The sequence below is a fragment of the Hibiscus syriacus genome, unplaced genomic scaffold (genome assembly GCF_006381635.1).
Source record: "Hibiscus syriacus cultivar Baekdansim isolate YM2019G1 unplaced genomic scaffold, ASM638163v2 tig00111105_pilon, whole genome shotgun sequence".
Lineage (NCBI taxonomy): Eukaryota > Viridiplantae > Streptophyta > Magnoliopsida > Malvales > Malvaceae > Hibiscus > Hibiscus syriacus.
In genome coordinates, this window is record NW_024062987.1 from 4007374 (window position 1) to 4079462 (window position 72089).

General features: G+C 34.7%; 5 protein-coding genes, 1 long non-coding RNA gene and 2 pseudogenes across 11 annotated transcripts in view; 4 read left to right on the forward strand and 4 right to left on the reverse strand.

Moving 5' to 3' along the window:
* Positions 1-7166: 7166 nt before the first annotated feature.
* Positions 7167-13693, forward strand: LOC120153924. 5 transcript variants are annotated; one of them, XM_039165787.1, is made up of 7 exons: positions 7197-7267; positions 7715-8483; positions 8596-8654; positions 8741-8837; positions 8927-12444; positions 12478-12826; positions 13387-13693. In XM_039165787.1, the coding sequence occupies exons 2-6, from the start codon at positions 7727-7729 to the stop codon at positions 12790-12792; spliced, it is 4746 nt and encodes a 1581-aa protein (XP_039021718.1). In that variant the 5' UTR covers positions 7197-7267; positions 7715-7726; the 3' UTR covers positions 12793-12826; positions 13387-13693. The 5 variants fall into 5 exon arrangements, with proteins under 5 accessions (XP_039021716.1, XP_039021718.1, XP_039021717.1 ...); XM_039165786.1 differs by having other exon boundaries at positions 7198-7267; positions 8927-11943; positions 11977-12826; XM_039165788.1 differs by having other exon boundaries at positions 7198-7267; positions 8927-11943; positions 12097-12826.
* Positions 13694-18809: 5116 nt separating this feature from the next.
* LOC120153786 lies at positions 18810-24375 on the reverse strand (annotated as a pseudogene).
* A 141-nt stretch (positions 24376-24516) lies between these two features.
* LOC120153707 lies at positions 24517-25956 on the forward strand. The gene is made up of 4 exons (XM_039165613.1): positions 24517-24559; positions 24793-25030; positions 25731-25846; positions 25884-25956. Exons 2-3 carry the CDS (start codon positions 24809-24811, stop codon positions 25842-25844), a joined length of 336 nt encoding a protein of 111 aa, XP_039021544.1. The 5' UTR covers positions 24517-24559; positions 24793-24808; the 3' UTR covers positions 25845-25846; positions 25884-25956.
* Positions 25957-27237: 1281 nt separating this feature from the next.
* LOC120153722 (cyclin-L1-1) lies at positions 27238-42557 on the reverse strand. 2 transcript variants are annotated; one of them, XM_039165623.1, is made up of 10 exons: positions 42548-42557; positions 40518-40527; positions 30561-30737; positions 30378-30459; positions 29967-30107; positions 29715-29884; positions 28484-28757; positions 27734-28154; positions 27591-27629; positions 27238-27502 (listed from the first exon to the last, which is right to left on the reverse strand). In XM_039165623.1, the coding sequence occupies exons 3-10, from the start codon at positions 30710-30712 to the stop codon at positions 27432-27434; spliced, it is 1350 nt and encodes a 449-aa protein (XP_039021554.1). In that variant the 5' UTR covers positions 30713-30737; positions 40518-40527; positions 42548-42557; the 3' UTR covers positions 27238-27431. The 2 variants fall into 2 exon arrangements, with proteins under 2 accessions (XP_039021554.1, XP_039021555.1); XM_039165624.1 differs by lacking the exons at positions 40518-40527; positions 42548-42557 and adding an exon at positions 31232-31309.
* Positions 31837-33927, forward strand: LOC120153725 (annotated as a pseudogene).
* Positions 38754-51792, forward strand: LOC120153726. Its single transcript, XR_005518818.1, has 3 exons — positions 38754-38893; positions 51415-51561; positions 51655-51792. It is a non-coding gene; the product is annotated as an uncharacterized LOC120153726 (long non-coding RNA).
* Positions 51793-53257: 1465 nt separating this feature from the next.
* On the reverse strand, positions 53258-61053 carry LOC120153721. The gene is made up of 4 exons (XM_039165621.1): positions 60449-61053; positions 58850-59722; positions 56644-57807; positions 53258-55884 (listed from the first exon to the last, which is right to left on the reverse strand). Exons 1-4 carry the CDS (start codon positions 60618-60620, stop codon positions 53360-53362), a joined length of 4734 nt encoding a protein of 1577 aa, XP_039021552.1. The 5' UTR covers positions 60621-61053; the 3' UTR covers positions 53258-53359.
* Positions 61054-69954: 8901 nt separating this feature from the next.
* LOC120153723 overlaps positions 69955-72089 on the reverse strand; it is a 2506-nt gene continuing 371 nt past the window's right edge. Inside the window, exons 2-6 of the mRNA XM_039165625.1 lie at positions 71771-71876; positions 71077-71431; positions 70484-70955; positions 70320-70387; positions 69955-70231 (exon numbers count right to left, since the gene is read on the reverse strand). Coding sequence (XP_039021556.1) covers positions 70169-70231; positions 70320-70387; positions 70484-70955; positions 71077-71431; positions 71771-71876 — 1064 coding nt within the window. The 3' untranslated portion in view covers positions 69955-70168. The remainder of the gene's footprint in view (positions 70232-70319; positions 70388-70483; positions 70956-71076; positions 71432-71770; positions 71877-72089) is intronic.

Below are 72089 nucleotides of genomic sequence, written 5' to 3' on the forward strand. Positions count from 1 at the left end.
TACTCGTACACATATTTACCACCCTGGATCAGATTAAAGAAATCCTGCTTCATCTGAGTAATAAATTGCTCTCCAATATATTTCTTCTGAAATGCTTCTTAGAAAAACTGCCATGTGATCTGATCTGGAAGAACGCGTGTCGTCACGTTCGTCCACCATATACGGGTCTTGCCTCGTAATAGTGAAACTACTCCATCTAATCTTTCATCCTCCGAACAGTGAAGACTGTCCAACATTATTTTCACAGCATTCAACCACATATCTGTTACTACTGGGCCTTCATTTGCTTCACCTTTAAATTTAGCAGCTCCTAAACTTTTTAATTCTTTCAGAACCGATATTCTCGGAACTGGAGGAGGTGGAGGCGGAGGAAGGGGAGGTGCTGCAGATGGCTGATATCTTGCCAATATGGCCTCAAGAGCTTGCAAGAAAATCCCCTGATCTAAAGAAGACATCCCCTGTTGTGTCTCTTCTCCCTGTTGCTGAGGTTCATAAGCAACCTCGTTACTACTTCCACTATCGGTTCCCTCAGGAACGTCCTCTTGTTCGATAGCTCTTCTAGAGCCCTCTGCATTTGACATCTAACCACAAACACATAATATTATGTTAGTAAGGAGGAACATCCTAAATAAAATCATCAGACCATACCAGATCAGTAATTTTCGACATCCTAGTGGCATGTACATATTTCCAACACATTATAGGCTCGATTTAGGTCGAGAATCGACTAAACCTATGGCTCTGATACCAATAAATGTAATACCCTTAACCCGTATGTCTCGTTATACGAGTCAACGATGTCACATCAACTTGAAAACATTTATTGAACTGAAATTTCCCTAAAAATTTCTTTCCTTTGAAAACACTCTTATTTTAACTTTAAAAATATGTTTTAAAGTATATCTCAACTATAATTTATTTATTTGTCACAGGAAAACAAATTAATGTTCTTAATCAATAATTTTATTAAACCATGTTTTTTTTCATGAAATCTTTAAAAAAAACGTAATAACATAATATATTATTTTCATGCATAAATACAGGTAAAACTAAACTAAGTAAAATAAACTAAAAATAGTTATAGTTTACTATTACATATTATTTAACATAACTACGATAAATAAAAATTACTGACATAATTATACATGCCACTATAAGTCAAAAGAAACATCATAGATGTCTTACTGATATTGATGATATGTATGACTTTCCAAAAAGATGCTCCGATAGCTCCTTACTGATCGTACTTATCCTTATTAGAACCTACACATGAAAATCATCACGCGTTAAGTATAACTTAGTGATGCAGTAATAATCTAAGGTGAGAAAAATCTAAAAATATCATAAATATAAATAAAATAATACAACTTAAAACATTAAACTTACAAACCAACTTATCCAAGTCGATTTCTTCACTGAGACCTGAAATTTCGTTTTAAATCATGAACTCATGAAAATTCTAATAAATCATATATGATAAAATAAGCATATCATGCTTTCTGTTAACTGGAAATCATTCACCACTTGCATATTCATTTTCATAGCCCAATGCATATTTATGAGAACATATGATACATGAGTAAAGTGCGTACTATGCACAACACGGTGCAAATCGTAACTGATACTGAGATATGATGCACTTCAGTGCCATTATAACCTGAATGAGCACCAATGGTACTGGACATTGATACACGAATGTAGCAAAGCTGATATGATATCATTGATACACAAATATACGAAAACTGATATGATAACATTGATACACCAATGTACCAAAGCTGATAATGGATAAATACTCAACTATGGCATGCCAAGTGTACTAATAATTCTCATTATACATACAATGGGCTCATGTGTCATAATTAAATCCATAATCAAAATATCATGCTTGGGCAGTTCATACCCTAAATCATTCATAAAATTGATATAAAATATTATAAAAATATTCTTTATAAACTTTATAAATCACATTGTAAATTAAAATGAGGTTGACTTATCGCAAGTCATCATCGATCAAAATAATTAAATAAATAAATGCACTCACTTTTGCCTCACTATAGATTCCTTTAAACGATATTTCTAATCACGTGCTTTTTCTTTTCCTTTCGAATTGTCCCGATTGCTAGATTTGTCGTGGTCTGACAATACCAAATAATAACACAAAGTGTTGGAACTACATATTGGAATCGTACTAATATAAAATGAGTTTAATATTAGAAAATCTACAAAATAAAAATCGTTATCAAACTAAATCATATTTCTATTATAATTTCCAACTTCTGAAATACTCTTTCAAATCCATGAATATTATTTTCATCTTTAACCCTTCATCTTTGCTAAATTACACAAATAAGCCACAAATTGTGATTGTTTTTTGAATTCACCTCAACCTTTCTATTTAATTCATAATTGTCCTTCACCATTATGCCCATTGATCATTAAATATAAAAATTTCAGCCCTTTAATAAAATTTTCAAATCAATACCTCAACCTTTTAAACATTACTCTTCATCTTCTAATCCATTTCAACTTAAATTCTAAAATTTTCATATTCAGACAACTTGTACAACCTTTAAAGAATCAATATTTTGTATTGATATACACATTGAAATTTAATTCCGTTTCTTTCGTTAAAAATTAGACTCGAATGCGAATCTATCCATTTAAAGAACTCCTTCCAATTCATTATGTACAATTTATGGTGAATTTTCAAAGTTGACCCACAGAATCTGTTTTGTGCAGAATCTGCTGCCCGTTTTTCTGACCTTTTCTCGGTTAAAAATTCATATCTTTTTGTATACAACTTGAAATTGATTACCATTTTAAACAAACCTATATTGATATAATAACACAATACATAAAAATCACTTCCAAATAATTTTTATAAAATTTCTGGTGAATTTTCAAACTCACTGCCAGATTTATTTCCTATTGGTTGAATACCTCTAAATCATTTAGGGGAAATTTTTGTTCATTTTCAAGCATGAATTCAACCTCCTATGATTAAATTCATGCATTTTCAATTATAACAACATCAAACTGAATCAAAATCTCATCCTGCTCATAATCCCTAACATGGCCAAACCATGTTTTTGCATGTACAATTAATTTTAACTATCATACATGCTTTAGAAATAATCAATAACATCAAAAACATAAAAATCCTTCATCAATTCTTCAAGATCACTAAACCTCCTTAAACCTTAATCATGAAATCTCATCACATAATCATATTCACCATGAAATATTTGTACCAAATGATAGAGAATTTCATGTAGATTAATTCTCTATCTAATAGCTAAATCCAAAAAATTAAGTATATTGCTCCAAAAATCAAAATAAAAATCTTACCTTGAAGAACTTAGAGTTTTCAGCAACCTGCTGAAGGAGAGAAGAGTTCACGAAAATTCTAAAAAAAAATCTCCTACTTTAACCTTTAAAAATCAATTAAAAACTAATTTTTTATTCATTTTGGGCCAAAAGACTAAATTACCATTAATAAATTCCCGAAATTACCTCCATGCCGCTCCTTCATCTCTATTTTAATATTATAAAAATAGCTGTAAAATTCTCATCTCTCAAATTTTCTTTTTGACCCTTTAATTTTTCAAAATTTCATTTTAGTCACTAAAATTCCACAGTTCGGTAAAATCTGAAAAATTACACTGTTCTGAGCCAAATTTCTCTGATTTGAAATATAAAAATAATACTTCCAACCATTTGAAAACATCTTTCAAATTTTTGTAAAATTCTGATTCGATCCGATTATCTGATTTCAATACTGAACTTGACTACTTTATAACTTTCAACACAATTCCCGTACCAAAAGTCTGATTCCTATTAAAATCTCTGTTTTACTCCAAACTATTCATTTACAGACTAAAATATATAACTTTTAAAAATTACAAATTTCAATCCCTACACTTTTCAAAGTTTATACTTTCCCCTAAACTTTTAAAACTTATATTTTAGTCACTAGTCCAAATTTGGGTATTACATTATTTATCGCTAAAAACAACACACTATTAATAATAAAATTATTTTTAAAACTTATGATATTGTGTCTCGTTTTATTTATTAACTTGGATGATTCTTTCATGCTTGACGAGAAGTGATAAGCACCATTAACGATAATCACATATAAATTAATTTATAAAACGTTAAAATTATAAAGTAGTCAACATATAATTATAAATTAGTTAAAATTTAAAGGTAAATTATTTAAGGGTAAACTATATCATTGATAACTTAACTATTTTGCCCATTTTTACTTTTACCATCAATCTTTCAATTTTATCAATCAAATTACTTAACTATTTAATTATATTCAATTAAGCCACCTGCCATTTATATTTAACAGAAGTGCTGACGTGGTAGTTAATAAAATTAGTATAATTATATATTTAGTCCTCAATACTTGTATATTATATCAATTTGGTCCTAATTTTAATTTAATTAAATAAATTTAATCCTCTAATCAAATTATGACATGTGTCAATATTTTATTTAAGTTTTTTAAGAATTTAATTTTTTTTAATTTAATTATTTTTCTACCACACAGATGGTGAGTAACATGTGTCACCATCTGGTTAGATGGAAAAACAAGTAGAAAAGCCCAAGCAATGTTGACAAAAGCTAAGGGAATTGAACCTAGGTTCACAGAAATGAAAGCATTGACTTTTTTCACTGAATCAACTTAAACAATTATGTTATACAATACACAATAACATACAGATTGAATACTCTCATTAAAAATTCATCAATAATGAATAATCTCATTGTCCTAATAATTAAAGTTTATTGATTCATTTATATTCAAGATTTGAGAAAAATTTAGCATTCGCAATTTAGCATTTTGTAAGAAGTGACGTAAATTTACGCAAATTTTCACATTTTAAGAACTTCATTTTGCCATTTGAGAAAAAAAATTGATTGAGTTTATTTTTAATAATATTCATCAATTCTTCTTTACTCACCGATGGATACATGTACATCACAGCTGGGCACGTGTCTATCCTAGAATACGAACTTATTTATATTAGTTATTTATTTTATTGAAAATATTCACCTTAAAATTCTATTGTGTCAACCATGAAATTTGAAATTCTTTATATTAGTTATTCATTTTACTGAAGGAGTCTATCATGAAATTTTATTGTGTTTGGCCCATACAAATTTTTATTATTAATAGATATATGGCCACCCTAAAAAGTTTTTATGGATTCACCACTGTATGTAGTTATGATTCACAGTACACTTTTATATCATTTGTTGAAAACCATATAATGTCTTTTATAATTATACTTTTTTATGAGACCGTCAAAAACATTAGACAATTTAAAGTATTTATAATAATTACAAAAAATATAAAAGTTAAAAAAATTCACTTTTTTTTGTGAGAAAGGAATTATTACCTGTGTCTCGTGAAAAACATCCTTAGTCTTAATGGAAAAAAAAAGAGTACGCATGATAATAATATTACAACGAATGAACCAAGTAAAACAGAAAACCAACACAGTAATAAGACCGAAACAAGGTTACCCAGTGTCCTCACTTAACAAACCGACAATCTCATTAGGTGGAACCTCCAAGAACTGCGTAACAACTATCTCTGGTCCAGCAGAACAGGCCAGCATGTCAGCAAGTTGATTTCCCTGCCTCAACACATGTTGAAATCTCACCTCCCATCCACGATCCAGCAAGCAGAAAATATGCTCCACAATGGACAGCAGGTTTGGCTTCCTACCCCGATCACGTAACAAAGAAATCGCAGCTAAATTTTCGTCACAATTTTGTACAAAACATACACAAACTAATAGACCGGAACTGATTTATCGTTTCTGGGGAAGGAACCTTATGCAACAGAACAAGTAAGGTACGATTAAGATACGGAGGGATCGTACCCTCACTGAAAATTTCCTGAATGAACGAGCACACTGAATCCCCAACCACACTCCAAGTTCTCTGGTAAAAGGTAGCATGGAGGCCATCAACTCCCAGTGCCTTCAGAGGACCCATATTAAAAATTGCATCATGAATCTCCTTTTTCGACTCCATTCGCGCCATATTATTAAAATCAACATCACTCATTCTCGGAAGAAGTCCACGAATTTCATAATTATTGCTCATAGTGCCCTGACTCGTGAACAAGGCCGAATAGAAAGAATGCGCCATTTCTTTTAGATCCTCCTGATCTGAAATCCAATTGCCATTATCATCCTTCAAAGACAACACAATATTTCGACGCCTTCTAGCAAGCATGAAAAGAAGACGTGTTCTTATCACCTTGAATAATCCATTGGGAGCACACTTTTTGCCTCCACATGCTCTCTTCATGATCCAAGACAATCTCAAGTTGCATTCTAAGTTGATTACCCAAATAAACCAGAGTATCCGAATTTGTACGTTGAACAGCAATATCCACACCCCGAATCCGAGCCATTAACTGTCTTTTCATTTTGCCAATGTGCCCAAAAACATCAGCATTCCACTCAGTAACATTATCAGTAAACGCCTTGATGTTCTCCTCAATGTCCCAATCATTCTTCCAAATTGAACCAAGGAATTCACTAAATCCTGGATGATTATGCCAAGCTGCCATGAAACGGAAAGGCCGATTTTTTTACCTAACATTCTCATGATCCAATTTTAGAAGAATGGGTCTATGATCGCTACCAAGACGATCCAAATGTAGCACGCGAGAGTTAACAAAGCCAAAAAAAATCACCTTTGATAAACTTCACAAACATTTTTTTATAACTATAATAATTGTTAAAAAAATCTTTTTAAATAAATACATTAACTTTTGGTAACTAGTACAAATATTAATATTTATTTGAAGTTCCGAATAATCTTGTAATTCTTTCAACAAATTTTTTTCATTTTCTACCACACATTAAATTCCTCAGACTTAGCCCTCCGTAAAACATTTGCTCATTCATATAAGATCTCCTTTTTATCAAAGATTACAAATTTGGTAAGAGCCCAGGAAATTGCCGTTTTATTCGAAAAGAAAAATGTAATGTCACCAAAGTCCCCAGAAAAGCCAATGGAGGCATGCCACGTGCCACGATAACAGTTGTGGTTAAATATGTTTACTGTCCTTGGATCTCTTTAGAGAACTCTGAAACTAGTATATACTATTTTTCTTTTTCTGTTTGCCGAAAAAACAAACAAAAAAAGAAGAAAGTACTTTTCTTTCCTCTTTCTAAACCCCAAACCCTCAAAGTCCCCTTTTGCTGAGGTTACCCCCCGAAATCTATCGAAGGTAAACATAAATTCTTAGCCTTTTCATCTTTTCTTTGTAATTATGATGTAAAAATTTAATCTTTTGATATATATGTTTCCTTCCATTTTCCTCTCAGTTTCATGCTTATGTCAGTCTTAGGTTAGGTTTTGTTGTTAGGGTTTATCGATTTTTAGTTTATTTTTTCATTTTTTTTGTGTGTGGAAATTTTCATTACTTGAGCATTTTTTCTTGATTTTGAGAAATGCCCAGATTAGTTCTTTTATGGATAAAACTAAAGAGAAGTGTAGTTCAGTTAGTAATGCTGCAGAGTTTTTAGTTGTTGTTAGTGAACTTTAGCTCACTCTATAGCTTAATTTCTCCCTCTCTTTGTTTTATCTCTGAAATTTTATATATGGTATAAAAATGCGTCTTTTGTTATTTTTGCTTTTTAATTTCAATTTTGGAATGATTTTGAAGAATCCTCGGGTCGGTTATTAAATGGATGAGGCAAAAGAGGAAGGCGATTCTGTGAGTGCTGCTACAGAATCTTCTTTAACTGTTAGTGGAACTGTTGTTGAGACTATGGTTTGCGAGGGTCAAATTCCAATGGATGGAGGAGGGGAAGAGGGTCCCAGTAATGGAGATGACATAATGCTGGAAGTTTTGGGTTCTCATGTTTATGTAGATGGTATTTGTACTACCGATGGGGGAGATGGAGGTATTATTGGGACCGGTTCGAATGATGAAGTGGTTTATGGTCATGGTGGCTCCGGCGAAGTTGGTATGGAGGGTAATCTGCGAAACTTAGATAGTGAAGGTGACAAAGCTGCTGATTTGGGTTCAAGAAGTGAGGTTTCTGTTTGTGAAGCTGGGACCGATAATAAGTTAAGCGGTGCTGAAGCTGAAGATGGTGAGAAAATGGAACATACTAATGGAACGGATGAAGGTGGGGGAGATGCAAATCAAACTTTGGAGGCACAAAAGGTTGATGATTCAGATGGTAATGACTTAAATCATGGAAAACAGAAAGCTGTTGAATTTTCATCCGTTGCATCCAAAGGTTCAACAGTGCAAACTGAAGTTGTTGAGGAAGCTGCAATGACGATTGGTGGGGACAATTTGAATACTCTGGATGGTTCTTGTGAAGCTATATCTGACACAAAGAAGGAAGCTACTGATGTTGGTGTAGATGCCAAGTCGTCGGATGTGAAGACAGAGATTACCGTAGAAGATGTTCCCCATTCTGGTGCAAAAGGTATAAAAATTAGTTCTTTTGATAATAATTTGAAATTTCAAGTTGAAGGAGAGCAATGATATTTTGAGAGTAGGTGGATAGCACTGAAAAATATTCTACAATCTCCATGCAGATGCGGTTTATTCATGTCAATCAACTGAATTGGTTGTTGAATGTGGATTGGACGAGACGGTACTTCAAAATTTTGATTTTGACGGTGGCTACTGATACTAGTGTGGAAACCCAGCCTGAGTTTTTTTTTCTGCTCTCTTTTGCAGGATAATGCAAACCTGGAAACCAACAAGCAAGGTGCTGATTCTGAACAAAGGCATATGGAAGTTGATATTCCTTATGATAGCTCTGAAAATCATGCAGGTAAAGTTGCTAGAGTCAATCATGTATTCTTTCTTAATTATATATATGGTTACAACAATGTTGATCTGGACAATTTTTATCTTGCTCAGGAAATGGCCGGAGCTTAAAGGCTGTGACAGTCATTGACGGAGCAGAGGAAGTTGATTTAAGTATTGGGGCTGCAATGGATGCTGAAAAGCAAGTTTCTGATTCAAAAAATGTTGGTTTTGATGCTGATAGAGACATTAATCATGAAGCCTCAAAAGCTGATAACAATGTTCTGAACCAAGTACATTCCTCACATTCTTTGGGAAATGAAAATACACTAGCTGAGAATGCAGCTTCTAAGGATGATTCATGTGTAGCACAAGAAATGAATGTTGAAGAACAAGTAACTAGTGATGAACATGATGGTTTAGACCAATTGAAAGAAATGGAAGTTGAAGAACATGATTCTGATCCTGAACAGCCAACTGATTTCGATGAAAAGTCTGTTAAACGAATGTTTCTAAGGTCTGCGAGTACAATAAAGGTGCATCAAGCTAGGTACCAGCTGCAGCTAGAGGAAGAAGGTGAATTGTCTGTTTCGGATTTAATCTGGGGAAAGGTGAGGAGCCATTCATGGTGGCCAGGGCAGATCATTGATACATCAGATGCTTCTGAGATGGCGTTTAAGTATCATAAGAAGGATACCTTTCTGGTAGCCTACTTTGGGGATCGGACATTTTCTTGGAATGAAGCTTCTGTTTTGAAGCCATTTCGACCACATTTCTCTCAGATCGAAAAACAGAGTAATTCAGAACCATTCCACAATGCAGTTGATTGTGCTTTGGAAGAAGTGTCTAGACGGACAGAGCTAGGTTTGGCTTGCTCTTGCATACACCAGGATGTTTATGACAGGATAAAATTCCAAAAAATTGAGAATACAGGTGTTCAACAAGAATCAAGCATAAGAGATGTTGTTGATAAGTCTTTGAGTGCTAGTTCTTTCAAACCTGATAAATTAGTTGACTATATGAAGGTATTAGCAGAGTCTCCAGCTGCTGGAGGTGATCGACTCGACCTTGTGATTGCTAAATCTCAATTGCTGGCTTTCTATCGTTTAAAGGGTTATCATCAATTGCCCGAATTCCAATCCTGTGGAGATTTAATTGAAAATGAAACAAATACCTTGCATTCTGAAGAGAAAATGCACTTCGGTGAGGTAATTGAGCCTTGTACTCCTATGGATACCGATGGTGAGCAAATTTTCAGTGGCCAGGAAGCTTTAAAAACTAAGAGAAACTATTACCTTAAGCGTAAGCATAATCTGAAGGATGGGTTGTATCCTAGTAAAAAGGAAAGAAGCTTGACTGAATTGATGGGTGAGACATTTGGCAAGAAAAGAAAAGCTGTTGATTCCTTTGAGGAGACAATGCAAGACGGGAAGAAGACAATTTCTCTTGCCAAGGTGTCTCAAACTGCATCTCATTTCCCAAGGCCTTCCTTTAAAATTGGTGAATGTATCCGTAGAGCTGCGAGTCAAATGACAGGATCTCCATCGATTCTGAAGTCCAGTGGTGATAGGTTTCAGAAGTTTGATGGAGGCAGTGAATATCCTGCTGCTGATGGAATTGATGTTCCTGTCGAGAATTTTGAGGATGCGCTGCAAAAGATGATGAGCTTTATGGCAGATTACTCATCACTAGAGGAGTTGTTATCACAACTTCACGAGGCAGCATGCGATCCAATGAAAAGTTCTTTTAGTTTAATTGTCAACTTCTTCTCTAATTTCAGAGATTCAATTGTCGTGGATCAACATCCTGGGGAAAAAGTAAGTGAAAAAAGGAAGAAGTCACCCAATTCTATTTTTGGTTCGTCAGAAACTTTCGAGTTCGATGACATGAATGACACTTATTGGACTGATAGAATAGTTCAAAATGGTTCTGAAGAGCAGCCACCCCATGGAAATGGAATGGGACAATATCAATTAGTGCCTGTTCAATTAGAGAAGCCACTTCAAAAAGGCCGTAAGTCTCAAAAACGGTATTCTGATGGTATTCATGATTTGACAACTCAGAAACCCCCTGGCTATGTTGATGAGAGGGCTCCAGCAGAACTTGTCATGAACTTCACTGAGATTAATTCTGTCCCTTCAGAAACGAAGCTAAATAAGATGTTCAAGCACTTTGGACCACTAAAGGAATCTGAAACAGAAGTTGATCGCGAAACCAGCCGTGCAAGAGTTGTTTTTAGAAGAACGTCTGATGCTGAAGTTGCCTACAATAGTGCTGGAAAGTTCAACATCTTTGGGCCAGTCGCTGTAAATTATCAACTCAACTACACCATAGCTGAATCATTCAAAGCTTCATTGTATGCTCCGACCCTAGCTCAGGATAATCCACTCATGTCTTCATCACTATGTGCGGACCGTGCTCTTGTTGTATCAACCCTGGGCGAGGAAACTTCTCACTTTCCCCCAAGTCTAGGGGAGGAAGCTTCATTCATGGTTTCAACCTTCGATGAGGAAACTTTACCCATTGTTACAACTTTCCATGAGGAACTTCACTCATCCTTTGGTGAGGGTAGTTTGGCCATTCAGACTACCATATGCAATCAAACTTCAGGCGTTGCCACAAGCATGTATGAGGAGACAATGCCCATTTCCACAAGCATGTATGAGGAGACATTGCCCATTGCCACAAGCATGTATGAGGGAGCAATGGATGTTGCTTCAACTATTGGTGACCAAAATTTTATGGTTGCCACAACTGTAGGTGAACAATTTTCAACAGTTGTCACAACCATTAGTGAGCGAACCTCAGCAGTTGTTTCAACATTTGAGGAAGCTTATCCCTTCTCCACAATTGTGAGCAAAGAAACTTCGACCATCACCACAAACTTGAGTGAGGAAACTTCAACAGTTAATGTAAGCTTGGGTGGAGAAAATTCAGGCTTTGTTACTGGAGGTCAAGAAACTTCAACCATTCCCACAACGTTTGGTGAAGAAACTCATACCAATCCTGTGACCTTGGCAGAAGAAATCCATACTACTCCCAGAACCTCAGGCGAAGAAACTCTAGCTATTTCCTTGGCTGAAGAAACCCTTAGTGTTCCCATAACCTTGGGCGAAGAAACTCCAGCAATTTGTGTGGCAGAAGAAACCCTTAGTATTTCCACAACCTTGGGTGAGGAAACTCCTGCTATTCCCTTGGCCGAAGCAACCCCTAGTATTCCCAGAACCTTGGGCGAAGACACGCCAACTGTTCCCCTGGCCAAAGAAACCCTTAGTATTCACAGAACCTTGGATGAAGAAACACCGGCGATTATCCTGACAGAAGAAATCCCTAGTATTCCTAGGAGCGAAGGAACTCCAGCCATCTCCTTGGCTGAAGAAACCCCTAATATTCCAAGAACCTTAGGCGAAGAAACTTCAGCCATTCCTGAAACCTCAAGTGGAGAAACTCCTACAATTCCTCCCACCTCAAATGGAGAAACTTCTACAATTACTCCAGCCTCAAGTGGAGAAACTCCTACAATTCCTCCAACTTCCAGCAGAGAAACTCCTACCGTTCCCATACCCTTGGGTTCGACAACTCAGACCACTCCAACCGTGGTTGAGGAAACCATGGCCATTCCTGAAACCTTGGACAAGGATATTGCAACTGTTCCTGCAACCTCACACGAGGAAACTCCAGCTATTCCGACAACTTCGGCTGAGGAAAATCCAACTACCACAAAATTGGACGAGGAAACTCCAACAAATCCCACAACCTTGGGTGATGAAACTGCAGTCAGTCTCACAAACTTGGATGAAGAATCTTCGATTATTCCTATGACCTTGCCTGAGGGAACTTCGACTATCCCGACGACCTTGAGTGAGGAAGCTTCAACTGTTCTCACAACTAATGCCGAGGAAACATCAACTGTTTCTACAACTACTGAAATGGAGACGTCTCCACCTAAAGTGGCTGGAAGCAAGGATCATTCAACTTAGTTTCTCTGCTGTCAAAATTACTTCGAAATTTCAGGTATTACTTATCTTATCTGTATGAAAGCTTTTAAGTTGATGATGCTAGAATAGTGACGGTTCTCATCTGACATTGCACAAAATTAAGTGGACAAGTATGGCTAATGGTTTTGTTATTTACAGGCAGATAAGAGGTATATGATATGAAATAACTGAATCTATATTACTATCTACGGCACCACTAAGTGCAAATGACAGAAGTAGGAGCAGCTGTTATTTTACATTTTAGGAGCCCAAAATTTAGATCTCCAGGCTTGTTGGGCGGTGATAAATGCTTTGATTATTACCTCTTTTGAATTGTTTAACATGAGGTCGAAGTTGATGGTTTATACGAGTTCATCTGTTGAATCCATCTCATTTTTAAGGTGCATAAAGCTGCATGATTGATGCATCATGTGACTATAAAAATGTAGTTAATTCTGTTTTCGGGTGGTCTGAAATTGGATAAATGAACTATCAGCCATGCATGATGACTGATGTTTTGTAATACAAATTCTTCTATTTTGTTTATAGCTGTGATAATATTGTGGTCAAATCTTATTCTCGATTCTTTTGATGCAATCTATATAGGGGAGAACACATCCTCAGGTTCAGGTGTCGCCCTGGTAGGCTTTTGATTCAACTTGAAGAATGCAACGGACGGTCCTTCTTCTCGGATTCGTTCTTTCTTGAATTACGCTATAAGCTGCATGGCGTTACACGCATGCTCGGGGTAGTGTAATGTAATATCATTTTAGATGATTTGACCTTTTCATGGATGCAATCCTTGAGGACCAGGAGAACCGCATTGTAGAATCATAGCTGCCCTATCTATTATTCATGCCCGCTTTATTGATGGATGCCAATGGTGACGAGTTTTCGATTTTCAGTCATTATGTGACATTTCTGCTGAACCAGCTTATCCTTTGGTTCCTCATATGAGTTTCGATAAGCATGAGAGAAGATATTGCTATGATTAGTGAGGCTGGCATAATGTCTAGTTAAAATTTCCCACTCTAAAACATGGTGTATGGGAGATGGCCAAGGCTTTGCCTCGAGTAGATTTCTAATAGGGAATTAGTTATATTAACCAGTGAGACCCGTAATTCAATATCAAATATTTTTCTAATGACACACCGGTTTTAACATATTTACACGAGACCTGTTTTTGAACTACATTTTGGATAAGAAAATGTTATTTGAAATAAAGAAAACATTTTGATAAATGTAAGTTTTGGGCAGTCATCAGTGTTCTATTTTCCATCATTTTCATAAAATATTTTGGCTTATTCACTTTTTATTCTATTAAAAATAATGTCCCTAAATTTTGTTAATTTTTTCATGCAGATCTTAAGACATTTACATGTATATTAATTTGATCATTATTTTTTATTCACTATTTAATCATTTCGAATATATTAACCAATGGTTTTAAAGATCTAATGGATACAACATAAAAGCATAATTTTATTATTCGAATCTCAAATTTTTTAAAAACAACATGGCTGAAAGTTTAAGAAAATATATTATTTTCCTAACATGTAATATATTTTAAAAAATATTTTTTGTAGTTTTATTGTTTTAAAACATTTTAATTTAGTAGTTATTATAGATGTGTCAAACCGTCATTTGCGTTTGAACGTAAAAACTTGGTTGTTTTGGTGTCTTTATTATATTCCCATTTTAAGACGGAAATTAGAATGAATTCATGCACAAAACATGCGCTCCACTAATCAAATTAATTAGCAATAATTACAAATTAATTGTCAAAACTGTCGTTTTCTGAAATTTTAAAAAAGTTGTTCACTTTTCCATCTCTTCCTCTCTTTTCTGTCTCCCTCTGTTTCCTTTTCCCTGTTAGTTTCTTTGTATGCCTTCAACTCCAATGCAAGAAAAATAAATAAAAAGAGTAAACTGTAGAAGAAAATGTCATCCAAAAGAAACATTTTGCACGAATTTCATTTCCCTGGTAATTTATTCAATTTGGGTTTTAGTTGTTTTCTTTGTTTGGATGTTGAGAAAAACACATGAAAGTTAAACATGCATGAATTCTTTGTTTCTTTCTTGGTTTTGAAAGGCTTGATTTATACTATTTTTCTGCAAGAATAAATCTTTATGTTTCGAAGCCTTTCGTATTTTAATGTAACAATATATTGATGATCACCAAGTTCAGTCAAATTCCATTACAGGAAATGATACCAGGATTGAATTTGATCAAGTTATTATGAAAATTTAACTTCAAACCATTAAATTTGGACTGATATTAGGATTTGATCTAAACATCTGATTGTTCTTTCCCTTTCTTACTATATATTCATTGACTAAATCAATTTATTTATGGGATATTATTGATTCAGCTGATGTTTCAAGGAACAGACAAAATATTGATATTGATGGATTCAGGCTGATTGAGGCTTCAAAAGATGAACCAAGGCAAAAGGAAGAAGAACAAAAGACTGATGATTCGAGTTTAAGTACGATCTTCGCAAGAGTTTGGCTTGGGATAGTGCCTTTTTCACAACTCCAGGTTGGTTTTAGTTTTCAAAATGACTGATTAAATTTCCAAGCAATTTTAACATCGTTGTTAAGGCCATTTAGCTTTCACTATCATTTGTTTTATTGTCACGAAATTTTGTTCATGTTCTTAGGAGTTTTGGATCCTGAAGAGTTGTTTTAGACCTTGAATATTATTGCTGGGGATAAGGGACTCAAGGAAACTAGTGGTTTCCCTACTGAATCCATGGCAGCAAGTAGAATTGGCGAGGGCATTGCCCGGAGAAGTTTAGCTAGGGATGCTGCCTTTTTCACCAGTGCAGGTATGCTTATTTACACTTGTAGCAATTTTTTTTTTGTATAAATGAGCCCTTAATCTCCAAAAAGAGTAATGATTTGAAAATGTAGTTTCGAATTCACAACGATTGAAAGCTGCTTCTTTAGGGTGTCAGTGTCACTACATGAGGCAACTGGCCAAGCTCGGGTCTCACGTTCGAGCAACTTTTCCTCTTTATATGTATTTCAGTGTTAATAATATACTTTCCACTCCTTTTTCTGTTTTTCAATGCTTAGGGGTATTGAATCCAGAAGAGTTGTCATTGGTAAACAATGGATATAGGAAGTCTGAAACAGTAACACATATACTTCCGGGAGTTGAACAAGAGTTTTGGAAATCTACTGAATCAAGCTCTACATTGGATAGTGATTACTCCTTGTCAAGTCTTGAGATTGATCTTTTTGATGATATGAGAGCATGCATGCAAAAATCAAGCAAATCATCCACTTTGGTGAATTCCAGTTGCAAACATCAAAGTCAAACAGACAATCCAAATCCCCATTGTAAGTATCTACTTATTTGAACCATCTTCACTCAGAATTTGACGAAGTCAAATCATTCCTGTCTAGTTTTCAGGTTTATACATCTCAGTCTGCTTCTTTCTCTATGCTAGTTAAATATGTTACATTGAATTCAGTTCAAGTGTCGGATTTGAGTATATTTCAGACATGTTTTTTTCATGTATTTGGAGGGTTCATAGGCTTAAACCCAAAATTAGATGGTTCTAGTAAAAAAATAATGTCATATAGTTCATATGATTGTTTTACAAGAATTGGTTCTTGGCTTTTCTTTTGCCTTATGCTTATCAAGTCTACTTCTTTGCAGTTTCAAAACGGCTTGATACTACTTCAACCAGGGTTTGTAGTTTTTTTTTATTCTTGGGGTTAAAACGGACACTATTTATGTCTTTTTGGGACTCAATTCTTTTTAAAAATTTCAGGCTAAACCCTTTTCAGTTTCCAGAAGTCCAAAAACTAATGCAGATGGAGTGGGAAAGAAAGCAAAAGAAGCCATCAATCCCTCAAAAGAACAGGTATGTTGAATTCAGGATACTGGTACAGACTTCACAGTTATATTATTCGGGCTCTTGTATAGGTGTCAGATATGGGTTCGTGCCGAACACGAGTACGCTAATTTTTCTCTCTCCCAAGATTTTCATGTATTTGAACTTTGAAGCGTATCCCATTTCCCACATACACATGTATCAAACACATGTTCATGAAAATCAGAGTAACATAGTTACATAGTACTTCATATGTGAACTTCAGTCATAGTTCCTTTCAAAGTTCATACCAAAGTTCATACATTTCGTAGGCATATTCTGTGTAGTCATACCGTTTTTGTGTTATTTTTCTCTTATTTCGTATTTTTTGGTTCTCTGCTTATGGTTAAAAAACTAAGCATGGTACTCCAGCCCGAGAACATGAACCATCCTCTTCCCTTAAGCTGTCCAAGGCATTTGACCAGTCCAATCCTTTCTCATCTGGTACAGCCAAAAGGGCTTCAATTAGCGCAAACCAAATGGAAGTGAACAATAAAATTAGAAAACTCTATCTGGTAAACCTGTCGTAAAATTTTGGTTTACTCATACAGTGTTTATATTCCATTTCTGCTTCACATAAAATTCTTTTTGGTTTATGATTATAGGACAAAACAGGTCAAAGAAACCTTGTGTTGGTGACCGTGGTTCACCATCTGCAGAACCATCTTCTTGACGTTCCCACAGTGTCTATAAAGATCTTTCACGATCTGTTTGTGGCCAAAGTCCTTCCATTGTGAAATCCCCAAACTCTCTTAGTAGAAAGAATGATTCAGCTGCTTCTGATTCTGATGCTTGGACTCCTACAAGAACCTTAACCCAACACAAAAGCAAACTGCTAGATACTTCTCAGCCAACTAGTTTACAGTCCACACCGAGTGCTTCACTTTCAACTTTCATTTATTGGTCTTCTGATTCCTTATCTTATTCGAATCAAGTCAACAATGATGCTTCACAATGCTCAGACACTGAGAATTGTTCTAATGATCAACTACCATTGACTGTTTCAAGGGGAAAAAAAACCTTCTGGCCTTTGACTGCCGTTGCCGAAGATTGGATTCTTTGAACTGGTTGGTTTCTTCATTGGTTTGTCTTGTTTCATTTCGTTGACGAAGTTTCTTTTTGAGTCATTACATTCTTTCTGTTGAATGATACAGGAAAATTCTAGGGAATTAGCTCTAAATGGTGTGAAATTCCATTCCGGTATGCTAAATAGTTCTAAAACTAGAAATGGTGCCAATCATCTCTATGGCACCCCAAATGGAGAAAGGTCTAGTAAGCTTCAATCACAAAGAACATCACCAAGAGCTGCAAACTTAAAGGAGAAAAAGCTGGGTTCTCCGTGGAATGGAACCCAATTTTCCAGGGATATCAAGCTTAATTGTGCTGCAAAGCTTGAAGGAGAAAAAGCTGGTACCATTAAAAGCTCTACTGCTACAACTTTCATGGCTAAAACTGATCCATCTGGGGAGTCAAGCAACGAATTTGGCTTGATAACGGACAGTGACAAAGGTAGAATTCAACCAAAGTGGAAGGAACATGTCAGCCAAATAGGTGAAAAGACATCTCAGGATCAAAACGAAAAGATTATTGCAAATCGTGATGAAAAGGAGAACTCGTTTCGTTTCAAGAGTCAAATGGATGTTTTAACCAAGCAGATTGAGGCAAATGATGTCAAAGAGTATTTGGTGATAGAATTGTAAGCTGAAATAGAGATGTTGAATCATTCAAAATTTGTTATGAAATAAATCCTGCAACTTCATCCTTCTCGGATGAATTTCTTATGAAATAAGGTTGTAGACTATCAAAAGTTAATATTATACATCATTCATTAAAGTAAAATAAGATCTTTTAATTACCCGAAGTTAAAAAGCAGCATTCAAAATAAAATAATGTCATCCAAAACTAAGATTAAAGAATTAGTCTTTGAACTAAAATAAAATTTCTTATGCATAAATCCATGGTCAAGACATTTTAACCCGAAAATCATTTGCCGATAATATGGGAACAATGTAATATTGGAAACATGTCAATTTTGTCACAAAGTTGAGAATTGGTCTGATAAACTAACCTTAAAATTCAAAAACATGAATATGATTGACTCATCCAATTTCTTTCTTTAAAAAAGTACATCCTTGTCTATCTTTATCTTAACAATCTTCCTCGAGTCTGAGGCTCGGAATGTAACGATGGGGCAGCATTTGGTACAATGTTTAGTAATGGTAAGAAATAATTACCAGTTTTCATGGTTTAAGGATAAATCTCACACCACCAGCCAATGGAAAACATATTACAAAAGTATTTTATAGAAGGAATTTTCCATCAAACCAAAGACAATGAAAATCAGCAGTCTGGATCAGTCAAAGCACCGGCAAATTCCGACAAACTCGGGTTACAGCCATGTTCTTACTCAGCACATCATCTGCACAATAAGTTAAAAAGCATGAGTAAGAATCCTGTCCCAGTAAGTTAATTTAGCTTCCAATTCTCGGATGATCAAATGTTAAGAGTTCACACATTTATATCTAAAAAACATGTACCAGGAAAGAAGCTTTCGATATTCGGAGATGATTTTATTTAATATGGTTTTTTATGCCAGGAATATCTTATAATCCAATTCATAAAGTTTTAAGGATTTATCGATAATCACCTTGAATAAGTCACCAAACATCCCTTGAAAGGGGTTTCTACGCTGTACGCCATAGAACTTTTCAGCAATTTCATCTATCAACTGCAAAATTATGTTTGTGTTAGAATCCGATATGTGTAAGCTTTACTATTCGCCAAAGAGGTGACAAAACCGATACACAAAATAAAGTCGAAAATGTGTTTTACGGGAGAGGAAATTACAATCAGAATAACAGGAATTCTAATTCACAAAATTGATTGCCCACCTCATTGAATGCAGGTTCTCTGTCTATGCTAGACTTGTAATTCACTCTCAACATATTAAATAGAGGTAAGGCATCTCTTTCAAACCTGCGATCAAAAGAAACTTTCGAACAATTAATCGGACCATGTTAAATTTACCAAACATGGAAAGTGAATATGGTGGTTTTAACTAAAAGAAAAATAACTTACGTTAGCAAGAGAAAAATGAAAAACTGAATCAAATCCGATTCGGGGAAATCAAGCTCCTAGGATTCCACTAGTCTCTTTAATTCATCCATAAGGTAATTAGCATCTCGAAGATTACCCATAGACAAGTACCTAAAATGTTAAAGTCATTTTCTCTATTGTACACAATTTATTGCTATTAAACAGAACAGAGAAGGGAAAAGAATAAAACAGAATATTCCCTATCATAGATGGAAATTTATAAATCTCAGAGAATAAAAAAATCCAATTTTAGGTTGAAAATGGAACATGGCGTGTCAATAGTCAATTTGAGTTTACAAGCGTACAAAAAAGACATAATATCTTATGGACAATAAAGTCTGTTTACAGCAGTGACAGTAGGAACAATAAATTATAGGCCAAGTGAGCAGTTCTTCAGCAAGCTTACATAAGAACTGCCCGTGCAATGGCTAGATCATCTTCACCAGGATAACACTGGTTGAAAAGCATATCAGTTGTTTGCGCTAAATATGTATCAAAGGATAACACTAAAATATTGTTTGTTGAATCTAAAAACTTCACTGCAAGGATGGGTTCAAAATATCGACAATAAAGAAACTATATTGCACCTATCATCTATAATATACCGTAAGTTTGAACAGGGAATATGACTTTGATTTGCATGCCTCAAACCATATTCATAAGGGGAGAGAGAGAGAGAGAGAAGAAAATTAACCTTGCTCATAAAATTTACGAAAGTAGATGCAAACTTTTTTGGGTTGTTTCCTCTAACAAAATGATATGACACTTTGGCCATGTTCTGCGAAAAGAAAAAATCACATAATTGTAGGCATCCACAACACACATGCATGTTAACTGATAAATGGACCTTTGAACTGAAAAGTGATGAAAATCAATGTAGAATAGCTAGATAGTTTTCAATGGCATGTATGGAGGGAAAATAGAAGCATCTAATTTGTTTGACTAAGCATTTTTTAGCCAAGCATCAAAGGACCTCAAGACAGAAACCACAATGAAAGGATGATACCACCAAAAATAAAAGCAACTCCAATTACCCATATAAAAATATTAACCAATTACCTGACTTTAATTTTAATTGACTCACCAATGTTCCAATCGGAAAATCACAGGCAAGATGTATATTGGACAAAATCCCAAATTCCCTAAATCTCCGTGCATGACAAATGCTGTAATCTAGTTCAAACCAACCAACAAATATCAGGATATCACTATCAAGTACATAATCAACTTATGGTTCGTTGAACATTTTCCACTATTTTACACATTTTGGAACAAATTTAAGTGGCAGACTGGCCTTATCTCTGCAGGGAGTGCTCATGCATGCCATCCCGAGAGGAACTTACCTTTTAATCAAAAGGAAATATGCCATGAATGTACTCAAGTTATAAAGGATTACATATTTTAATTATTAAAGTTTGAGCACAGCACACATTTAAACAAAACAAATGCCTCAAATAATGTTAGTAAGTTATCTGCAAAATATTAAATTGGTCATTAGCGTACAATGCATATATTGCACAAGCCATTAAGACCTTCAATATTAGGACAAAGATAAACTTCATCTAATTTAAAGTAAGAGAAAAGGAGAGATATGCCAATGAAGCAAAAGCAAAGTCAATTTCACTTCAAACCTACCAACTCAATAGATTCGGAGTAGATGTACTCGGCCAGCATAACATGCAGTTGTGGATCACCTTTCCTGGAAGCACCAAACTCTGCAGACCACCTAAAACCCAAAACAATAAATTTAAAGGAAAAAAGAAGTAACATTATTAAATGTTATTTTTCCGTTTTCATCTCTTTCATTTCCATTTAAAGTGTATGTTCATGATCATAAGATTATGATCTTATGCCTCCACAGATACTGCAAATGTGGGGAGATTGTCATTCATCTATCAAGTAAATTTAACCACCATAAATAACAAGGCAAGGGAACAGGCTGAACATTGTTCCATAATTAACTTCAAACGGCATTGAGAATACTGGTATAAGAGCAACCACACAATCTGTCGATAGAATTCTCATGAAAACATAGCACAGAAATCATTAAAATAAGGAAAATAGCTAATCAACAAAATAATATGGGAACAATATCTCACTTTATAGCAGCTCTTAAGAATGATGAGCAGCTCTCTAGACGTGTTTTTGCTGCTCCAAGAGCTTCATTAAGTTCTCAAACATCATCATCATCATCATCTGCCACATTACTAGGCAGCGACACCTTAGGAAACACCTTATAAATTTTCCTGACACAATCTAACATACACATTTTGTTATAATCGCGAGAAAAGAAATAGCAGAACCAAATGAACCAAACAGATATATATAATACAATCAACTATATGGTTTTCTTTTCCCATATAAAAGGTACACAAGTCATCAGAATACAAGAAGGGAGGGTCCATAAACTAATAATCACAATTTGTGCTGACAAGATAATAAAAATATGACAACACAAGTACTAACCAAGTATATCTTCACCATATGGAATTTTCCCTTTGACAAGAGCATCAACAAACAAAACTGCGAGCTCTGCCCCACAAGTAACCTGAAGATTTTCACTCCCATGATTTCAATGCAATAGCCATGAAGTAAAGGGCAACAATTAAGAAGACCAGCCAACAATTTCCTCACGCAAGTTTCACATGCCTCTATTTCCACAACAACACAATCGTTTTGAAATAATTATCAAGTAAAATGCATTCAAATATATCAAAATCAACATTCTTAACCTGTCTTTCTTATAGAATTTTGGGCTGTAGTAGATAACAATATACCTAGCCTATGCTACACTAACTTGCATCATTCTTACATCTTATAATATATTTTGACTAGGAGGAAGGAAGGCCAACCATGTATGTAAAGCATATTAACCATGAAATACTTACAATAACTGAATTGATGTCATCTTATATATTTTTTAAATTAAGTTTTACACTAGTCGTCTTATATGGAGATAACACAAAATACACTGGTAACCAATCATCTTCCAATTCATTCTGAATCTAAATTCCGAACAACCAATGTCGAATTACATGATGCTTTTGCACAGAACATTGAGGAAAAAAGGAAAAGAACTTGACTGACAAGCTCTGAACCAATGTAACCGAAAGGGAATAAATAACCTGGCCATGCTTCAACTGCAGGCATGCACCTGACTCGAGCAAATTCAAGGCCTCGGAATATCTTTCAGCACATACATATCTGAAATAAACATTCATCTTTCAAAATCAATTATAAGTCTTCCGAAGTTAACCGAAGTTCAAACATGCTAAGCACCATTCTAAAATTTGTCCCAACTGCAAAATTAGTAAAACGAAAACAAAAGAAGAAAAAATTAAAAGTCATATTCATAGAATGTAGCCGTCTAAGTCAGAAAGACTTTGTAACTAGGATTTTACTCATTAAACTTGTACTCTCTGACTTATCTAAGTAGAAGTTAGAGTGTTAGATTAGATTTCTGTCTAAATAGGTTAACACCTAATAGGACTCTAATATTGTATTTTACAGTAGGACTCTACTGTTGTAATTAGCCTATTTAATAGGCTTAACTTCTTCTTGTATTCAACTAAGAGAAAAACTTTACTTTCAGAAAATCCTTTCATCCTTTTGCTTAGTTATCTACAATATTACTCCCTCCCTCAACTACTAAGATAGAATCCTAAGCAAAGTTGAAGACAATGAATGCTGCAAGCGGAGTCCCATAACCTACTCAACCATACAAGCCTTTAATCCAACCATATGAGGATCTGCGCCACTAAACCCCATCTAAGAATCTAAGCACATCTAATACCTATGTCGCTGGCTCTTAATTTTCTTTTTCTGGTGAATTTCCCTTGTTTGAAATATATAAGGCACAGCTTTCCAACCTGGCATGCATCCAAGCAACAGAGACTAATAGCATGTGTAGCTATTTGTAACTCTAAAAGAACGTAAATTTGGGAATTGCAGAGTCATACCGTGCACTTATAGATTTGTACATCTGCTGAGCTCCATAGAAATTACCCTCATTTATAGCTTTCTCTAGTTTATTAATAATCTGAATTTCATATAAAAAAACTAAATCAATTAGAAATTATTCTTCACCATAAAAATAAGGAAAAATCATACTTGAATGTAGAACTACAGACTGTATTGGTTTACTCTTGATTGAAAAGAAAGGTTCGATTCTTTTAAAGAATAAATGTTTTCACATTTAAATATTACGAAACCAGAGATAAAAATAACAGAACGTTTAAACTTTACTTCTTTTCAATGAAACTTTGCATTCCAGCACCCTTATTTTCTCACCAACCAAACAAAGCTTTGGAACAAGTACATAAATGAAAAAAATAATTCCAAATTATCAATTTGTTCGTTTTTTTTTCCAGTTTTCTACGAAATAGATGATGGGCTATTTCCTTTTTTCACTAAAATAATTACAAAAAAAATACTAAAAGCAATAGAAATAGAAAAAATATACCTATTGAACAGGAGGAATCGTGGCTCTTCTGAGTTTCTCTCTTAACATTTTCCCTCGATTTCCTCCTACACTTCTATTTCAATGGAAATAAAGTACTGATTTTCTTTATTACCATTAAGAAAGATCTAATTTTTCCTATTGTTTTTCGATTTCAGTTTAATAAGAGAATCCAGACAAGTCAAAAATGGGCTAGGCCTATTTTAACTAATAATATGGGCTTTTCATCTTTCTTCTTTCACGTTGAAATAAAAAAGACGAAAATTGCAAATAAAATATAAATACGAAAGCCGAAAAGAATATTTTTTAAGCTCTCATCTATACGAAGGTAATTCTTTCTCCAGTTATCTCCAATTGGGAACTTGATTATAGGATTTTCTATCGAGTTTTTGTGTTAATCTTTAGTTTTGTTCAGTTTAATTTCTGGGTTTGTTTTAAAAGTAAAATTTGTAAGGGTATGATATCGACCAGACTTGTTAACTTCTTCATACTATTCGATAAAATGCCTGAAAGAGTGTGTTATGATTGCTTAGTTTTGACATTGCGATTTCCCCCCCCCAGACTAAAAGGCTTTACAATGGGTTCTCAGCAAGCTTTGAAAGCATTCGAAGCATATCGTGACATCCTCAAAGCAGTGAAAAAACACATTGGAAAAGAAGAGTATAAGAAGCATTTTAGCGAGTATATAACAGAACAGTTCAGGAAGAGCAGTCAACTTTCAGATCCTTCTTTGGTTGCCCAAAAGATCAAGCTTGCAAATGACTATACTTATTTACTTAACGGCTTGCATCATCACAAGGTAATTGCTATCTTTCACTGCTTTCAATTTAGACTCGCTTATCTTATTTTGTCTGCTATGCTTAAACTCCCTTTTATTGTTGCTGTTTTTCATGTTTCTTTAGAATTTCATAAGAGTATGTAAAGTAACATTATTTAATTCATTAATAGTTTAATTCTAATCATTAAAAGATATTGTTTATATTTATATTGATATGCCTTCTTGCTTTCTGTTTCTCAAAAATAAAACTGCAAAACCAGTAATCAAAAGGAATCTAAATCTTTAGTTTAGCATTGTTGGAACAGTTGGACTAGGCTGTAAGTGTGGGATACAGGTTTTGTGCCTAACACGGGTATCTTCAATTTTTTCAAATGTTTTTCTGGGGATGGTTCTTGGAAGACCATATCCTCTTGTCCGTATCCGAATTCCGAACATATTGGATAATATTTTTGGAAATGTGGCATTGTTTCTGTAAGATATGTCGATTGATTAATACGAGGCTTTCTTTTCAGCTAATGATTGATAGAGAAGGCATTAAGTACCCGTCATCGGTTTCTCTAATCATAAAATAGTTATGATTTTCCTGTTTTCTCTCATCCTTCTTGTATGGACTGTGTTATTTATATCATTTCCTGTTACACCGATCGCATCATTTGTTTTTACGGTTTTTTCTAAGAGAAAAGGATGTGATTTTCTTCTGGTTTTGTTACTTATGTGGCAGGAATTATTGTTCTCTTACAACATAGCGGTAGACAGGTCAGATGAAATGAAACGAGTGCTTGGAAAATCAGCTGCGAGTGTTGGCCTTAAGCTTCCTGAGGTTTTTCAGGCTTGATACCATTGGATGATCATTTTCTTCATCTTTTTTGTCTAGATTTTGGCTTCGCGACATTCTATAAATATCGGAGATTCAGCTTGAGTAGAACAAATTGAAATCCCGGTTTTCTCAACTTATTTTCGTATCATGTTTGATTGAACTTGTTAATGCTGCTTGAGCCTTGAAGAAGTGCCCGAGACATTTGTTGGTTCCTATGAGACACGTTCATGATTTATCCTCTGGGAAATGTTCTGCATGATGTGTTGTAATTCGTGCTCGAAACTCTTGATAATAACGACTTTTTCATCGTGAGCACATTCATCTCGTTTGCGTTTACTCTTCGTACATCTCGATTTCCAGTCGGGAATGTTTGGATTGAGGTCGTTTTGTCGACATCATGATCATGAGTTTTGCATGTTTCGGAACACAACATGATATTATCAAAGCATTCATACCAACAGAAATCAACTACAAGCATTAAAGATCTATAATTGTACCTAAAAATATAGGCGAACAGGAGGCATTGGAGTTGATGCTTGTTCCGATGCTCGAATCAATATTTGTTCAATAGATAGAGACGAAGTAAATACAGTTTGGTAAGCGGCGAATACCCTTGGCCTCTGTTTAAATTGAGTTTTTTTCTTTCTTTCTTTTTTTTTAATTATGTTTGAGTTTATAACCAATTCTAAAATTATAATCATCATATATCATGCTTAAAATTCATATGAAACAAATAAAAATATATTTTTAAGAAACAAAAATTTGATTCAAAATTAATCAAGGCTCAATCCATATTAAAGAGTGCGATAAAATATAAAGACAACGTTCTAATCATAAAATAAGTAATAAATTTATAGACAGCAATTCAAATTAATTTTTAATCCAGTCTCTTTGATAAATATCATTGGCTACATATCTCTTTACTATAACTACTACAAAATTAAAAATAGAAAGACAAAAAAAAAATTAAATAGATTAATGTATACCTATTTCAATTGCTTTTTATTCTTGACTATTGATAAATGAACTTTTATGAAAAAATAACAACAATCAAAATAAATACGTGATAATTTTTTGATTACATTTTTCATGTCTTGATTACACCACGAGTCATAATAACAAGCGAGAATTGTCCATGGATTAATTTTTTGACATTTAAATATTAAAAAAAAAACAATCTTCACTGACATTAGTATTCAAAGTCCAAACAGTCCCCAACTAAAATTCAATGTTAAAAGGATGGTCGACGTCTCTAAATGTCATGGGTTTTAACAATAGCGACTACAGTATATTTAAGAGTTTATTGTCATATGATTGGGTATTTAAAACAGGTAATACCACTTGTGATAACCCTAAATTAATAAAAGAAACTCAAACTCGAAAAACTGTTAAGATGGTCACAAGAAGCCATTTGCACAAGCAAAATAAAAAAATTGGATGTTTATCTAACAAATTCAGACCAAGAACGTTTAATTCCGAAAACAATACATAAACATATGTTAGCCTTCATTTCAGCACAAGAGACAATAGACATTTTGAGTAAACCTGGAAAGAAACTCTCATGGCTACAAGGAAGCAAAGATGCAAAGCACCTTGAAGATTGTTCTAAGCATACGAGTGATGTCTGTGACGGTCTTTCTCCCTTGAAGAATATGATGAGCCACGATAATCACGGTCTGAAAAAATAAAAGGTTTCAGACGGTGAACTAATCTATAATTAGCATATTGTGGTAGTTGAAACGTTGTAGAAAGTTAAAAACATACCACGTGATGAGTGGTGCCTGGATTTTTCAGAATGCCCCCCTGGTAGAAAATCATAGTAGTTGCTAGTTAGACAAATTGCATGCGAGTTAGTAATCAAAATCAGAACATAAATTCACTCCCGTTACATGAATAAAAGAAACAACCTGAATCCTTTGTTCTATCCTTTGATCGATGACCTCTATCCTTGAGTTTATCTCTGTCCCTTTCAGTCTCATCTCGCTCTCTTTCCCTGTCAGAATCTCTGCCTCTGTCACGATCCCAGGCCTTTGCTCTCTCCCTGTCTCTTTCTCTGTCCCTCTCCCTTTCCCGTTCCCTGTCCTTGCTCTTCTCTCCACTTGATTCTGTCTTATGCTCAGACTTGGATTTATATCTGGATTCCTCTCTTGCATCACCCTCTGTGGGCATGCTCTTGGATTCATCATCACTCTTCTTAGATTCTTTCAGCTTGTCAAGACACATTTTAATTTTAGCTTCTTTACCTCCCTCTGTTTCCACATCAGCCACTACCACATTGATATCGTAAGCATTGACATTATTATCAGCTAGCGGACCCGGGGGAACTTCCTGCAAAACAGTGAGAGAATTTCACTTCGACCTTGACTCAATTACCCTAAAGAGCTTGTTTATGTTGAATGTAACTGTAACATATCATAAAGTTCTGGAATTCGTCAATGCTACCCTCTTTATTTCATGCCATATGTGTAGCTATTACATGGCCATAAAATTAGAGGCCTAGCAGAGCACCTAGAGAAGACATTAGCAGCACTTTCTATATATCACATGCGCTTGGATATATAATAAAAATTCAAAAATATATATCTTAGCAGGCACATACTACCAGTGAAACTTAAAAAAAAATGGGGAAATTGTGAGAAACTAAAAGTCGGATTAACCTTTGGAGTCGGATGAGATTGTGAATCCGCAGACCTGGTGGAAAATGTAAATGGTTTTCCATCCTTACAGACAGGAATGTATTGAGCCTTGGGAAGGCTGTACAAATGTGCCAGAACCCTACAAACCTCATCAATCCCAGACTTCTCCGCATCAAAAGCCTTCCACCATGGTGGGTTCTCAGGAAGGGGTACTTGGAACCTGCGTGCAGCAGCATATACGACCCCACATGCCACAACCTCACTCTTGAATCGAACGCACAAGATTGTACGTAAGCTAGTGCAAAGAGAGTTGACAAACAAAAATACAGGAAAAGTAAGTTCCACCAATAGAAAGAAAAATAACATGCTAGTGGTTCGATGTGCAGATAATTGACAGCACGAACTTAAAATGAGATACAATAGAACTTCCATTTAAATAGAAAGAATCCTTTTATAAGCAGTAAACACTAGCAGCGACATTTTTAAGGCAATTCATTGATAATGTTACCCAAATATGGAACTAGAAATATCTACTCCCGCGAGAACATTTAATGCAGATGATTCAAACTATTATGCTCAAGAGAAAAAAAAAAAAGAACATATATATACTACCTGCAATCCGAATTTCAAGCAATTACAATTTAAAAGTACACCATCAACATCTATTTCTATGTCAATAGTTGGCATAAATCACTGCTAGATATTTATTAGTATATAACAACTAGGAATTCAAAATTATCTCAATGTAATCCTTATAACAATCGATTTGTAATCAAACATTTATTTTTTCATTTTATGGTTTCTAAAATGTTGAACCTCTTCTAAGGAGTTGGTGCATAATCCAATATATATCCGAAACTCCCCCTTTCTAGGAATGTCTTTTTTCCAATTACAAAAAGACAATCTCAGCTCCACAAACATTATGCTCGATGTTAGATTTTTCAAATCAATGCTCCATGGTTGTCGGCTGAAATTGTTAGGTTCACAGGAAGGTTTGTAACATAGCAATAAGAACACATTCCAATATCTGTCTCCAAAATTACCAATTGGGAACTCAAGTTGCTATCTAAACTCAAATATAAACCAATCATAACAGGAAAGCCATTTGGGTTTACTTATGAACATTTAGCATATAGAATTAATACTGAAAACAGCAAGTCAATATTGATTATGTAAATAACTAAATAAGCAAACAAAACATGCAAAAGAAGAGAAACACCGTGAATGATTGGTGGCTGTGTTGCAAAAATACCTATCATTTGCTAGATTCCATGCTTCCTGCCTCAACTCAGGTGGTGTTCCAAGGGTTGCAAGATAGTTTGATATGAACTTATGAGGATGCTCAACATGGCAAACAAAACCCATCTCTTTCAGTATGTGTCTTTCTGTTCTGCTTAATTCTGCTTTCAAGTCTGAAAATTTCTGCAAATAACAAACAAAAATACGAAGTGCTCTGAAAAGTAAGTACTGCATTTGTCCAGATATGTGAACTTATCACTCTCACCTTTGAATATAGGTCCAAATGCTCTATCAGTAAGTTCTCTCTTCTACATTCCATTCTGTGAAAAACTATTATTACTTGCCTTGCTCTCCTAGGACTTTCCTCTAATTTTGATGCAAGCCATAAAGAGCTAGCCGCAACTATCTACAAAGAAATTAAAATATCAAAAAAGGATAGATTTTTTCACCTTTTTTCCACTTTTACCATAAGGAGAAAAAGGAAACATATTTCCTTAAGCCTTAAAGTAATTAGGCCGAGAAATCAGTAAGAAATACCCACCATTACAACTCAAATGTAACACTACAAATTCTTCGTACACAAAAAACAAAATCACAGATAACTAACAATAATTCTTCTCTTCCTTTCAATTTAATAAGTTATCAACAGCCAAAGAAATTATTAAAGGAGATTAACCTTGACATCAAAGCGGGCAAATGACTTCTTGCAATAAAAACGATGGAAAAGAACCTGGCCAGTGGCCATAACAGCTTGGGGCCTGTAGGTACAAAATTAATGAAACATCAAGTAAGCAGAAAGTTCCTTATAGTATGTGATTTATATAACTAAAATTTAAAACAAAAATAAAGAAATAGTTACAATTTAAGTAATATTCCACTTTCTTGGATGAGATCACAACCATAGATTCTTAGTGTAATTTCAGTTGCTTCATCTATGCCATCTTTAGTTGAAGGCGAGTTCTTTAGCTGCTCATCTGTTAAGTAGAAGTTGTCAATCACCGTATAGATCATTATTCCCTTAACAACCTCCTATTAACTGTCACAAAATGAAAACACAAAAGTCCAATTTCAGTATTCTGACTGTAACCAAAAGGTCGCCTATTTTGCTAAACTGATAGCTTCCTAAGAAAATATATATTCAACAGAGCAAATAGATAGATAGATAGTCTGAGATGAGACAGCAATAAGAAGTAGGAACGAAAGCCAAAAATGATAACTCAAAACCTCGTTACTAGAGAAGAAATCAAATCTTCAAGTTTAAGTCTAGGGTTTTAAAAAAAATTAAAGAAGCCCGAAGGCAATAGGAAGCTTGAGTCAAGACCTAGAGGAGGAGAGGGGTGAGCAGTAGGATCCAAATTCCAAAACAGAAAATCAAGTATAGCAGAGAGCAGATATAACACAAACCGAGCCATAACTCAAAATCTCATGATTCAACTAGAAATCAAATCTTCAAGATAAGTTTAGGGCTCCAAAAAGCATCTTATTAAATTTTATGGACAGACGGAAGATTGAAGGCAACAGAGAGCTTACGTCAGGCACTGGCGGAGGAGAATTAAGCCGATAGAGAGGCTTGTTTGGCTGAGAGAGATGAGAGTATGTCGCGAATTCACAAAGCAAATTTAAAAACAAAAATCATGTTATAAATAGTGATTTTGTAAAGTTAATAAACGCAATTAATTAAAAAATAATACTACTTTTCTCTTATATTATTATTTTTCTTTCTTCCATTTTTCTCATTCTTATTCTAAATCATAAAGCCTCGCCCTCGTGTACAGAGATAAATTCATATTTTCTATTTATAAAAATAAATATTTGATCATAAAAAATATAGGGTAAAATATATAAATAGTCTTCGAACTTTTAAGATGCTTGTATTTTGGTCACCCAACTTTTAAATTTATAATAAAATCATCAAACTTTAATTCGTTTTCAATTTGATCCCTGTCATTTACTGCCGTTAGTTTTTGCTGATGTCGCACTTAACCCGTTAACTTTTTCTAACGTGGCTGCTGCTGCTTCTTCTTCTCTCTTTCTTCTTCTCCTTCTTCCTCCTCCTCCTCCTAAAATCCCACGACTTTGCTGGCTATTAATTTTCTTTCCCAATGGCAATGGGAAGTGATAGCAGGTACAAACCAATGGGGATCGATTTAGTAGCGGGAGGCAAGAGCAAGAAGACCAAAAGGACTGTTCCCAAGTCCGATGATATTTACCTCAAGCTTCTCGTCATGGTCTCACCATTGTCTTCATTTCCTGCTAAAAGAATGTTCATTCTTTTTCTGTTTTGAATAAATGATTTTATTTTTATGTTCGGCCTTAGCTTTACCCTTTCCTTGTGAGAAGAACTGGGAACAAATTCAATTCTGTTCTATTGAAACGCTTGTTTATGAGCAAAGTTAACAAGCCTCCACTCTCTTTCTCTCTCTCTCTCGTCTTGTTCAGTTCATAAAAGGAAAGGTAGTTATATCTTTATATTATAAGAAAATTTCTGGGTTTTTGTTTAGGATCTTTGTATAGCCATTGGTTTTTGGTTTAAATTTTTATCAGCTTACTTTGCGGGCTCCTTTGGGTCAGAACACGGTATGCGATTTCTTCAAGCATTTGTTAATCTTGGGACCCTTTTTTTGTTCAAATTATGTATATCTATTGATTTTTGTTTGCATTGGAGTTATGATTTATCAAATACTCATTCTTGCTTCTGAATCATGGTTTCCAGAATCGGATCGATTAACGAACTGATCATGTTACCGGTTTATTGGTTCAACCGGTTGAACTGGTCTGACCGGTCGGAAGAACCAGACGACGTTATAATTATTTAAAAAATTAAATAAAAATACCAAAAATATTTAATAAAAAATAATTTTTTATATCACAATTCATATTCAAAGCAAGTCATAACATATATAAGTTAAAAACCATAAAATCAAGTGAAACAAAATGATTCAAATTAACTACAACATAATATTTAAGATAAAACATATTAAATAATAAATATAATTATATAACTATAATTAAAAAATAAATTTGATGCTAAAAAAATCATAACAAAATGATATTGTTTGGTTTAATTTTTTTTTAAAAACAATCTAACGTGGCTAAAAAACATAGAAGAGCATCCCAAAAGTCTAAGGAGTAAAAATATGAGAACAAAACAATCTCACATTGCTAAGAAACATAGAAGCGCATCACAACTAACTTCTATAAATAATAGAGGTAATTTGACATTCAAAATCATGGAGCCTTTTGGTGAGCATTGAGTGAACTATTCTTTCACTTCAATCAAGCTCGAATTTTAGGTTTCAATCGAGCTTCTAATTTTTTTTTTTTGAGTTTAAGCCTTTTTGAGTTCAAGTTTCAATATTATATTTCGAGTTTGAGTTGAACTTGATAATTTTTAGCTTGTGAGTTTGAGTTGAGCTTACTTTTAAAGTTTTCAAGTTCGAGTCGAGCTCAGCAATACTCGAGTTCGACTTGGCTCGTTTAACAAACGACGTTGTTTGGTTTAATTTAAAAATAAAAAAAAAAACAAAAATCCCGGTTTTTCCCGGTTTTCCCCGATTTTCCTGGTTTTTTCCGGTTTTCAGCCGGTCTGGTTCGAACGGTTCAACGGTTCTGACCGGTTCACTAATAGCGGTTCAATCGGTTTAGATTGAACCGGACTCAGCAACGGTTCTCGATTGAACCAGCCGGTCCAGTCCGGTTTTCAAAACAGAGAATCTGAATTGAAAGAGTTGATATCATTTGATTCTATGCTTGAAACAAATGAACGTCTAAAGAACATAATATGCTGAAACTTAGCTCTTTGCAAATGTGAAATTTAGTTCTGTGGATATTGATGCTCTGATGGATATATACGGTATTGTTAATTTATTTGTTCTGAGTCTTTGTCTGGTAGTATAACTATTTTAATCATTCTTCATTTGAATGGTAATTGTTTATGGTTTAACTTTTCTCCGCCTTTTGTGTATATCAACTTAGAAATCGATATACCATTTTCTTGGAATTCTAGAAACGGAATATGTTTTGTGTAAGTTTTAGCCATCAACGTGAAAGTGGATAGTGTTGCTTGCCTTAGAGCTGGACTTCTCAGCTTCTGCAGACTGCATGTCGTTTTTTCCCTTCTGAAAGAAGAATATGTCTGCTACCGGCATTTATAAGATGTGCTTTGGGTGGAATTGCAGGTTCTTCTCAGAGGACCGAAGAATGGCCGTGAAGCAGTTAAACATTAGTATTTGTTTTGAGGATTGTCTTCCATTGAATTGAATTTTGCTGTGCTTTAGGTTTCCATGGTATTTGTTTGATTATGGAATGATTTGTGAGTTAAAAGCTGCTGGGATTTTCACGATTCTCTCCAATTCGCAAATGGAATAAAGAACACTTTGCCGTAAAAAAAACATAATTGACTGGATTTGAACTTTTGCAGCAAGGTAATCCATGGGTTTTGAGGCTAATTGCGATTGCTTGCGTTTCTTTGGTTGCAAAGATACTCTTTCATGGATTTGAGTTAGGTTTTAAGTTAGGGGAAATGTATAGAATTATGCAATTAAATAAGTTTAAATATTAAATTAATGCGAAAATATGATATGAATAAAAATGATGATAAAGTGAGTCTATTATAGGGACAAAATTGATCTTCAAGCCTTCAAAGTATAAGTGAAGATCCATGACTGAAAATATATTATCATAAATTATTAGTCATTATTAACGTATTACAACAAGATTTAGATTGTGCTCAATAATTCATGTTGATAACTTAGTAGAGTGCTTGTACTATTTCAATATGGGATCTAATTGTGTCTAACCTAGTTCGATTAATGATTGAAAAATGACCCATACTTTGTGAGTCAAGTGTTTTTATAGTGTCGTATTAGGTGTGTATCTTACTTGTATAGTGTCATAATTAATTTGATAAATTCAATTATTTAATAATAAGTCATGTGTGTATTAATATGTTTAATTTGTTATGGGCAACCCAGATATGATGTATAATAATTTCCAACCTTAATATTTTATTGTAAAAAGGTATTAATTTGAGGTGCCTCTATTTTAAAAAAAAATTAGGTCATCCTCAAATTATTATTTGTATCTAATATAGTCCTCTAATTGACTACCAAGATTCCAGATGAGTGGAGACAATCTACGGTGATACCAATCTATAAGAATAAAGAAGATCTCCAACGTTGTGGCAACTACAGAGGTATTAAACTACTCAGCCATACCATGAAGATATGGGAAAGGGTGATAGAAGCTAGGTTGAGACAGATTACTAGGGTTTCGGAAAACCAATTTGGCTTTATGCCAGGTAGGTCTTCTACGGAGGCGATTCATCTTCTTCGACGGCTTATGGAGAAATATAGGGAAAAAATAGAGATCTTCACATGGCATTCATTGACCTTGAGAAGGCGTATGATAGCGCTCCCTGCGATACGATCTGGAAGACCTTGGAAACGAGACGGATCCCAACTGCTTATATCCGGGCGATTCGTGATATGTACTGTAGAACTACTTCATACGTCAAGACTACAGTTGGCAACACCGCGCCATTCCCGGTGAAAATCGGACTCCACCAGGGGTCGGCTCTTAGCCCTTACATCTTCGCCTTGATTATGGACGACATCTACTGTGCGACACCAGACGATGTCGCATGGTGTATGCTTTTCGCTGATGACATTGTCCTAGTTGCTGAAACAAAGACTGAGCTGAATAGTAGACTGGCTACCTGGAAGACTGCTTTAGAAGAAAACGGTCTAGTGATCAATATTGAAAAGACTGAGTATTTATGTTCAAACTTTAGTGGGAACCAAAACGATGAAGATGTAGAAGTATGCATATAAGGACATGTTCTCCCCTCAAATGATTATTTCAAGTACCTAGGGTCTATGATACATAAAGATGGGGGTGTGGATGATGACGTTACACACCGTATAAAGGCGGGATGGCTAAAGTGGAGGGCTGCTACTGGAGTTTTGTGTGACAAGAAGGTGCCTCTAAAACTTAAGGGAAAATTTTATAGAATGACAATAAGACTAGCGTTGCTGTATGGATCAGAATGTTAGGCAATCAAGAAGGATCACGTAAGGAGGATGAAGGCTGCAGAAATGAGAATGCTTCGATGGGCATGTGGTAGGACTCTGTGGGACATGACACCAAACTCTGCTATTAGGATGTTCTTGGGGGTGGTGCCTATACCCGAAAAATTGAGGGAGGGAAGACTACGGTGGTTTGGGCATGTCCTTAGGTGACAACCATCGGATGCGATCAGGAGGGTGGAGTCGATTACAGTCGACGGTGCCAGAAGGAGAGGACGACCAAGGCGGAAGTGGGAAGACTGCTTGAGATTTGATTTAAATGATTTAGCCCTTACTGAGGACATGACCTCTGATAGGAAAGTATGGAGACTTAAGATCAGGGTAACTGAGTAGTACAGATCACATCCATAGGGTATATCATCTATGTCTTCTTTTTATGCATTTGTAGTAATTTCCATGACTTCTTCTTTTTATACGTTTCTGTCATTGGAATTTATGAAGGCTTAGAACTACGGTAGCGGAGTAGTGTTGCTTTAGTTTAGGTTTTAACACATTTGACTTTATTCCTTCTCGTTGCTTGCTATCGTTGAATTTTGTGTATCATTTACTTCAAGTTTTGCTCTTTTTAAATATTAGTCGGGTCTTACGTTTCTGTCTATATGCAGAGATTTTTATGCAGGGATTTATTTGCAGGGATTACTTCACATTTCAGACGCACATATGTAGACTGTATATGAAGACTGTTCAACTATTTATTTATTTATACATGCATGGCATTTCTATCTTTACTTTTAATTTTTCTAACTGCCGGAGGTCTTCCACGGAAGCTGCTCTCAACCTGGTATTGGGGGCAGCCTACTACCCTACCTCCCCATTACCCCATTGCATATGAGAATAGGGTTTTGTTGTTGTTGTTGTTGTATAGTCCTCTAATTTAGAAAAATAATTCAATGTAGCTCTTTGATAAACGCTTTTCGTCTTTGACATCTATGATGTTAATGTGGCACTTCACGATGCTGACGTGATGATTCACTGGCGTGATGATTCACTGGCGTGATGATTCACTGTGGTTGGTGCCATGACTAATGACCAGTGCTGGATCCAGAAATTTATAAATGGGGGATCAAAATTTTAATTTTCTTTCTTAAAAATAACGGGGTGCAAAAATTTTATTTTTTTCATTTTTTTTAACATATTATAATAAATTTCATTTTTTTCCTAAATAATGGGATGCACTTGGCCCCCTATGGGGCTTAGTGCATCCGCCCCTGCTAATGACATGGCAAATAGAATAAATTAATATTTTTGCTCGAGTTAGAGTGCCAAATCGATTCTTTTTAAAATTCATGCTCTTTAGTTGCATCTATAAAAGCCTATTAGAGCATGCTTTGATTTGATAAAATACTTATCATTGCACCTTCAGATTGTGCTCTAAAACATGAACTACTCACTCTACTTCTATACTAATTTCTGAAAAGCTCATTATCTTCTTAGTCTACATTTTGTTGTGTGTATCATACATATTTATTTTATATTAGAGTTGATTGTATTGAAGAATCGAGAGATGTAGCAGTTCATCCGTATAATAGATGATAATCCCACGACTTGATTATTCTATATATCATTTTTATATTTAATTTTTAATAGTTTTTCACTATATTTCATTAAATCTTGGTGCATTACATCATTTTTATAAATTGTATACTCCAAACATCACTTTCATAAATACGATAATCTGAAATTTATCTCTTTCACTAATATGATAATATGAAAATCATAAATTTATATTATTTTAGGATTAAATAACATATTTTGTACAAGTTATAACAAATAAATTATGCCTGCTAATTTAAATTTCATATTTTGATTTTATTTTTAGATAAAATATCTAAAATAAATAAATAAAATTTTGAACTATTTTTAAAAATTATTTCAATGACTAATATAACTAGTATGATCTAATCATACCGATTAAATAAGTGCAAAATGTCATAACACATAGGAGTATTTACTTTTTACTATTATGATTTAGGCTTAATATAAAAATAAGTGCTTAAACTATATTAAAAATTAACTTTTGATGTCTAAAGAATTTTTCGCTATCAATAGATACTTAAAGTTTTCTCCTTACACTTTTAGGACCTACCATTAAATGACACGTATCACGTCCAAATTTTTTTAAATAATTTTTTTAAAATAATATTTTATTTTTAAAAAAATCTTGACGTGACACATATCACTTAATGATTTTTTAACTGTAAGCGCCAAAAAATGTAACAAAAAAAACTTTAGGTACATATTTTTAACAAAAATTCTTTAGTCACTAAAACATTTTTCGATGCATTCTTTAGACACTTATTTTTGTATTAAGTATATGATTTAATTTTTGTTCTCTCATTTTTTAAAATCTTGAATTCTAGACAAACTAAGAGCACTCATATTTCTTTATCCTTCTCCTCCATTCTAAGTAAGATTATGATTAAATTTATAATTTATAATTTATTATATATATATATATATATATATATATATATATATATATATATATATATATATATATATATATATATATATAATTATATATTATCATAGAATTGCTCGTCCAACTCAATTAGTAGAGCACAAGGCTCTTAACCTTGTGGTCGTGGGATCGAGTCCCACGGTGGGCAATTCATAATTCTGACTGCTGGAGGTCTTCCACGGAAGCTGCTCTCAACCTGACGTTGGGGGCAGCCTACTACCTTACCTCCCCTCATCTTACCCCATTACATATGAAAATAGGGTTCAACTACTTTTATATATATTATCATATTTTAAAAGTAGTAAATGAGCAACATAGTTAAAATAAAAACAATGAAGATTTTAAAAGACACCATTGTTGAATTTTGAAAATAAAGAAAAAAAATGGCCGCCACACTCGAGAGTTGACCCAATTCTTCTTTCCCAATAGGCGTGTGCTGACCACGGCGTCGTTTTCTCGGCCTCGTCTTCATAAACTACCGTGAATGTTTCTTCTTCTATTGTAAATGCTCTGTATTGCCACCCAACTCTCTCGCCCTCCTATTCGTTTATCTGTCTCCATTCTTTTCATTTCTTTCTTAAAAGGAAAAGACCCTTATTTTCTCTTTATTTTTGCTCTCCTTGATCCTGGGCTCCCTGCTAAAAGGTACAAATCTAATTTCAGTTTTTTCTTGGGGTTTTGTGATAGAATTTTAATAACTTCGTTGCTTGTAATGCTTTTTGTTTGTTTCTGTCGATTCCAATCGTGTATCATTTATTGTTCTTCGATGGTTGTGTTGTAGATTTCCCTGTGCGTCTTCTCAAGTTTACTATTTCTTTTCTATGAAGGACATGTAATCAGTGTTTTTCTTCTTATCAATTTCTGAGAATTCATCCGAGTATTCTTTTGAAAGGAAATTCTTGTTTTTGTTGAAATGATAATGGCTTTTTTTAACCTAATTAGTTATTAGATGAAGTCTTTGGACGAGTAATTGCCTAATTGGTCAATCTGCTATTTGTAAAAGCTTCAGTTTCATCCCCCATTATTGAGTGCTTTGGCTTTAGTTTAAGATGACTCATATCAATTGTTAGTGTGATTCGCAATGCCTTTACATTCATTCACGAATTACTTAGTGAATTCCATGTGCTTGGTTGAGTCGAGGTTTTGAATTTGTTAGTGTCTTCGACATTTTTATCTTTTAAAAGCTTTAACTCTTTCATTTTGCTCTGGATTGGACTGCTTTTATTTGATCAAACATGCTTGGTTTCACTTTGTAATAAAATTAATATTGATTTGTTATTCGGTTTTTGTATGCAATCTTAATCTATTCATACATGTATGGTTCTTTTGATGGTAATTTAGAGGTGGCAAACGGGTCATTCAAATCGGGTTCGGTTCGAGTCATTTCGATTTAAACTTAATTCAGGTCAGGTTCGGTAATGACTTAATTCAGGTCATGTTCAGGCCGGATTGAGTCATTTCAAGTTTCGATTTTATTTGGGTCTATAGTAATTCGGGTCGGTTTGGATCGGACCGGGTCATTTCGGGTTTTGGGTTTTTCGGGTTTATAGTCTGGTTGATTCGGGTATCGGGTCTGGTCAATATTGGATCTGTAGATTTCGAGTCGGATTAAATCGAATCAGTAGATTTCGGGTCATATCAATATTCAATCAATTATTTTCGTTTTGATCAACTTTGGATCTTCATATCAATTCAAGTTGAGTTAAGTACAAGTCAAATTAAATATATATAGAATTACTGATATATTTTTATAAATAATGTGTCTTTTTTTTTTTGAAAACAAATCTTATCATTTGTGTTAATTTTCATTCAAATTCAATTATCATTTTGTAGACACCTATTTTCTTAAAAGATATAACTAACAAGAGTTTCTTTCCTAAGGGGACTCTTCCACCACCATATCTTTTAAATCAACTACACCAACAAACGTGCAACAACCGGGTAAGGAGTCTAGTTACATTAGGATTCTATTGTTGATAGGATTCTAAGAATAGTTAGTTTTTTTTCACTATAAATACATGTAATCCTCCCCATTTGTAAGACACGGATTGTGATACGAAATACAAGCAGAAATTACAAGCAATCTTAAAGTGAAATTAGAGTTTTTTTTTCCTGCAAATTTTCGAAGAGAAATACAAGGTAAATATAGTATCTTTTTCGAGTTTATGCTTGCATGCTTGTGTCTTGTTACATTTTGTATTCGAAAAACATCAAAGAAAACGATTTTTTTTTGCCGATGAACAGGGGTAATCTCAAGGGGTAATCTCACTCTTGGTCCCCTCTGTTTTTTAAAGTATTTAATTGCCCCCCAAAATTAATGTTTTCTCTTCAAAATTGGACATTCACGTTTCGATTCTTTCGATTTAGTCACTCTTTGAAATCCAACTTTTTTTCTCATTTTATTTATTGTATATTTTTTATTATATTTATTTACTTTCACGTTATTATATATACACATTTTTTTATGTTTACTATTATTTTATTATTATTATTTTCTCATGTTTATATATATATATATTTTATTTATTTATTTTGTCTTCCTAGTGTTTATTTACACACATATATATATTTTTTCTTTTCTTACCTTTATTTATTTTATTAATATTAATATTAGTATATATATATATATATATATATATATTTAAGTATACTTTTCTTTCATTTACAATATTTCTCTATTTTTGTTTCGAATTATTTATATTATATTAAATTTTTTCTTTTATATATATATATATATATATATATATATATATATTATGTCATTATTTATATGTATAGAGATGTATTATTATTATTTAGTTATTACGTATATTTTTTGTTATTATATTTTGTTCTATATATTTCTATATATATTTCTTATTTTTCTATTATTATTTTTATTTAATACTATGTACATCTTCATTTTTGTGTGTTTTATCTTTTTTTTATCTAACGTGTTTCTTGACTTTTCAAGGGTGTTTTTTAAAATAATCAGAGGTAAGTAATCAAGGCCAAATTTTACCTTTTAATTTAAACTTACAATTTTCTTAATTTAAAACAACTGGAAATTACGTAGTACCGAAAGGGCAGTTCAAGGGTGCTAACCCTTCCTTGACTGTAACCGACTCCCGAATCCGACATGTCTCTGGTAAAACGCAGATCAAGTAAGAAATAAGGTATATGGTCTACCTATTTGTTTTAAAATAAAAGATCGGTGGCGACTCCAATCCATTTAATCTAAGTCGAAGCCCAATTCCGGGGCCCAACCGAAAGACGGTTGCGACAGCTTGGCGACTCCGCTGGGGACCTTCAAGTAAGTCAGACTAAGGTAATTTTCAGTTGTCTTTTCAACGAAAAGGGTAAGTTTAAATTTTAAGGTAACATTTCGATCCTTTTTGCTTACTTTTGATTATATTTTTTCGAGTAAATAGTTGTACTAACTGTTTCCTCAATGATTTCAGCCCTTAAAGTCTTTTTTCATCTAAGGCTCTAAACCCGAGCTCCGAACCCGTTTTAAGTGGGGTGAAAGCGACGCATTCGTGTGAATTTATTCACCGCATATGCCTAGCAAGTATCCTTCGGGATTCATATACCTTATGTCTTCGTGTGAATTTATTCTCCGCATAGACATAAGAGAATGTGTCCTCTTGAGTTTAACTTAGTCCACATGAGCATGTGATGGGTTTAGGACTAAGGGTCTGGCAAGCCCAAGGGGGCACCAGCAATGAGAACTCGGGTACCGTTTTTATAACCTAAACCGGGATACTTTGAAGAATTAGAGCCTACCCCAGAACCTCATTTCCAAACCTAGGATGTTTGAATTATTTCATGTTTTACTTTCTGCTCAAAGCATGCGAACTAGACAAATATGCGGTTAGGATTTATTTGAAATTAGCATGCGGGATAGAAATCATGTCCGAGTAGGAATACTAAGCATGTTCGGGTAGATATCATGTGGGGTAGGATTTTTCATTTTTTTATTTTGTTTTACTTCACTAATTTTTTTATTTTCTCTCTTTTATTTTATTTCCATCATTCAAAAGAGGTGTTGATCCACAAAAAACGTGTTTGTTAAACATGAATAATCTGCATTAATGGACAGAGGGGTTGTAATACAAGAGATGAAAATACAGAGGACAGTCTACAGGGCGACTATGTATCACATTCAATCCAGAAGACGTGGTACCCGCAATAGAAGAATATGTCACTTTGCTACATTGTAAAGGACTTCGAATGGACCGGAATTTACACTGAGCACACTAAAGTCAAATTTTTGAGAGGAAAAAACTGTAGGGGCAAGACGAGGAAAAAGTTACTGACCCGGAGATTCCTTTCAAAAACTACAAGAACAAGATGAATTCCAGAAACAAGTCGATAAGCTTCGGATGGAGGGCTTCAATGGCACTTTCGTTAGAAACAAGCTCGGCAGAAAGTGAAGGTCGGAGATGCAGTCCTTCGAGACCTTTTTTGGGGCAAACAACTTGTCGACAGGATATTCAATCGGTGACAGACGAATGCAGAAGACTAGTCAACATGTCAGAAGCTGTTAGGATATTTTTGTCTCTTAAAAGATAAAATACTTTTGTCCCCAATAAGGATTATTCATAATAACAGGCACATTTTTTGGATCAATGCCTCGAGCATTTCATGCATGATGCATCATGCATTTAGACATATTCTGCATTTTATTTATTTTCCTTGCATTCACATCAACTAACAGAAGAATGTCTCAATAAAGGAATAAATACTGGATACACCGCCTCAAGCGTTGGACACACATCATCCGCATAACATCCGCTTGAAAAAGAAAAGACAAATAGAGGCCAGAATCGCTCAAATCGAGGAGAACATGGCCAAATTGCACAAAGAACTTGAAGATAAGATAAACCAGAGTAGTCTGAGTATTCTGACTACAATCATGAAGAACCAAGAATCTTTGGTTGATCAGATCGTTGCCAAGTTAGTTGGCCTACAACAGACCAGTGCGCCTGGGACAGGTTCACCGGAAGGGGTAACTATACCACCTATCCCACAAATGGTTGTCTCACCTGAAATCTTATCCGGATTACAAGGGGACTCATATGCTATCAAAGGGAAAGCCATATCTGGTGCAAATATACAAGCTTCCGCGACCAACACTCATCCGGAAGACTATCACATCCCAGATTTTGACGAGGATGATAAGATAAAGAAGATGGAAAAGAAGATCAAGATGTTAGAAGATCAAATGAAGATGGTCCAAGGGGACCATAATTATTATGGAGTGGATGCAATGGAGCTGAGCCTGGTTCTAGATTTGGTGTTTCCACCAAAGTTTAAAGTTCCTGAGTTTGAGAAGTTCGACGGGAACAGCTGCCCTTCAGCCCATATCACTATGTTCTGTCGGAAGATGACAGGATATGTAGGGAATGACCAACTCCTGATCCATTGTTTCCAGGAGAGCCTGTCCGGTTTAGCTATCTGGTGGTACAACCAGCTCAGCCGAACTCATATCAAGACATGGAAAGACTTAGCCAAGTCTTTCTTAGAACAATACAAGCATATCGACGATATGAGACCAGACCGGGTTATGCTACAAAGCCTGGAGAAAAAGCACAATGAAAGTTTTCGACAATACGCACAACGATGGAGGGATCTGGCTGTGCAAGTTCATCCACCCTTGGATGAAAAGGAAACTAGGAAGCTATTCGTACAAACCCTGAAAGTGCCTTACTTCGGGCACCTGGTGGCAATCACATCGGGAAGTTTCTCAGATCTAGTTATGGTTGGAGAGATGATCGAGCTAGCTATAAAACAAGGAAAAATTGAGGGAGATGACTCCAGTAAGAAGCCTCCCATGAAGAATATCAATAATGTTAGCACCTACAACGCCAACAAAGGTGTTACGGTCTCCACTGCTGTTGTACCATCCGGTACTTCTAAACGAATTCAGAAAGAACCAAGGCAAGAAAAGATTTGCATCAGTCCAATCCCAATGACGTATGAGGAGTTACTCCCAACGTTAGTTGAGAAAAATCTTGTGACCCCGGTCCAATCCAAACCTAGAGAGGCCCCATATCCTGAAGGCCATGATATTAACGCCGTATGCAACTATCTTATTGGGAGCTCAGGGCACACCACTGAGAATTGTGGGGCATTGAAACATAAGGTCCAAGATCTGATCGATTCAGGGGCTTTCACTTTCAATATGTAATGGGGCATTCTGATCGAGAGTCATATGGGGCATCCATTAAGAATTTTGTTGCATTATCAAGCATATCATCTTGTTTGAACTTGTTTTTCTTTCGTACTTCTTATGCGTAAACATTTTTAAGTCACTTGACGTTTAAACAAAATGCTCCCCTCTTAGGAAATGAGCAAATTTTAATCTTGAATTCCTTGAATATCACCTTAATTAAAAACTGTTTAACAATTGAGGTTATAAATCTTTGACAAATGACAAGATTGAACCCTGCAAAACAAAGACCCCTTGGTCCTAATTTAAAAGATACATCAGATTACATGTTTTTCTCTTACCAAGCTAAGTTTTCTCTTCTCATGAAGAGTTCATCCAAGGTCTGGCATTCAGATATGTATTAAGAGCGAACAGAATGGGGCAACTAACACATGATATTGCAAAACTAATTGGTTTATACCTTTGTTTATGATGTTCAGTGATGATAATGATCTTCATAGATGTAATAGTCGAGTAAGCAAATCTAGTTTAGGTCAGTTGTTTGGAAATTGAACTCTAAAGATGAGATCCCTTGACTTTCAAAAAACACCTAGACTATAATAGGTTCTTCTTGACAACCTTAAGAAATTAAATTCGTAAACCTGATCTATTCCACTAAGGCAATTGGTTATAGAGGAAACTCGAAAACCCTGGCTTTATGAATAGATTATGTTCAAACTATGACACTGCTCGGACACTTGGCAATTGGGTGTTTGCTCCACTGCTTTTGTCAGACCAAAGACTTTGTGATGGGACAAACCCTTCGGTGATTTATCCCTCTAAAGCTGAGCTATTCCACTAAGGCAATTGGTTATAGAGGAAACTCGAAAGCCCTGGCTTTATGAATATATTACATTCAAACCATGACATTGCTCGGACACTTGGCAATTCGGTGTTTGCTCCACTGCTTTTGTCAGGCCAAAGACTTTGTGATGAGATGAACCCTTTAGTTAAACCTGATAAAAATGATTATAATAATAAGCTGTCCCTCTAAAGCAATTGGTTGAACGCCCCGGCTTATGGATTCGGCTAGCCAGACAATGGCAAATAAATCAAATTTTCTAAAAAGAATTTTCGGTAATAATAGACTAAGGGAGTTGAGAAACACCTGTTATAGTCAAATTCACACGAGCACCGATGCCATGATCTTCACGATAACCAAATCGATGAAACAAACCCACCTCTAAACCAACTTTTCGATCTTGATATTTGTCAAAGATTTGCAGCTATCAAAGATTAAAAGAGTGTTTGATTCTTTTGATATCCAATGAACTCATGTTTTATGATTTGCTTCAATTGTGAAACCTAGAAAGAGGTAACATTTTCAAAAAGTTCCTTTTGATTTTTTTCAAAATTTTGAAAATTCGAAAAAAGAAAAGCATTTTCAAACAAGATAAGTTCTCTGGAGCATATCTTGGAATTCAACAAATAATCGCTCCGAAGCTCAAGATCGAAAATGAGGCAAAGGAAACCATTTTTGGGGCAAAATTTGATAGGGGAAGGAAAATTTGTCTTGAGGTCTGCAAGAGTACACCCTGGTGGAAATGAAGACAAACTGAGTCAGAGATAGAATGAAGACTACACACACAACCATTCCCCTCACATCTCAACATATACATCAACATGTACATACATGATGTATGAAATTTGCATCTTTGCATTCATCATCATGAGCAATAAAAACCTTGATTTTTTTTCTCTCTTGAGGGCAAATTCAACAGTAAATAAATTTCATCTTGGCATACATCAAACATCCATTATCATGATAGTTACATCCCGATACATTTTACAGATCTTTTAGGAGAAGATGGGATTGTCTTGCTTAAGATAGTCTCATTTAATGCAGATGATTATCTCACTTGAGATTATTTTTCTTAGAACAGACTTTGTCTCACTTAAGACTGTTTTACTCGAAAGAATATTTATTTCCCTCAAGATTGTTTTTCTTAAAACAAGATTTTATCTCGCTTGAGATAGTTTCCCTCGAAACAGAAAGTTTTTGTCTCACTTAAGACAGTTTCTTTTGTCTCATTAAGACAGTTTCTCTTTAAACATAAACATTGAAAACATTCCCTTGAAATGAATTTTGTCTCTTGAGATAGTTTCCCTTGAAACAAAATTTGTCTCCCTTGAGACAGTTTCTCTTGAAACATAAACATTGAAAACATTCCTTGGAACAAAATTTGTCTCCTTGAGACAGTTTCTCTTGAAACATAAACATTGAAAGCATTTCCCTTGAAATAAATTGTCTCTCTTAAGATAGTTTCCCTTGAAACAAAATTCTGTCTCCCTTGAGACAATTTCTCTTGAAACATAAACTTTGAAAACATTTCCCTTGAAATGAATTTTGTCTCTCTTGAGATAGTTTCCCTTGAAACAAATTTTGTCTCCTTTGAGACAGTTTCTATTGAAACATAAACTTTGAAAACAGTTCCTTGAAACAAAATTTGAATATGTTTTACATTAAACAAATTCGTCTCTCTTGAGACAGTTTCTCTTGAACAAATTTTGTCTCTCTTAAGACATGTTTTTCTTAAAACAAAATTTGTCTCCCTGAGACAGTTTCTCTTGAAACATCAATCCTTGAATATGTTTTTTTGTGTCACCCTTGATACAGTTTCTCTTGAAACACAAAATGAAACCTTTGAAATTGTTTCTCTTGAAACACAAAAACCTTTGAAAATGTTCTCTTGAAACACAAAACCTTTGAGATTGTTTCCCTTGAAACAAATTCGTCTCCCTTGAGACAGTTTCTCTTGAAACACAAAATCTTTGAGTTTATTTCCCTTAAAACAAAATTTGTCTCCTTGAGGCCGTTCTCATGAAACAACATTTATCTTTAAGATCGTTTCCCTTGAAACGAATTCTGTCTTTTTTAAGACAACTTCTCTTGAAGTATCATTTAAACCGTTACACTCAGCTCAGGCACATACTTGGGATGGTCGAGAAACATTTCTCAAATCAAAAATAGAATGTGCACATCAGATTTGAACATTGAAGAATTCGAGATCAAGGATCAGAACTGAAGATTCCAGAACTAAGATTCGAGAAGCAACCGGAGATCGAGATTTCTCTCCTGAGCCCAAAAATAACATATGTTGCATATGCATTTTAGGCATACCTAAGAGCATTGCATCCATCTTATCACATATATACATAACTTTTTCAGGTTTTAGCTAGAGCCAATTTCAACTTCACAGCGAATGATATTGGACTCAAGACAACACAAGTTCAACTTCACAACGAAGGGACGACTGGTTGTCAACAAACAATTTCCCAATTTCGGAGCCAATTTCAACTTCACATTGAAGGGCATTGGACTCGAGACAGCACAAGTTCAACTTCACAACGAAGGGACGACTGACTGTCAACAAAACAATTTCCCAGTTCCAGAACCAACTTCAACTTCACGACAAAAGATATTGGACTCGGAACAGCAGGACCTGAATCGAATTTCAACTTCACGACGAAGGATATCCAATTCTCAGGCTCAACTTCATCTGTAACACCACAACAGATTCACGAACAGATGGACACAACTTCATCTGTAACACCACAACACCAAAGTCTTCAAGACGAGTTTCAGCTTCACAACGAAGTATATTTGGCTAGAAGACAATCCAAGAGCTACTTCCAGTACTCTGAGTTCGATTTCAACTTCACGACGAAGGATTTCAGGCTCAGAATTTTCCAGTTTTGACTCAATCGCACGACAAGGGGGTCATTTCATATTGACAAATCATTTCAAGATGGATTCGACTTCGCGACGGAGGAGCCATCCGCAACTCAATTCGACATGGAGTTATTCTTCGACTCCACTGAACGAAATTTGTGTCTTTTTATCTTTGTCCTTTTTGTCCACGAAAAGGACAAAGAGGGGCAGCTGTAGACACCTATTTTCTTAAAAGATATAACTAGCAAGAGTTTCTCTCATAAGGGGACTCTTCCACCACCATATCTTTTAAATCAACAACTACACCAACAAACGTGCAACAACCGAGCAAGGAGTCTAGTTACATTAGGATTCTATTGTTGATAGGATTCTAAGAATAGTTAGTTTTTTTTCACTATAAATACATGTAATCCTCCCCATTTGTAATACACGGATTGTGATACGAAATACAAGCAGAAATTACAAGCAATCTTAGAGTGAAATTAGAGTTTTTTTTTCCTGCAAATTTTCGAAGAGAATTACAAGGTAAATATAGTATCTTTTTCGAGTTTATGCTTGCATGCTTGTGTCTTGTTACATTTTGTATTCGAAAAACACCAAAGAAAACGATTTTTTTTTGCCGATGAACAGGGGCATTTTTCGGGATCTATTTTTATAGATCTAGCCCCCGAGGCTTCTTTTCTTGAGAAAATACTTTGATTTTCGGAATGGGTGTGAAAAAGGGGTAATCTCACTCTTGGTCCCCTCTATTTTTTAAAGTATTTAATTGCCCCCCAAAATCAATGTTTTCTCTTCAAAATTGGACCTTCACGTTTCGATTCTTTCGATTTAGTCACTTTTTGAAATCCAATTTTTTCCTCATTTTATTTATTGTATATTTTTTATTATATTTATTTACTTTCACGTTATTATATATACACATTTTTTTTGTTTACTATTATTTTATTATTATTATTTTCTCATGTATATATATATTCTTTTCTTATTTATTTTGTCTTCCTAATGTTTATTTACACATGTATATATATTTTTCTTTTCTTACCTTTATTTATTTTATATATAATATTAATATATATATATATATATATATATATATATATATATATTATTTAAGTATACTTTCTTTTCATTTACAATATTTCTCTATTTTTGTTTCGAATTATTTATATTATATTAAATTTTTTCTTATATTATATATTATGTCATTATTTATATGTATAAGTAGAGATGTATTATTATTTAGTTACTACGTATATTTTTTGTTATTATATTTTGTTCTATATATTTCTATATATATTTCTTATTTTTTCTATTATTATATTTATTTAATACTATGTACATCTTCATTTTTTGTTGTGTTTTATCTTTTTTTTTATCTAACGTGTTTCTTGACTTTTCAAGGGTGTTTTTTAAAATAATCAGAGGTAAGTAATCAAGGCCAAATTTTACCTTTTAATTTAAACTTACAATTTTCTTAATTTAAAACAACTGGAAATTAAGTAGTACCGAAAGGGCAGTTCAAGGGTGCTAACCCTTCCTTGACTGTAACCGACTCCCGAATCCGACATGTCTCTGGTAAAACGCAGATCAGGTAAGAAATAAGGTATTTGGTCTACCTATTTGTTTTAAAATAAAAGATCGGTGGCGACTCCAATCCATTTAATCTAAGTCGAAGCCCAATTCCGGGGCCCAACCGAAAGACTATTGCGACACATTTATTGATTATAATTTAATTCAAACTCGACCTATAAAATACATTAGAGTTTGTGATATTTTTGTATTGACTTGGACTGAAAAGTTTATGGTATGATCTATTTGATTAAAAAACAAAATTTTAATTATAAATTTTATTATCTATTAAAATTTTAAATTAGATATTTACCGTTTAATTATAAATATAATATTTTTATTGAACTCAAAAATAATAATATACTATTTATGTTTGAGTAAATATTATTCTAAATATATTTATAAATGATATTATATTGTTATATCATCAATAATATTTTAATATTAACTTATAAATAAAAATAGATATCTCTATATTGTAAAAGTAAGATTGTGTAGTATAAAAATAAACTATTTTTATATTAAATTTAAATAACCATATTTTTTCATATTGCATATTGGGAATATGGTTTTGTTGTTGTTGTATATTTTTTCATATACAAAAGAATTAAAATAATTTGTGAATTAATTTAATAGTTTTAGAAAGTTATTTTAGTAGTTCAAAAGTGAAATATTAAATTAATAATGAATTGAATCATATGACCCTAAACTAAGACTCTTATTTTAAATTAGTTTTTAAAATTTTAAATATTACAATTTCATCCTTAAATTATGACTCTCATTCTAAATTAATCCTTAAACTTTTGAACATTCAAATTGCATCCGCAAACTATGAATCTCATTCTAAATTGGTCCCTAAACTTTTTGATCTTTCAATTTCATCCCTAAATTCATCAAAATATGTAATCCATTTCAACCATAGTTTAACCTAAATTTTATTTTCTCAAACATATAATAATATAACTTGCCTAATGATTTTATTAACAAGAGATGTGATTAGTATATATGAATAATTTAGGATAAAATTGAAATATTCAAAAAGTTTGGAGATGAAAACGAAATGTTCAAAAGTTTGAGGACAAATCTATAACAATAGTTATAGTTTAAGGATGAAATGGAAATGTTTAAAAGTTTAGGGACTAATTTGAAATGAGGTTCATAGATTGAGGGCATATAATGTAATTAACTCATTAATAATTCATAATTTGATTTAAATAAATTGAAAGTCAATTTAATAAGTTATTTTAATATTTTTATACATTTTAACTCAATTATCGGGTTAAAATCGGGTAAATGTTCAGTTCAAATCGGGTTTGGATTAATGAAAATTAGGTTACTTTCGGTTCAGGTTATTTTCGGTTCAATTGCTTTCGGTTTAACTAAAATTCGGGTCGATTTCGGTTCGGTTTGGGTTACTTTCGGTTTAGCTAAAATTCGGGTCAATTTCAGTTCGATTCGATTTTTTAGGTTTCGGGTCAAATTTGAACCTTTATGTTCGGGTAAATTGGTTAAGATAATCGGGTTCGGTCAAGTTTGTCAGGATAATCGGTTTACCTAATTTTTTTGTTTTTATAATGTATAGTTGTTCCGGGGTTATTACCAGTAACTGTCGATTTGCTCGAGCTTTTATGTGTATTGTTAACTTGTTATCGTGCTTGTTTATTGTCGATTAGGCATCTTCATTCTTTTAGCACTCTTAGATTTTGTTAATAGTTTTTTGTTTTTGTGCAGGTTACCTTCACAATGAATTTTCCCTTCAGCAGCACACACGAGGATTCTGCAACTTCTCAGATGGAAATCCTCAGTTGTCCATTTTTTAGAAACATTAATGAGCCGACTAACTTTTCTTTCTCGTCGTCCATGCCTTTTCCCATGCCGGTAAGATCATGGTTCATTTAGACTTGTGTGTCTATCATGAGCTTTTATGTTTCTTGAATCATGTTCTTTAGTTCTCATTAGTCTCTGCCTCAGGTACGAGGAGCCAAAGGTCCAATTTTCGAAGATGGACCCAATTTCATGGCATTCAGGATTTTCCATGGACAGGACGGAGTAGTTCCTCTGTCACAACGATCATCCTTGCATGCTAAGAAAGAAGAGCCGGAAACAGCCCTACCCAAGTTCAATGCATTGGTTGCAAGGGCAGCCACCATTAGTCTCTCACCCTTTGGACCTTGGGGGGGGGGGGCATTCAGTGTTGATGCATTTTCTAACAAGTGGAACAATCAGAACGGAAAACCAAAACAATCCAAGAAAGAATCTTCTTCACAGGTAACCGAGCCTCGTTTGTGGAATGCGGCATTAGTTCGGAGTACGTACCTATGTTTATAAACTGAGAATGTTCATCGAATGTCTGAACGATTTTATATTATTATGCTTTTCAACTTTCCTTTATTGACATCATTTTATGATTTGATGATTCAGGGAGGTAATCCCCATCACGAGGCGTTAGGCAATGAGTGGCTGCGAAATGGTAACTGTCCGATAGCCAAATCATAAAGGGCTATTAGCGGTGTTATGCCACTTGTTGCCAAGGTTTTAAAACCGCCTCCAGGGATGAAATTCAGGTGCCCACCTGAGGCGTTAGGCAATGAGTGGCTGCAAAATGGTAACTGTCCGTTAGTTATATAGGGCTATTAGCGGCGTTTTGTCACTTGTTGCCAAGGTTTAAAACCGCCTCCAGGGATGAAATTCAGGTGCCCACCTGCAGTAGTAGCAACCGGGGCAGCACTATCGCAAAGCACTTTAGTAAAGAACCTCCGCCCTCAGTCCTTGCCTACGAAAATACTAGTGATAGGAATGTTAGGCATGGCAGCAAATGTTCCGTTAGGAATATGGAGGGAACACACTAAAAAATTCTCACCATCTTGATTTGTGGCCGTCCATGCAGCTGTTCCATTCATAGCCATGCTACGGAAATCTGTCTTGACGTCCAAGACAGCTATGACTTTCACCATTGGTGCATCTATACTAGGACAGATGATCGGCTCTAGGGCAGAACAATATCGGTTGAAAACGGTAGCAGTCTAGGGATCATCTATTTTTGTTGGTGCAGCAAACCCGTTAGAAGGGATTGCCTTCACAAATGGCTGTTGCGGGAAAGATATCGAATGGAATCCCATTTCTTTTGAGGCCGCAAGGCCTTCTTCAGCAACAGACAAGTTTTATTAATCAATCTCTCCCCCCAATTGTAAGTTAAGCTGTTGCAGTCTTCGTGTTTAATTGCGTTCCAGTATGTTTTGGTCTCTGAAACAATGACAAGTGCAATCTTCCAGGGAAATAAATTAATAGGAGAAATTTTTATTCTGAAATATTTCGGGTCAAAGTATTGAAAGTTGAAAATAGTAGAAGAGTCGACCACAATTTGACCAGTTTAAAACTACAAGTACTGAACCCCAAATCTGAATGAAGTTGGGAGACCAAACCCGTACTTTGACCGTTTTCTTTTCTTTCTTTTGGGGTTAGTATTCTACATGGATTATAATTTAATACACCAAATATCCAACCAGTGCTGTGTGCACGAAAGATGGCTTTTAAAAATTAAAAAACCTAACGTAAATTGCCTATATACCTTAAGTACAAAACACGACATATATAAAAAGAAAACAAATACAACACAAATTTATGAACATGTCAAAATCTATATAACACAAACTATCAACTAACGTAAATTAATTAGCTAAGGATCGAAAAGATTAACCTTGGTAAAATCACGGCCATTCAAAGTTCGGTCAGTACTGTGGACAACGGTCTGCAATGCCTGCAGCTCCATTTGAGAAGAGGATGCCGGATAATTGACAAATGCAGAAGGATACTTCGCCATTAAAATAGCAGAATCGGGTAAAGGTGACAACCCAGTTTGAATCCAATTACCATTCCAGAAACCATAGCTTCTCTTCGGAACACTTTCCGTCACACAAATATTATTTTGACTGAACTTTGAGTTTCCATCAACAGTATTACCTGTAGACTTGAAATTCGACGGTTTCGTGTTCTGTTTTAAATCTTGGGAATTAGAATTTAAAATCTGACCAAAAAGCTTGACGTTACCATTCCTGCAAGGCTTTCCTATGTCTGAAATGTTCGAAGCCTGGGATTTTGGACAATCCTTGGCTTGTTCCAAGTTCTGCACCAGGTGTGGAAGCCCAGCAGTTGATTTTGAGCTATTGCACTTCTGAAGATGACAATCTTGAGCCAAATACGGACCGGCAACCCCCTTTTTGGATGTTGAAGGGTTTTTGACATCACTATTGGTTTCTTTCCATGTTGAAATTTGCAAGGGGTAACCCCTTAGGATCTGGCAGGATTCAGTAAGATTCACCAAGGGCTTTCCAGATAGACAATTTGACTCGTCTTCACAGAAGGATACGCAAGCTTGTTTGGCTTCATTCCCCTGATAATCAATTGATGATGACAATCTATCTAAGTTGCACAATTTTTCACATCGAAGGAAATTGGAATCATGCAATGCAGAACTTTCAGCAGCAGAATTTTTACCAACAGAAGGCTTAATAGCAGAATCCAAGTTGGGAAGAGGACCTTCGGTATTGAAGCTAAAACCTGAAGAAGAGTTTTTACCAACAGATTCATCACTGGTTTTATTTGAATCTTGCCCACATATACTTTGACTGCTAGTCTCCGCTCTGCATTTTGAATCATGTTCATCCACAACATTTTTGGACAACGAAGTTTCCCATGCCATGAAATCATTTCTAAAGCCCTCATTTGAACAACCAGTAGCAGGCCTGAACTCGACCACATCTATATGAGTGCAATGATGAGCTGCCACCCCAATAGATGCTGATACTACAACAGACGCACCCTGATCAACAACCTGATTTCTTCCAGAATTTAGGTCGCCTGAAGAAACACTTCTCTGAACCTGTAATGACTCCGCATTGCAATCAACATCCATATCATCAGTACCACACTCAGAAATTACCTGACCAGCAGCATGATTCCCATTATTTTCGACTGGTAACTTCAGCTCAGTTTTTAAAACCAGTTTGCTGATAGGATCACATTCATCCATATTCATTCTGACAAAATTGGAAGGAAAGTCTTCCAATTTAGACCCCAACTTATCACTGCAGACAACTGAACGCTCAAGGACAGAAGCATCTTCCATATCACTCCCACCACCATTTGCATCATCACTCATGGGTGTTCCCATGTCTCTATTTCTTGGACGTATCAAGTCCAGTCCAAGGCATTTGCTAGCCTTGCTAAAGAAAACCTTGCATTGATCCCTGGATCTTGTTCGGACACATCGCGAGATCATTGAAAAATCTTTACCATAAGACGAGACAGCCTGTATAAAGACAGATTTTTCCTCATCAGTCCAATCAGTAGGATCCATGTCCCCACAACTCTCATCTGAACAAGTACCTTCATCAACATTCCGAGGAAAATCAGGTATTAAATGCCTTTTAAGCAGAGAATCAACTTTGGGGCACTTCCAGTCACGGTGGTAGCTCTCTCCTTGATCAGCAGAACTAGTGATACAAGAACTCATTGCCTCTGAAGGCAATGAACCACATATACCTGCCAAAACATCAGCAGCTGCAGTTTCCCAATCATTCCCAATAAGATCAAAATTGTTTGACCTATCAGCAATGCTATCAACTCGAGATGTTCTACAATAACGCTCTTCCAGAAAGATCCTACTAGAAGACGTCTGATTCTTTTGCATGCCACTATTGGCCTCTGCAGCTATAACAGAAGCTGCACCAAGAACATCAATGGACACAGCATTGAATTCCTTCCTCCACTTTTTCCCCAATGTCAACAAGTAGGTATTCGCAGAGGGCTTCCCCTGCTTACTTGGATCAAGCTTCTTCTTTGTTTTCTCAAAACATTTAGACTTGTGGTTTTTGTAATAGAACTCAACACAGTCAGCAGTTGTCTTATGGTCCAGAAAGGTGGCAATTTTTCTGAAGTCCTTCCCAAAGGCAGCCAAATTATCCATAAAAATTTCCTTCTCCTCCAATGTCCAAGGATTGATCAAAGCTCTTTCCTTTTCGACAGCAAAGGGATCTTCAACCAATCCATTGCTAGAAATAAACCTTGACATTTGTTCTTTCTCGTCCAAAATCAATGCTGGAATTTTCAATGCATTCCTGTAACGCTTGACACGGGGATCTAAAAGCAGTTTGCTGGTAAAATTTATCATCTCAGCATTAGGTTCTAAGTTCAGATTACCAGCTGAAGAAACAAACCCAAAAAGAAATCCATTAATAATATGTACCACTACTGATAAATACTTGAACAATCTTAAAGAACATAAAGCAAAAGCAGAAAATATAAATTTATTAATACTTGAACAAATAATACATACATATGGGGCAAAAAAGCAAAAAAATCACATTTTTGCAGCAGCATAAAATTCTGACAAATCAGATATGATAATCAAACATTCCAGAGTGGGAACCAACAACAAGCTTTTCAACAGGCAATTAATACTCCAGCTCATACCTAATGCACGAGGCATATTGAGAATGATGCACCACAATGCACCCAACCTTGCATTCACCAAATATAACCTTATAAATGAATGGGTTGGACGGTAGACTAGCTTTAGTAACACCAGCCACTCTAGAATACCAAAATAACAAATTTTCCACGAACCATAATTGGACATTAACCATATATGCAATGAGTTTCACCGATTGGCAATGAACTATTTACCTTCAGCAACATTTCCATGATAATTGCATTTCATTAAAAACTCAAGATTAAATTAATAATATGAGACAGTTTACTTTATAAGAACTAATCCTTAAACACTTCGTCTTGAATGCATTCAAGTAAATGAATGATCAAAATTCAAAATATAGAAAGGCAAGATGAAACAAAAAGGAAGTGCTAAATGTACTTAAAGTAATAGCAAATCAACCATATTCAAAATCATAACAGAAATAGAAATGCATAAACAATTCTAAACCAGGAAGCTCAAACAATTACCAGGAGAAGTAACACGAGAACGAATGGAGGACCGATGCTTTTGGTAACCACCATATGCTGAACCTGAGCTTATTTCATACTTCTTCTGAGACTTTGCACGATATTTTCTCGAGGGTGAAAGCATATCTTCCTTCCAAGCATGCCGAAAGGCTTCAAACTTAAATGTCAAAACTCTCTCCTTAAATTCTAAGCGGCGCTTCCGCATTGCAATTTTCCCCCTGATTGATGGATTCATTTGCCACAATGATGCATAGGAAAATTCAGAAATCTCAATGCCATACTGATCTTTAGGAAATAATTTCTCAAACACAAGACAAGTACTGTTTGCCAATTCCTTATTAGTCCTCAATATTTCATCATGTGTCACATTTTCATTACCAGTATCAGAGTTAGAAGATTCTGGAGCATGTGCATCATTATCAATCTTTACAAGTACACTGCCTTCCCCAGGAATGACTGCAGTCCCTTCTTCATTAAAAAAATCAGTAGCTAAAGTCATCTCTTCAGTTGTTGCCAATTGAGCAGAGCCAGCATTACCAGAACAATCATGAACCTTCACAATATCACGAAGAGGACCTGTTTTATCCAAAGATGACGCCAAAAAAACAAATGTAGATGTTCCAGGACTAACCCCATTTTTCATATCAACACTAACTTCTTCCAGGACACCATTACAGAGGTGCTGCTGCTCTTCAAGAACATCAGAAGAAGGATCCACTTTCAATGGAGCAGGCTGAGGGATCATACTGGATGCAGCCTCCTGTTCCTCACAAGATTTTCCATTTTCCTGAACAGGAAGAGAACTAGCTGTTGATGGCAATTGGTTTCTACTTTTAGAGTCGCCTTTCAAAGACTTAAGTTCATTTTCCAGATAATCAATTTCAGATTCAGTCATCTCCAATGTTTTCAAAATGTCACCTTTCCATAATAGCAATTTATTTATAGCAGTAGACCGAACAAAATTAGAATCCATAGTACTAGGATCATCAGACTGAAGTGAATCAATAAGTGAAGAGACCATATTAATAATCGAATTGATATCCAATTTCTCTAGATTAAAAGAGGGCCCTTCTAGCTGATTCTGAGACCCAAAACTTGGAGAACCACATGCATTGATTTCATTATCAATATTTGTAGCTTTAACAGATGATTTCTCTTCCACGCCTGCAACAACAAGGAACATATTGGCAATCAATGAGCAAGCACAACACATAACACAATCATAATGCAAGGAGAAGGATACAGGGAGAAGGACTAGTATCCTGTTCTGACAGGATTCTGAAGCTGGAAGACAACTTAAGAATAAGCGAGTCAACAACGAAGCAGTCCCAAATGCAGAGAACAAAGTTCCTTTACAACGCATGTTCATTACATAAGGTCTCTTAGCAGAGAACAATTCTCGCCAAATATTTAACAGTTTCCCTCCTAAAATAACTGGCAGAAGGAAAAGAGCAATCACCCCGTATTCATGAAGACAGACTAAAATATAGAGTTAGCTTTGACAGGGAAGTGGAGAATCGGGAATGTATGCATATGTGCTTATAAACAGTTATTAAAGCACAAGAAACCAGCGAATGGTCATGATCGTGACAAGAACCACATAACTCTCAAAACTAAAGCCAGTAAAAAAAGAGCTGGGCAAAATGTATTTTAAGAATGCAGAATACTAAGTTTTAATCATCAATTTAAATAGTCATGTTGGACTACAGTACCATAATGAACGATATCAGACCATCCGACCAGGGTTTCAAAAAACGGTCCGCGACTGCGGTTTCGTCCGCGATATAGCGGTTTCGCAGCTATCCGAGTTACCCGCGAACGGCCGCAATAGCGTCCGCGACGACCGCAATCACGGTAAATCCGAAATAACCGAAAACGCGACCGCGATTTGAAACCCTGCATCCGACCGATCTTATTCAAGAATCAAGATATTAAGGAATGGCAGAAAGGGGCAAGAAGTGAATATGGTTAACAAATGAGCAGACAAAGGGCCATGCTGATATAAAAGTTACATCACTGTCAAACTAAATCTGGTAAACGAGGAGAATAATCAAAACACCACAAAGATTATTTTTCCCTAAGACCACTTGTAGGCAACAATCTAGTTCCCTAGGAAGGCTTTCAATGTTATTTTTTATGATATTATACGTGTTTTAAACGTGCCTGCTTAACACTGAATAAACATATAAGAAAATCTAAGATATACCTGGTGAGGAACTGCAACCAACAGAAGAGGGAGTTGCAGGAGAAGAACAATCAGAAAATCCAAGAACTCTAGGGCTCTTATCTACCAAGTTAGAACTCAGAGAACCGTTAGGTTCGGCATTTCCGAAATAAATTGCAGCTCCACCACTATTAATGCTTGTGTCAGGGCCTTCATCCTTTTTTTTCTCATATTTTGCTAGACCCTCACCCCATCCAAGCCGTGGCTTCTTCCTTGATGATGTCTCATCAGAAGGTGGAGCAGATGTGACACAGGCTGCTGCATCCCCAGAAGGAGACTGAACTGGGGCCAAATTTTTCTGTTGTAACTCAAGCTTTGCTTCCCCAGAATCTTCACCTCCTGCGCTCTTTGAGCTACCTGAATGGCTAAATCCGGAGCCCCATGAAGTCAAGCTTCCAGAACGGCTCCACTTAAGAGGCTTCCAATCCACAGAGCCCACGGAGTTCTCTCTCTCACATCTTTGTCCTGTGCCTAATCCATTGACACCGGATGTTCTATTATCATGTTGATCTTTTTGACAGTGATTCCATGTGTTTACAAAGTCGGAGTTAGTACGAGAAGAGTATGTTAACATATCATCCACAGACCTCAGTTCATTATTCACATCATAAGGCCTCCCAGGAGTGTTTGGGGAACCATTGCTGGTTTCCCAAGAATGACCTCTCCAGTCTCTTATGCCGTAAGACCCTTTGCTGTTGTCTCTACTGCTGCTTCGACTATATTTCCAATCTCCACGAGAAACTGACTGACGGCAGGCCTCACCATCCAAGATCTTGTCACTTGACCGCCATGGCACATATCCATGAGCACCAATGTCTTCGGGAAACATATGCCAATTGCCCCGCTTACCATGACCTTCATAAAAAATTTAAACAACAAAAGAAAAATCACAACAAAAAAAAAATAACACATGCAACACATGCAATGTTTTATGTATAATTTCAAATCCCAATAATAACAAAGAAATCCATCAATCTCTCAGTCTCAACCCTTAGCCCCAAAAGAAATTAAAAAAAAAATCCTAGGGAAATAACTAAAAGTATCCCTTCAATATATCAAAGCATGTATTCATCAATGAAACAACGTATAAGAAAAATAAATATATCCTACCTCCAAAGGACCAAAAGCAAAACTAAAATAGTACCAGAAAAAAAGGTGATTCTTTCGACAAAGCATATGGAAGAATATAAAGATTAAGAAAATAAAATTCCCCATTTATCACAATCAAAGTGTATGTTATTTCATGAACCCGACAAGAAAGAGAAGTACAAAAACTCAATGTTTTCATCCGTAAAGAAAATAAAAAACCGGAAAAAAAATACCAGACAACCCGAGAACGTTGATTTTGATAAAGCAAAACGAGAAAAAAATAAGTTGAATGAAAACATTTCCCATGATCAACAATGGACCAGAAGGAAAAAGAAAAATTCCAAAAAGAAATTACACCAAAACCTAAAAAATCCACGGATCTACGCAGTCTTAATCCCACACGAAAAAAAGGGAAAAAATGGGGAAAATCTCATAATGATACAATCCTAACCCTATATTAGAGTTAAAAATAAATGGAAGGAAAGAACTTACCAGGAGGACGGCGGACGTCAGCGGATCCCCAGCGAGCGAATTCTCTAAAGGATCCATGCTGATAAGACGGCATAGAAGACGCGTTAAGCGGCGGTGGCTGCAACTCCGTCCTCTCGTGGTTCTTGTCCTTGTAAATATCCTTCCTGTCCCAAGGCGACGGCTCTTGCGGCATCAAATCGTACGAGGCAATACCACCCCCAACAAAACGCCACTGTTTTCGTTCTTCTTTCCCCAGATTACCCAACTCTAGAAAAACATATTGCTCCCATTCTTATAAAAAAAATACCGATTCTTCCTAAGTTTTCTCAGTTCCGGAATCCAAAACGGCACCGTAAACGAATATATCCCTGGCTCTGTCTGCAAATAAAAAAATTACCGAGCCGAATTTTGCGGTCTTAGTGAACAGGATCCAACAGCACCGCGACGGTGGTGATATTCAGCTCCGGAAAGGTGGTTATCTGTTTTCCAAATTGGAGAGTTGAAGAGAATAATATTAAAAGAAAGCGAATTTCCTCGGATTTTCTCTTTGTATTGTTGTTCGGGAATAAAATATACGGAGGCAAGAAGGTGATAACGTGAAGCCGATAAGGGAGAGCCTCGGGAGAGAAAAGTGCAGAGAGATATATCCGTACCTGAACGGCGTTAATTAACCATATTTCAATCTATTTCCACGTCCGCTATATAGAAAACTTTTCTTTTATAATCTAATTTAAATTTTAAATATTGTCTAAAGAACTTTATGATAAATTATTGAATTTTATAAACACTCAAGTTGTTAACGTCCTTCTTTAAATAAAAGGAGATGATGTACATATATTAAAATTAATTTTTAAAAAGTATTTTTTACAATTACAAATTAAAGAAATTATTTTTGGACCATTTAAAGAAAAATTAAGTATTTTTATGGTTTTATTTTAAGTAAGAATAAATATTTTATTTTGGAATATGAAAAAAAAATCAAATCTTCGCATAAATCAAAGTGAGTATATAAAAATAACAACTGAATTAAAATTTTAAAAAATATAAATAGACTAAATTGAATTCATCATTAAAATCAAACCGTGACCTGATGGAACCTATTAGCACTTGTTGATAAGAATCAAGTTAAATTGGATTATGGGCAAAGAATTTTTCTTTTCACTCTTTGACAAAAATAAGCTGGAACCGAGGAGGATGAGTGACAGAGAATTCAAACACCGGTCTGTAAAGCCATTAGATAAAATCTTTGCAATTCTAATTTTTCAACAAGAAACTTTATATTTTCCGTAAAAGAAAATAGAAACTTCATCATTTTAACAAAAATTAATACTATTTTAATTTTAAATTCCAATTCAAGATATTAAATCATAAATACCATTTTATAATTTATTTACTTTTAATATTTCAAATTATACATCAAATTGTTGATAACGTATTATATGATTTTCCGGCGCTATATGAATTTTTAATACATTTTTTATGCATAAAATCTATAAATAAAGAAATAACGTATTTTTTTATATAAAAGTAAAAGGTTGATTGGTATTTTCATGAATATGAAAGAGTTTAGTTAGTGAGAAACGATTGTTGGCCGACATTCGGATGAAAAGAAGGATCAGTCGTGAGGAAAAGAAAAAGAAAGAATATGATAGTTGTAAAAACAGCATGTCTTCGTTTCAACTATGTTAAAGAGCATTTATAATGACATTTAGGGACATGATGTTTGCATAAAAATATCATTATTAAGAAGAATAATATTTTTTGAAATTATATTTTTATATTTGGTTTATACAAAAATTATTACCAATGAATAATCTTTTCCTAATAATAATACTCTTAAAATAATGAATTTATTATTATAACGATACTTATCAATTCTCATTTTTTATGCTTTTAATATTTAATATATTAATTATTCGTAATTTAATGAGATAAAAAAAGATGATATTATTATAAAAATGAAATTATTTAAAATAGCATTTAACTTTGAGATATTAAAAAATGGATATAATATACCAACAATCACTTGATCTAGGGTTTGAATCTGACGTTTGCGAAAGAAACAATCTGGGTCGGAAGGGATACTCTCGTCTCTGTAGTACCCAATCTCGATTAGTCAATTAATAAATCGAATACCAATAATTTATTTCAAAAAAATGAATCTCATACGTTGAAAAAAAATATTTATTCACTTAAGACTATATTAATAAAAAAAATAATATTCTTATCCGCCTAAGACTATAATATTATATTATATTTTATATAAATAATTATGATACTTATAAAAAAACTATTTAAAAATGTAAGTTTGATATATTAATTATATTAATTATATCTTAAATATTTTTTCTTAAAAGTTAGACAGTGCAACAATTAAAATATTTTTATGATTTTTATTCAAATATTTATAATTTAATATTATCGTTTAACTTGTTGAAGCAAACACATATCACAAGGATAAAATGATAAAATATGCATCCAATTATTCTTATATTTGTCTAACCAAACGCTATATTATTGCATTTCTTATAAACAAACTAAATAAGATAATACAATATTTTCACAGTAATGTTGCATTACAATAATCTTATTCTCAAAGGTAATATTACATTTCGTAAACCAAATGTTACCTTAGTGCGGTTAATTGTGAACTTATTATGCCTATTTATAAATTCGTAGATTAGGTGAATCTGGTAGTTAGATATTGAATTCAATTTTGATAAATTATGTGAGTCTGTCAAAAATTTTGTTTTAAAAATCTCATCCATAACTATTAAATAATTAAATTAAAATATAATTATTAAAAAATTCATTACATAAATTTAATACGTGAATTATAAAAATAGAAAATAATACAAAGTTTAGCATACAAATCGACATATACAATGTGACGCATACACAATTTTAATGACGTATTTAATTGTTTTATATTTTGTACCAATGTAGTGGTTTCTAGTTTATAATAAAAATACAATGTTAAAGTATATTGGATAAAAATTAAATTTTAAAAATACATAAAAAAATGTTGTTGCAAACTGGCGCACATAAAAATATCATTAAAATAAAAATTATTTAGCGGTATATGAGGTCATCAAATTTTGGGGAGAAAACTAGTTTAGCCTCATAATTTTTGTTGTACTCAATGTGATCCTTGAATTGAGAAAAAAATAATCTAATTCTTTAACTAACAAATCAAACGATTATTGTCACGATACTTACATGACAATATACAATATTGATGTGATAATGTACGATGGACGTTGATATGATAGACGAGTTTAATTTAATTTGTTAACTAAGTTCGAGGGCATAATTGATTTTTTGGAAAGTTTGAGGATTTATTTAGTTTTCTTAGAAAAATAAGAAATTATTTAAATATAATATATAAACAATTATTAAGATATCTAATACATTAAATATAAAAATACTAAAAAATTAAATTATTAAAAAATTCAGAGTAAAGGCCATAAGTATTAAAAAGGATTGGAAACATGTTTGAAGAATGGGTATGGTTTTTAGCTTTAAGTATTCTATGGAGAATTTTTAGATGTTAAAGTGAATTTAATTGATGTAAGTTGGTTGTGATAAGTGTTAATGAGTTTAAGGGCATGAATGGAGTTATTAGTAAGATATTTAAGTGATTTTTGAGTAAAATTCGAATTAAAATTAGTGAATTATGGGTAAAGGTATCGGTATTGTTCTTACTATAAGGTTAAATTGAAGGAAATTATATGAATCAGATGAATAATATCGATACTGAATGAAGTAGTATCAATACTAATGTGGAGGTATCGATACCAAGAGTGAGGTACCGATACTGTAATTGAAGATGAAATTTCAGAACATCATAATGGTATTGATATTGAAGTAGGTATCGGTACCATAGAAGAGAAGTATCGATAATGTGTGTAGAGTACCGATACTATTTAGTTTGAAATTTTAAATTAGGTGCTTCATTTTGTTTATGTAAATGCTGATTGGTTAGTAGTTAATTGAGTTTCGGTATTCATTTTTGGTAGATCGAAAACAAGTACTGAACGACTCGAAGTAGTAAAGAGATTGAGCGAAAGAGAAACGAAATTTTGCTTAAGGACTTAAGTGAGGCAAATGTGAGTGCAACTTATTTATTTTATATTAGCTATGAGGACGGCTTGCGATAAGCCAACTTCAAAGGTTTTCAATCGAAAACAATTTTATTTATTTTATGCAATATCTTTATAATGTTTTATATAAATTGTATTTTCGAAGTATTGTTTTGATTTTATTAGAATGTGAAAATGTTCTATGTTCTATGTGAATATGTTATATGTGGATAAATGATACTTTGAATAATGTAATGTGAAATAATTATATGGTTAAAGCCCAAAGTATTTGTTATGAGAATTAGAGGTATAGTTGGCATGCCAAAAGTCGAGGGTTCTACGTGGTCCTTCGAGATAATTCTATGTGGTCATTCGGGACAATTCTACGCGGCCCTTTGGAATAAATCTAAGTGGCACTTCGGTGCATATTCTACGTGACACTTCGGTGTAAATTATATGCGGCAGTTTCGACTGCAATTACAGTGCACAACCTCAAAGTACTCACATACATTGAGTTCTCAGTGATATGCGTTGAGTTATTTAAACAAATTGATATGAATTGAATAGTGGATAACATTATAAGTATGTTTATGAAATGTATATTGGTTTCCATATACAATGTTTCTTGAAAATGTTCAAGTAAATGCTTTATTGTTTTTTATGCTCATTTATGCCTCACTACGTCAACAACTTAGCGTGTGAGTGTTTTCACACGTAGGTTCAAAGAGATCCGAAGAGTAAAGCTAGGAAAGGACACTTTGAAGACGATCAGATCAGAACGACTTGATCTGTAGGTGCTTCTTGTTATTTTGAAATTTTGTTGCCATGTATCATAAATGTTTAAATCGCAAATGCTCTAATCTTTGTTGTAATTATATTATTTAGAGTTTATGTAAATAAATTAAGTATTTAATTTTACTATGAAATATGAATTTTCGATATTAACTTTTGTATGAGGGTTTCACCACTAAATTCAAAGTAAAAGTTTAAATTTTAAACAAATGTTCAAATAGTTAAAGTTTTGAAAAATCAATGCGACACTTCAGATTCGTATCCGGGTCGGATACGAGTTGGGGTGTTACATTTATAGCCCTTAATTTCATCATCAAAGTTCCAGTGGCATTATCCCAAAGCTTATCCACCTCTTATTCACAAGTTTCTTCAGTTAACCATACCGTTTTAAAACGGAAGTGCCAGTGAATATCTGAATTTTGAACAAGGGATGTCGTTTTTAAGAACAAAGGGCAATGGTCGGAAATCGAACGAGGAAAATGCTCCAAAGGAAGAGCGGAAACAAATTCCACCAAGAGCCATTAGCAACTCCCCCTATCCAGTCTTTCACGGACGTTTATCGCCTGAAAATTTCCCCTCTCCCACGTGAACCACCTTCCATGAAAACCGATATCTTTAATAGCACAGTCATTCAGAGCAGAACAGAAAGCCATCATCTGACTCTCTCGTCTAGTCGGTCCTCCCTGCTTCTTATGTAAAAACAAGATTTTTTTGAAATCGCCCAAGACTAACAATGGGATTTCAGGATCCCAATTAAGTTGACGAAGAAAATTCCAAGCCTCGATTCTCTGATTTTCGTGGGGAGCCCCATAAAACCCTGTAAACTACAACCTTCTGCCCTACGAGTCTTCTTCAATTACAACATCAATATGGTGATGAGAAAAGGATTGGAGAGAGATTTTACAATTTGCTTTCCAACCCAACTTTTAAGCCACCACTCCTACCAACTGTCGGGACATCTAAGCCATTTGGGAAACCACACATTTTTCTTACGGTTTCCATTTTATAGTTATGTAGTTTTATCTCAATCAGGAAAACTACAAAGGGGCTCATGTTTCGTAGTTCATGAATGAGACGCCGCACCATTCGAGGTTACCCCATGCCCCGAACGTTCCACCCTAAGATTTTCATTGTTCTCGGCTGGCCTGCATAGCGAGGCCTGCTGATTTATCCAATTCTTGAACATGTGCAAATTCATTTGTAGCAGCAAGTGAAATAGTAGAATTAGTAACAACTTGTGCTGCATTGTGATACCTGGGTATTTTCTTTTTCCTGGAATCGCCCATAAGAACGTCTTCCTCTTGTTGGGCCATGGTGACACTGAGATCCACATTTGGTGAATTTAAAATAGATTGGATCTCCCTTCTTTGTTGCCCTATTAAACTTGGACCCACTAAATTATTTTTAATCATGTTTGTGGAAATAAAATCTTCATTTATTTTAGCCAAACCATCTATCATTGTTTTAATTGAGATATTCTCCTTACCAGATATTTGTGTTGAATTAGCCATGATAGGTGCACTTCTAGGAAATCTCCTCGTTAAACCCTCCGCAGATTGAGATCCCATTAAAATTGTCTCTCAGCCAGATACTCGTCGGAGGAGATGATTTCCAAGGAGTTCTAATCGACAAATCCCATCTCATAGGTAAATACTTACTCCCTGGATTTTCCCTTAGCGGGCAAAAGCTTTCACCGTGACCAAGCATACCACACAAGAAGCAAAAAAGAGTTAGTTTTTCATACTCAAAACGAACATAATGTGGAATACCTTCTCTTGTCAGGACTTTCTTCTTTCTTTTCAGGGTATGTCTCACATCAAACCTAACTCGAATTCTCATTATCCTTCTGTGACTCATTGTCGTTGCACCATAATCATACTCAAGGAAAGTCCCAATAAAATCTCCTAATGATCTCGCCACTTTCTCTGTCAACTTTCCTAGAGGAATATCATGAACTTGCAACCAATAATTAACGAAATTGAGTTGGACTGAGAGAGGGTACTTCCCTTCTGAGAGCATGTGCAGGATCAATAAATGGCTGTTAAAATTCTATGGACCACACATCTTTATTCTGTCAGCACCTGCTTGGTTGAACAGGCGAAAAAGGATTATCCTTTCCCCAAGATCTGAGATGTCGATGCCGCCTATTGGGTGCCACACATTAGCCAGAGTGGCTCTCATTGACTGGAAATGAACAACACTAGCAGTTAAAAAAATCCCAACAAAGCATAACTCAAAGGATTCCGTCTCAGCATGCAAGTCATCACCATCTTCTATAGCCTCCTCCTCGCCAGTATCTAACTCAAGCCGTGCCGTAACTTTCGCTATATCTGTCATCGCTACAAAGAAAGAACCACCGAAAAACAGGTAGGAAAAAAACGTATCAAAAGACAAAGAAAAAATATGTCAAAAGACAGAGTTTGGAATCGTTAACTTTTAGCCTTTCACCATGCGTGTAAAAATTATGCAAATAATTTGCAAAATGAATTTATGATATTAATTCCAAACACATATATATGAATTTATGAATTTAATTCCACACACACACAACATATTTAATTTATATTTTATAATTTAATAAATTTAAAATTCTTATAATCTAAGAATTTATTGAATAGTCTCAATGGTTAAAAAGAGTGTCGTCTTCTCTTAAGATCTCGAGTTCGATCAATTGCATATATAGTGTGGGCGTACATTGTTGATGATTAAAAAATTTCTAAACAAATACTATTTTATAATTGCCTCAAACTACTAAACAAAATCTTATAATTTAATAAAATTACAAAGATAACTTATACATACTAAAGGGACTAACAATAAAATTTGACCAGAACAAAACTACATAAATTACAAGAGCAGACAGTTTAAAAACCGACAGGACAGGAAATAATAAAAAGGGATATCACCAATTTATCGGCAAATCTATGCCAGTACATAGCCTGTAACCCAGACAGGTTAAGCAGCGATCAAGTGTTGTACCTCATATTTTGCCTCCCTTGCCGTCACATTGGCCACCTCGCCGACTCTTTATGGCTCCACCTCTGTTTTAATCCTCCCGATTACACCGACGACGACAAAGATGCGTCGATCTCCGATTGACTATATTATCTTCTTCTTCTTCATCTTTTTCCATCGCATATCCTCTTGTAATTACAAGTTTCACGGATTACCCTAATCTTCTATGTTTTTTTCATGTTGTTTGGGTAATCCCCATCCCCTGTAAATTTTGGGTTGCAATTTATACGTAAGAGAAAATAATCTCAGTGATCAAAAATCCCAGATAATATACGATTTTGATCAATTTTTTTAGTTTTGTGAAAATGACCAACAAAATCGCAGTGCGATTTTTAATTCGCATTGCGATCTCCACTATCGCAAATTCGCGTTGCGATTTTTCATTTCGCTTGCGATTTTTCAGTTCGCGTTGCGATAGTCTACAGTTGTCGTTGCGATTTTCCAAATTCGTTGCAATTTTTCAAATTCGTTGCAATTTTTCAAATTCGTTGCGATAGTCTACAGTTGTCGTTGCGATTTTCCAAATTCGTTGTGATAGTTAAAAAAAAAATATTTTGTTTCTCTAAAAGATAGTATCTGCGCAGACGTGTCGAAGACACGTATTATCATGACCACGACCCGACCCGATCCGAGACGAGACGGACGGCGGCGGCGGCGGCGCGCGAGTGTCTCCCTTGTTCTCTATCACTCAATAAAGAAATGAGAAAGCCAAGCCTTAAATACTATTCCCAATAGTGTTTCCAATACTATGTGAGATTTGAACATTACCAACACTTGTTCCTAATACTATGTGGGATTGAGCCTTAAATAGTGATATTATTTTTGAATGTTTTGCTTAAAATTACAATAATCGCGATTGATTGTAGATTGACTTTTAATTATGACATATTTAATCGTATAATACTAATGTAATTGGTTGCTAATTCAGTTGTTTTAATGTGCATGATTATTAATTGTTTCCTGAATAATCACATTGTCTTGGAAACAAGTGTTGGTAATGCTCAATCCCACATAGTATTGGAAACACTATTGGGAATAGTATTTAAGGCTTGGCTTTCCCACTTCCTTGTTGAGTGATAGAGAACAAAGGGGACTCTCGCGCGCCGCCGCCGTCCGTCTCGGGCCGTGGCCGTGGCGAATACTATCTTTTTAGAGAAAATTCTTAAGAAACAAAATCTTTTTTTTTAACTATCGCAACGAATTTGAAAAATCACAACGACAATTGTAGACTACCGCAACAACAACTGTAGACTATCGCAACGCAAAATGAAAAATCTCCAACTATCACAACGCAAAATGGAAAATCGCAACGCGAATTTGCGATAGTGGAGATCGCAATGCAAATTAGAGATCGCATTGCGATTTTGTTAATCATTTTCGCAAATCCAAAAAAACTTGATCAAAATCGTATATTATCTAAGATTTTTGGTCACTGAAGTTATTTTCTTTATACTTAAATATGGAAAACTTTGATGCATAAATTGGGTGCTTCCTTTCCAGGTTAATTGTTTTGAATTTGATTTTAAGAGATACAAATCAGGCATGCTTTTATTTTGATCATATGGTTGAAAATTTTAATAATAAACATTAACAAACAAAACAACAAGCAAGTTGAATGATTTGGATACAAATCGGGTATCTCAAGTGACTATAGAATACCAGACAGAGCAACAATCCCAGTTTAAAGCAACAACCCAAGTTAAAAAACAGAACAGGTCTCGACTTCACATCAGATTGGAACACTTCAAAGTTTTTAAACCCTATACAAACATCAACACATTAAAGACAAAAGAATAAAAATAACCCAATAGAGGATGGAATTTAACCATGTGGTTCTTCGGCTGAGCATTATTTAGTGCAGAACACCACCTACATCAATTCCAGTCAGGCTGCTTTCTTCTGTCAAAGGCGCATCCTGTAAAAGAAGATGGTGAGAATTTTTCAATGAATTATGTACATTATATATCAACCTTACTAGTTATTGCAGGATATGAACATTTTACCGAATTTTCTTTGTTCTCCTCCTCAATAGTCTCTGCCGCTGCTACTGTTGCTGAAGGGCTAACTTGATCTGTAAACAAAAATAAACATGCATTAGTCATGCACCCAAGGTAAGAAGAAATATTCATATGCCGAACCCTAAAACATATCTCCGATACACCCTTGCCTTCTTTATTGTCTGATTTGGCCCCCTGTTTCTTAGTCTTTTCCTTTCCTTTAACAGACTCTGGTTTGGTGGTTGTCTTCAGAGTTCCAATCTGTCGCTTACGACACCCTGTGCCCGAAGGCCATGAATTTGAGTTGGTCTTGTTCAAAGGCCTGTTCCTGGTTGCAGCATTATTCTTTGGAGTAGCCTCTTTTGCGGATTTAGCCACATATGAAACCTGCGCCACATCAGTGTTCAAGGACTTGGGTTTCAATCTCCTAGCTCCTGCTGAAGGAGAAACCTTTCGAATCTCATCGTCAGATGACCGAATCCCCTCATCAGGCACCTGGGAACATGTTTCGGACACCTGTGGTTGATCGGAATTTTCCAAAACACTGTAGCGTTCAAGTAGTTCCTGTATAGCTTCCTCGTTTTCACCAAGATTATGGCGACGTATATAGGATTTAAACTCGTCACGCATTTTCTGAGTAGCCTGGATTTAGTTTTATGGTGAAGATCAGATAACAAACAAAGATAAGTTAAAACCCAAAGCAAAGAACTCGTATAGAATCTCTCCTAATATGAAGTGAAAAGCGGAAAGAAACGAAGCATACCTCACAACCAGCTTCCAAGGCAAGTTTGAAAAATCCAAGTGAGACAGAGTGCTTAGAAGCTGATTCAGAGAGCTTAATCTGCGACAGCCAGTATGAAGACGATGACAGCATACTGAACCTTCTTCGAGTAGCTGACCTTGAAGCATCGGAAAGAGGATTGACACTTTTGCCCTGACCATTGGTGGATTTCTTGGCTCTACCCTCATATATAGGAGGGGTTGTCCCAACAAATTTTGGAGATGGAGTCACAGTTGATTTGGTTGGGATGGAGAGCCTTCTGGGTGGCTTCCCAGTTTTCTCCTTGGAAAGATCAAGAACACCCACGCTTTTGCTTACACTTGGTGTTGCCCTCCCCCTATGAAGACCAAAACAAATAAGACCCGATTTCATTTATAACAACTCAAAGGTAATACAAATAAGACGGGCAACTAGGAAATTGGTATCTGCAACTCGAACTCTTCCTTTTTCTAAAAACACCCTTACTACTCAAAGGTAATACAAATAAGACGGGCAACTAGGAAATTGGTATCTGCAACTCGAACTCTTCCTTTTTCTAAAAACACCCTTACTAAACACAAATGCAGATGTAGATATAAGAGTATGATCATTCAAATCGACAAAAGGGTATTTATAGATGGATGATTGATTCTACAGACACATTAACATGAATTGCAAGCTATAAAAAATTCATTACCTTCTGGATGAAGAAGAATTGGATAAATCAACGGCCGATGTCTTCTCCTCCTTTGGTTTAATCGAGTATCGAAGTGGATAACGTAGCTTCGACTTCCCCGCACTTGCTGAAAACATCCCAGAAGCAACAAAGGATTTAACTATTATGTAGTTTAATTTGAAAAAGGAAAATTAAAATGGCGATAAGTAAAAAATTATCAATGCCTAATTTGGTTACAGTTTGGAAAGGGAACTAATCGAGAACATAAAACCGAAAGTCAATTGACTAGGGAAATCAATAAATTGAGAAACAGTGCAGAAAATTTCTTAGACAAAATGGA

Bases quoted from the DNA above. Each gene is read 5' to 3' on its own strand.
- LOC120153721 (XM_039165621.1), bottom strand. From the start codon at position 60,620: ATGCCGCAAGAGCCGTCGCCTTGGGACAGGAAGGATATTTACAAGGAC. The intron at 57,808-58,849 runs GTATATCTTAGA...TTGTTGTTGCAG, and splicing joins TGGTTGCAGTTCCTCACCAG to GCGTGGAAGAGAAATCATCT. The intron at 55,885-56,643 runs GTAATTGTTTGA...TTGTTTCTTCAG, and splicing joins TTCTCGTGTTACTTCTCCTG to CTGGTAATCTGAACTTAGAA.
- LOC120153722 (XM_039165623.1), bottom strand. From the start codon at position 30,712: ATGATCTATACGGTGATTGACAACTTCTACTTAACAGATGAGCAGCTA. The intron at 30,108-30,377 runs GTTAATCTCCTT...ATTTCTTTGTAG, and splicing joins TTGCCCGCTTTGATGTCAAG to ATAGTTGCGGCTAGCTCTTT. The intron at 27,503-27,590 runs GTATGTTTTTAA...TTATTTTTTCAG, and splicing joins CAGGCACCACTCATCACGTG to ACCGTGATTATCGTGGCTCA.
- LOC120153707 (XM_039165613.1), top strand. From the start codon at position 24,809: ATGGGTTCTCAGCAAGCTTTGAAAGCATTCGAAGCATATCGTGACATC. The intron at 25,031-25,730 runs GTAATTGCTATC...CTTATGTGGCAG, and splicing joins ACGGCTTGCATCATCACAAG to GAATTATTGTTCTCTTACAA.
- LOC120153924 (XM_039165785.1), top strand. From the start codon at position 7,727: ATGGATGAGGCAAAAGAGGAAGGCGATTCTGTGAGTGCTGCTACAGAA. The intron at 8,655-8,740 runs GTACTTCAAAAT...TCTCTTTTGCAG, and splicing joins AATGTGGATTGGACGAGACG to GATAATGCAAACCTGGAAAC. The intron at 8,838-8,926 runs GTAAAGTTGCTA...TATCTTGCTCAG, and splicing joins TAGCTCTGAAAATCATGCAG to GAAATGGCCGGAGCTTAAAG.